General features: G+C 40.2%; 3 protein-coding genes across 3 annotated transcripts; all 3 read left to right on the top strand.

The window, feature by feature from the left end:
* Positions 1–18,373: 18,373 nt before the first annotated feature.
* On the top strand, positions 18,374–19,303 carry LOC118855380 (olfactory receptor 5AK2-like). The gene has a single exon (XM_036765470.1). The coding sequence runs from the start codon at positions 18,374–18,376 to the stop codon at positions 19,301–19,303; it is 930 nt and encodes a 309-aa protein (XP_036621365.1).
* Positions 19,304–31,708: 12,405 nt separating this feature from the next.
* On the top strand, positions 31,709–32,638 carry LOC118855379 (putative olfactory receptor 5AK3). The gene has a single exon (XM_036765469.1). It carries the CDS (start codon positions 31,709–31,711, stop codon positions 32,636–32,638), a length of 930 nt encoding a protein of 309 aa, XP_036621364.1.
* A 21,087-nt stretch (positions 32,639–53,725) lies between these two features.
* On the top strand, positions 53,726–54,655 carry LOC118854419 (putative olfactory receptor 5AK3). Its single transcript, XM_036764781.1, has one exon. The coding sequence runs from the start codon at positions 53,726–53,728 to the stop codon at positions 54,653–54,655; it is 930 nt and encodes a 309-aa protein (XP_036620676.1).
* Positions 54,656–60,948: the final 6,293 nt, after the last annotated feature.

Below are 60,948 nucleotides of genomic sequence, written 5' to 3'. Positions count from 1 at the left end.
AGAGGTTTTGGGAAAGAGATAGTAAGTTCTGTTCTAGACATGTTGAGTTTAAGATGAACTGGACATCCAGTTCAAAATGTCTGAAAGGCAGTTGGAGATGTGAGATTGGAAGTCAGCAGAGAGACTGGAGCAGGAAAGGTAGATGTAAGAACTGTTACCATCAAGATGATAATTAAATTCATGGGAGTTGGTGAGATCACCAAATATAGTTTAGAGGGAGAACAGAAAAGGGCCCGGGACAGAACCTTGAGAGACATCTATGGTTAGAGGGCATGATCTGGAGGAAGATCTAGCAAAGGAAACAAGGGAGTGGTCAGATAAGTAGAGAGAGGGGAGAAAGCTGCTTTCTTCACTTAAACACAACAATAAAAATGTTACTATATGACATAATGTAGAGTCCCCCAGAGCACTCAAGTCTGTCTAAAGTTCTCCATATATACAGCACCCTGATCGCAGAGGTCTGGAGCAGTTTCTCCATCCTTACAATAGGTCTTTATTAATTGCCTACTATGGGATACAAAGAAAAACCAAAGACAGTCCCTGATCTCAAGGAGCTCACAGTCTAAAAATGGGAGAGACAGCACACAAACAACTATTTACAATCTCAATATAAGATAAATTAGACATATTAGCTTTGGGATATGCAGCTCTCCCTTCCAAATCTCAGGGATTAGGGGCACAGTGCCCTTGCGATCTGGAAAATCTGAATGAAAATTATTGGCCATCCCTTAGTACTAAAGAAGAAGTCTGAATGATTACGGTATTAAAAGACAAAGTATGTTGATACTATACAATACTATTCATATATTTTATGCGTTTCTGAGTTTGTTAACTTCTTCTGTGTAATTTGCTGGCCTTCACGTGTCATCTGCAGCTTCCTCAAAACTAAAATTCTAATTTAATTTCTTATGCCAAAATTTCTTATGTGAAACCACAATGGAAAAAGTCACAGTGTAGAAGGGATAATTGTAATCACTCTAGGCCTGTTACAGGGAAGATGACCACTTTATATGGGTTCCAAGAGCACTCCCAGATCTACAGAATTGGCTACCCAGCATCTAAAAACATTCAAATACTATGAACTTGGCTCATTTCCTCTTAGATCTATGTACTATGTCAAAAACATGTGCCCTGAGAGTGCAGCAATTTGTCTAGGACATGTTCCATCCAAGAAGCAAAGATTTCCCCATTTAGAGGATAGAGGGTCTTCCCTCAAGCAGACTGCAACTTCCACTGAGTCCCACAGAATAATGTTGTTAAATGACTGAGGGTCTGCTCCTATTAACTATTTGCACAGGATGCCCACTTCTTAAGGACTGTGTACACACCAGTCCATCGCCTGGTAAAGGGGCAGTGCTTCTGAATCACGAGCTGTGAAACAGAATGTTGTCCTTCCCCAAAGGCATCTTACATCGACCTTATTCATCTCACCAGGAAGACACTGTATTTTCTCACTGTCTCCTGGTCAGAAAGAGGAGGAGGAGGGTAATAACAAGTTCCCAAACCATACTATGGACAGTTATCATTCTGGAAAGCAGACTGTACCACTGTTTCAGGCAATTTACATAATACATAATACAGTAGCCATTTCTCCTTAATTCTTACTTTCCTTAGCTCGTTCACTATGTCCCATCAAAGGTTTTCAGTATACTGTAGGGCTCATATAATACCATAATCATCTATCAATAGGTTTCTCCCTACTCCAAAAAAAATAGTTTTTGGTGGTCAAAAACCATGAAATGGCATCAGACTCTAAATGAATAGCCTAGCGGGACTATTTAGCCCATGACTCCAAATATCCCTATGGAAAAAAAATGTCATTCAAGCAATACAGAAAAAATCATCAATAACAAATGGGCCAATTCAAAATATCAATCTTCTGAAAAGACAAGTCTGGCCTATAATAGTGACACCAGAGAAATGTGGCTTTGAAGAGGAAAGGTAAAGGGAGGGGAAGAGGGAGAGGGGAAGTAAGAAGAGAAGAGGTAGGGGAGGAGAGAAGAGAGAAAGAGAAGGGAGGAAAGTAGGGGAAGGAGGAGGGGAGAGGCAGGGGAGGAGAGGAATCAAGAGGGGAAAGGAGAATGAAAAGAGAGATAGGGGAGCTTTAAGAAGTTTTTGCATTTAAAACAGATAGCGAGGTAGACTTAGAATGATGTAGTTAATACTAATGTCAAAAGGAAGTCTGGGGCACGTCTGTTTTTGAGAAAAAAAGCTGTCACTGAATTGTTAGCTTTGACCATTTGTTTTTCTGGGGCTTAGGACCTTCCTTAGTTCTAAGAGAAGCTATTTCTCTAAGAGTTCTGAGATAGCAATTACATATTTTGAATGACAAGCTACTGAACATTGAAGCCATTGGAGAATGCCGTATGCTTTAGTGAGGTGTATCTGAAGAATGGAAGAATTCAATCATTTTAGGTTAATAACTGAGGGAAAGTGTACACCAGAATTGTCCCATGTTATGGGACAAACATATTTGTCTGCTCACAAACCGATGAGAATTAGGTAACCTTAAGCTAAGGCTGAGTAATTCTCAGAGAGGACTCAGAATCTGAGTGAAAAGATAGGAATGACAAAAGGACAGATTTCAGAACTGTGTTAAACTCTCTGTACCGCCACCTGTCTCTGAGAGGCATTAGTTCAGACAAGTGATAAAGAACTTGTGGCAGACATCAGAGAAGTTGCCCAGCAGATTGCCTAATACGGCTGAGATATCAAATCCACTGAAGAATTAGTCAAGTACGGTCGGTCTACAAGTAGAAACCCTCATCCAACCCAGATGTAATGTTCATCAAAGAATTTTTATATACAATTTCTTAGGCAGAAAGATGATATCAGAGTTGACAAACTGGAGTGGTGGCATCCCAGTCACATGGACTTTTCTCACTCATATGCCTCCTTGCCAGGTTTCTGTAAATGTGCTCATACTGCCCCCCACAGATACTGAGTGTTTCGTTGGGAGAGTGTGACCCAGGTTAATTGTGGATTTTCTGTCTTGATTATCCCTGCATTTACTTTAATTCATGAGTACCTGGGATGTCATTATTATTACTTTCCCCTTATGGCTAAATACATAATTATGTTTAAGATCTAAATGTGTCATCATTGGGAGTGTCTTGTTTTATTTAATGGAAGTATATCACTGAGGAGCCTGAAAACTTGAAAGGAGAAGTATATTCCCCTCCACAGACTTACTCTGGGAGGGTCTGAGTGTAATCTTGTGGTAGCCTTCCTTCCTTCCCTGGAAACCTCAATTTGCTAGCTCAAAGGCAGGCTGGAGTGAGTGAACCAGCTCAGAAAGTGAATCCATATGCCTCATGTTAGAGATGTGGGATGCTACATGGTAGATGATCTCCCCCACACACTAATTTCACAAATAATCCTGTACAAGCCCCCCAAATGTAGCATAGGTGTCTTCAGGCCTCCACGGAACTCTGGGATATGATGATACTAACTGTGTTTTTTATGTTATTTTGGAGCCCCACCCAGCATATTTTCTCATAGACAAAATCAGATTGACCCAGGAAATCTTCAGGAAAGGACATTTAGTGAAAACATAATAGCTAGGTAGATTAAGGATAGCGAATTAACAGTAACCTCCCACACTGACTGGATATCTGAAGGAAGTGGGAGTGTCAGTTCCTAATTAACTTCTTGATCTCAACAAAAGAAATGACACATATTAAGTCATTCACAAAAAGCTATTTGCATCAAATATGGATCATAAGCTCAAGCACACCAAACCTTCTGGTATTGAATTTCCTATGCTGGAAGGTGTCAGCAAGAATTACATCACAACAAAATGGGATTTAGAAACTCATCTCCGGGGCAGAGCCAAGATGGCAGCTGGAAAGCAGGGATTTGCTTAAGCTCTCCCCCACATCCCTCCAAACACCTGTAAAAATGTCTCTGAATAAATTCTAGAGTTGCAGAACCGACGAAATAGCAGAGGGAAGTAGGTTTCCAACCCAGGACAGCCTGGATAGTCACTGGGAAGGGTCTATCACATGGTGCTGGGGGCAGAGCACAGCCCAGTATGGCAGGAACAGACTGGGAGTTGGGCAGAGCAGGCCTGAAGGCCATGAATCATTGATTATGGCAGTTACAAGATTTCTCAACCCACAAGTTCTAAAGACCACAGAGCAGGTTAGTGAGAAAACTCCTGGATCAGGGTGAGGCGCAGGTGGAAGCAGTCTGGCCCCAGGCCTAGGGATGGCAAAGGTGGTGGGGCAGTGGCAGCAGCCATAGCAGGAAGCTCCTGTGGCTGCTTCCAGAGCTCCAGCATCAGCTGTTTCAGGAGTCCCTGGCTCACACACTGGGAGGAATCAAGCAGCAGATCAGAGTGGGAGTGCAAGGAACACAGAGAGTGCTTTGCTGGTGCAGAGGCAGCTTTGCCATGCTTGGACCTGGGTCACAGTCCTCATCGGTGGTTCTTGGGGGAGGAGGAGCAATGCTGTGGCAGAGCTTGTGGTGACAGTGGAGTAGAAGTAGCTCTGAAAACAGTAGAGAAGCCCCTAAATCTTGGGACAAAGTACTGTGTACTCTACAAGCCTGACAAAAAGCTCAAGGGTCAAGTAGTTGGATGGGAACATGACCAGGCCACAAAAAGGACTCAGACTCACACCATAGAATCTTGTTTTGGTGACAAAGAAGATTAAAACATACAGCCAGAAAAAGTCAACAAAGTCAAAGAGCCTACATCAAAAGCCTCCAAGAAAAATATGAATTGGTCTTTCAGGCCATGGAAGAGTTCAAAAAGGATTTTGAAAAGCAAATAAGAGAAGTAGAGGAAAAAGTGGGAAGAGAAATTAGAGTGATGCAAGAAAATCATGAAAAATAAGTTGATGACTTGCCAAGGAAACCCAAAAAAATACTGAAGAAAATAACACCTTAAAAAATAGACTAACTCAAATGGCAAAAGAACTCCAAAAAGCCAAATGCCTTGAAAGGCAGAATTAGCCAAATGGAAAAGGAGGTCCAAAAGACCACTGAAGAAAAAACCACCTTAAAATTAGATTGGAGCAATTGGAAGCTAGTGACTTGATGAGAAATCAAGATATTATAAAACAGAACCAAAGGAATGAAAAAAATGGAAGACAATGTCAAATACCTCATTGGAAAAACCACTGACCTGGAGAATAGATCCAGGAAAGATAATTTAAAAATTATTGGACTACCTGAAAGCCATGATCAAAAAAAGAGCCTAGACATCATCTTTCAAGGAATTGTCAAGGAGAACTGACCTGACATTCCAGAACCAGAGGGTAAAATAGAAATTGAAAGAAGACACTGATCGCCTCTTGAAAAAGATCACAAAAAGAAAACTCCTAGGAATATTGGCACCAAAAATTCCAGACTTCCCAGGTCAAGGAGAAAATACTGCAAGCAGCCAGAAAGGAACAATTTGAGTATTGTGGAAACACAATCAGGATAACACAAGATCTAGCAGCTTCTACATTAAGGGATCGAAGGGATTGGAATACGATATTCCAGAGGCCAAAGGAACTAGGATTAAAGCCAAGAATCACTTACCCAGCAAAACTGAGTATAATGCTCAAAGGAAAAATATGGATTTTCAATAAAATAGAGGACTTTCAAGCTTTCTCAATGAAAAGACCAGAGCTGAATAGAAAATTTGACTTTCAAACACAAGAATCAAGAGAAGCATGAAAAGGTAAACAAGAAAGAGAAATCATAAAGGACTTAGCAAAGTTGAACTGTTTTGTTTACATTCCTACATGGAAAGATGATGTGTGTAATTCATGAGACCTTTCTCAGTATTAGGGCAGTTGAAGGTAATATATGTGTGTGTGTGTGTGTGTGTGTGTGTGTGTGTGTGTGTGTGTGTGTGTATAAAATCAAATGAAGGCATGAGAGAGGAATATATTGAGAGAGGGAGAAAGGGAGAGATAGAATGGGGTATATTATCTCATGTAAAAATGGCAAGAAAAAGCAGTTCTGTAGGAAGGGAAGAGGGGGCAGGTGAGGGGGAATGAGTGAATCTTGCTCTCATCGGATTTGACCTGAGGAGGGAATAACATACCCACTTAATTGGGTATCTTACCCCACTGGAGAGAAGGAGGAAGGAGACAAAAAGGGGGGATTATAGAAGGGAGGGCAGATAGGGAGAGGAGGTAATCAAAAGCAAACACTTTAGAAAAGGGACAGGGTCAAGGGAGAAAATTGAATAAAGGGGAATAGGATAGGAAGGAGCAAAATATAGTTAGTCTTTCACAATATGAGTATTGTGGAAGGCTTTTGCATGATGATACACATGTGGCCTATGTTGAATTGCTCGCCTTCTTAGGGAGTGTGGGTGGGAAGGGAAGAGGGGAGAGAGTTTGGAACTCAAAGTTTTAAAAGCAGATGTTCAAAAAAAAAGTTTTTGCATGCAACTAGGAAATGAGATATACAGGTAACAGGGCATAGAAATCTGTCCTGCCCTACAAGAAAGTAAGGGAAAGGGGGATGGGGGAGTGGGGTGACACAAAGGAGGGCTGACTGGGGAATGGGGCAATCAGAATATATTCCATCTTGCAGTGGGGGGAGGGTAGAAATGGGGAGAAAATTTGTAATTCAAACTCTTGTGGAAATCACACTGAAAAGTAAAAATATTAAATAAATAAATAATAATCTAAAAAAAACAAAAACAAAAAAAAATTCTGAAAACCGAAGGAGAGATTAATAAATTTGAAAGTAAGGAAACTATTAAACTAATAAATAAAACTAAGAGCTGGCTTTATGGGGAAAAACAATAAAATGGATAAACTTTTGGTTAATTTGATTTAAAAAAGAAAACCAAATTATCAGTATTGAAAATGAAAAGAGTGAATTCACTACCAATTAAGAGGAAATTAAAGCAATAATTAGGAGCTATTTTGCCCAACTGTATGCCAATTAATCTGACAATCTAAACAAAATGGATGAATATTTACAAAAATATAAAATTTCCTAGATTAGCAGAAGAGGAAACAAAGTACTTAACCCTATTTTATAAAAAGAAATAGAACAAGACATCAATAAGCTCCCTAAGAAAAAATCTCCAGAGCCAGATGGACTTACAAGGGAATTCTACCAAACATTTAAAGAACATTAATTCTAATACTATATAAACTATTTGGGAAAAAGGCAAAGAATGAGTCCTACCAAATTCCTTTTATGACACGAATATGTTGCTGATACATAAACCAGGAAGATCCAAAAAAGAGAAATAAAATTATAGACCAATTTTTCTTATGAAAATCGATGCAATTTTTTTAAATATTAGCAAAGAGATAACAATTTTATACCATGACCAGGTGGGATTTATACCAGGAATGGCTGGCTGTTTCAGTATTAGGAAAACTATCAGCATAATTGACTATGTCAATAACAAAACTAGCAAAAAACATATGATGATCTCAATAGATGCAAAAAAAAAAAAGCTTTTGATGAAATACAGCACCTATTCCTATTAAAAACACTAGAGAATATAGGAATAAATGGAGTATTCCTTAAAATGATAAACAGTATCTATCTAAAACCATCAGCAAGCATTATCTGTAATAGGGATAAGCTAGAAGTACTCCCAGAAAGATCAGGGTTGAAACAAGGATGCTCAGTATCACCATTATTATTCAATATTGTACTAAAAATGTTAGCATTAGCAATAAGAAAAAATTAAAATAATTAGAAATGGCAATGAGGAAACAAAGCTATCACCCTTTGCCAGTGATATGATGGCGGACTTAGAGAATTCTAGAGAATCAACTCAAAAACTCTTGAAACAATTGACTATAGCAAAGTTTCAGGATATAAAATTAACCCACATAAATCATCAGCATTTATATATACATATATATATACATGTGTATGTATATATATAGATATACATTACCAAAAAAGCTCAGCAGCAGGAGATAGAATGAGAAATTCCATTTAAAATAACTGTAGACAACATAAAATATTTAGGAGTTTACCTGCCAAGACAAACTCAGGAACTATATGAACACAGTTGTGAAACACTTTTCAAAGAAATAAAGTCAGAGCTAAACAAATGGAAAAAATATCAATTACTCATGGGTAGGTCAAGCTAATATAATAAAAATGACCATTCTACCTAAATTAATTTACTTATTGAGTGCCATACTAATCAAAATACCAAAAAATTTATTTGATAGAGCTAGAAAAATTATAACAAAATTCATCTGGAAGAACAAAAGATCAAGAATATCAAGGGAATTAATGAAAAATCTGCAGAGGAAGGTGGCCCAGCTGTACTAGATATGAAACTACATTATAAAGTGGCAATTATCAAAACTATTTGGTACTTGCCTAAGAAATAGTGATGGATTAGTGGAATAGGTTAGATAAACAAGAAATAGTAGTAAATAACTATAGTAATCTATTGTTTGATAAACCTAAAGACTTCAGCTTCTAGGATAAGAACTCACTATCTGACAAAAACTGCTGGGAAAATTGGATTCATCAATATCTCACACCCTACAGCAAGAGAAGGTTAAAATGAGTATATGATTTAGACATAAGGGATGATAGCATAAGCAAATTAGGAGAGTAAGGAATAGTTTACCTGTTGGATCTATGGAGAAGGGAAGAATTTATGACCAAACAATCAACAGAAAACATTATGAAATGCAAAATTAGCAATTTTTATTGCATTAAATTAAAAAGACTTTGCACAAACAAAACCAATGCAACCAAGACTAGAATGAAACCAGAAAGCTGGGGAACAATTTTTACAGCCAGTGTTTCTGATAAAGTCCTCATTTCTAAAATATATAGAGAACTGAATCAAATTTATAAGAATACAAGTCATTCCTCAGTTGATATATGGTCAAAGGATATGAATAAGAAGTTTTCAGATGAAGAAATTAAAGCTATCTATAATCACATGAAGAAATTAAAGCTATCTATAATCACATGAAGAAATGTTCTAACTATTGATGAGAGAAATGCAAATTAAAACATCTCTGAGGTACCACCTCACACCTATTAGATTAGCTAATATGACAGAAAAGGAAAATGATAAATATTGGAGAAGATGTGGAAAAAATTGCAACACTAATGCATTTTTGGTGGAGTTATGAACTGATCCAACCATTCTGGAGAGCAATTTGGAATTACACCCAAAGAACAACCAAACTGTGCATACAAAAATATTTATAGCAACTCTTTTTGTGGTGGCAAAGAATTGGAAATTAAGGTGATGTCCATCAATTGAGGAATGGCTGAATAAGTTGTGATATATGAATGTAATGAAATATTATTATGCCATAAGAAACAATAAACAGGCAGATTTCAGAAACACCTCGAAAGACTTTCATGAACTGATGCTGAGTGAAGTGAGCAGAACCAGAAGAACATCGTACAAAGTAACAGCAACATTGTGCAAAGATTAACTATGATAGACTTAGCTCTTCTCAGCAATACAATGATCCAAGACAATCCTTTGTGATGGAAAATGCTATCCACATCTAGAGAAAGGATTATGGAGTCTGAATACAGACTGAAGCATACTATTTTCACTTTTTTTATTTGTTTTTTCTTTCTCTTGGTTTTTCTCTTTTGTTGTGATTCTTCTTTCACTGCATGACTAATGTGAAAATATGTATAACATGACTGTATATGTGTAACCTAAATCAGATTGTTTGCTGTGTTGGGGAGGGGAAAGGGAAAAGAGGGAGGGACAAAAGTTTGGAACTCAAATTTTACAAAAATAAATGTTGAAAACTGTCTTTATGTGCAATTGAAAAAATAAAATACTAATACTATACAAAAGAAAGTTAAAAAAGAATAATGCCATTAGCTAATCAACATAATACTGTATTAGTTTCATCTTTTTTATGGGTGGGAAAACCAAAGTTCAGAGAGTCATACAGGCATAGAATGTTAATTTTCGCAGGGACCTTAGTGAACTTCCAGTCCAACCTTCTCCTTTACAAAACAAAAAAGAAATGGGTCCAGGGAGGAGGACTGACTTTATTAAATAAATGAATATAATCTGCAAAATGGCTCTAATGGTATCCAGAGCACCTGCTTCATGGGATTCTTCTGAGACTCAAATGAGATAAGATATGTAAAATTTGGGGGGAATTCATGCCTGTAATTCCTGCTAATGGAGGAGCTGAAGCTAGCGGACTCCCTGAGCTTGGGAGTTTTGAGATGAAAGAGAGCTAACACCCATAGAGTATCCACACTAAATCTAACACCTTCATGTTGAGCCTTCAGGAGCAGGGGACCACCCTGGCTGCCTAAAGAGAGGTGAAGTGACTCAAGTCCACAACAGAGCTGGTCAGAACTCTGTGCTGCTCAACAGTGCAAATGGACATAACGTTAATGGCCTTTGCAACTCCAGCTCAGGTGAGATTGGGTGATACAGTCTAGGAAGGAGAGGAAAGGGAGGGAAAAGCAAGAGAAAGGGAAGGAATATCTTGTATATTATATATATGTATGTGTATATATATATAATGTATGTTATATGTATAATGTATGTTATATATATATATAGTTTTCATTCATCACCACTGATGTTTCCATTCTCTGACCATGACTTGGTGCTGGCTTTCCTGATAATCCCCACTGACTCACTATTACTCTTTGGAGAACAAAAGATTGCTGCTTGTTCTAGCTCCCCTATCTACCTAAAGACACTCAGACTGATAACCTAATCCAATATTTCAATGGTCATTATTTCTTTCCTGCTCTTGGTCACCTTCCACTATGCTAATTTGGGTTCAAATTCTGTTCTTCCTTCTCAAATCTTTATTTTCACCTCAAAGCCCTTCTGCCATTCATTCAGGAAAACACTGTTGAGAGAAGTTATTATTTTTCTATTTAATTAATAATTAATCATTAGTATCTGGATCTAGGGTTTTTTTCTGTTTTTACTTCCTTATTCAGGAGCCAGTCCTTATAGGTCGGTCAGTCTCTGAGAGACAGGGCCGAGGATGAGATTGGCCTAATTCTCTGGGAAAGCTCTCCTCAATCTTGAGCAGGAACCCATTCAACTAGGAGAGTTTCTTATTAAAGTGTAAATCGAATCTAGTCTGGGTGAATTCCAGTCCTAAAGCATTAGGCTTTTTCTCTAGCAAATCCCCCCATTTTTCAACTTGAGTGATCTGGGTAGAAATGGATTATTTTGTCCAACTAGCTAGAGGCAGCTGAGTCTTGTTATAAAGCCACATTCCCAGCAAGAGGAGCTAAAGACTTTCAGCTTCCCTCCTCATTTAAAAATCTGCCCTCTCATTGATTGCTCACCAATCAGGGCTGATAATTGCTTGTCAGGGGCACGCACTTTTCCAAAGGCATTTAAGCGTTCTATTATCTCCATGATTTGTCTTTGAGAGAGACCACTAACCATCAATATATTGATTATTTGCTAGCCTAATAAATAAATTATCAATTACCCAGAAACTCTGTCTCTCTCAGATTTTTCATTTGTCTCACTATGTATTTTCTAATAATCCAGATAGCAGAGATAGACCACCAACGTTTTTCCTTCTCTAATGAGAGAAAAACCAACATGTACTTTGTGAATACATAGGTTGTATTTTGTCATGGCAGAAATTCAAACATTATGTGTCTTCTACAAGTCACTGCCCAAATCTCCTAGCTCTCTATGCTGGCTCAGTCCTTTGTCTTCCTGTTAGCTTCCTTTTCTAAATCCTTTTAAACTTTATTTCACATGAGGTAGGGGCTCAGTCATTTACTAAGAGTTCATACTATCATGGCGAATCACATGATCCTGACTTGAAGAAAACCTAAGGCAATATGATAAGTGATTCAAACCTTCTGCCAATAATCAGATTTAAATGAGGAACATTTAAAACTTTAGCTAATACTATCCCAAATGAACTATTTCAGCTTGTCATCCAAACACCATGTCAATATATCAGTAAATCAATGACGTTATCAATGTGGGAATGTGTTCTAACTAAACACTCACCAATTGTCTGCTGTGTTCAAGGAACTGGAGGGACAAAGACAAAAATAAAATGTTCCTGACTGCAAGAAACATGTACACTATCGGTAGTTTCCATTCCTACCACCAATTAATGTAGTCACAGGAGACCCAAACACTTTGAGTGAATTAATCAATCAGTCTGCGTGGCATGGGAATGTTATAGAAAATAATCATATTGCCCACCAAAAATGCATATTAAGGATTCAGAGAAATGAGTTCATACACAATCAGCTTACTTGTTCTTTTTATATCAAAATGTCCATTCTTAAGTGGCTATATTCATAAAAAAATAAAAATTCAAAAAGACAAAGGACTGATTTTATACAAAATGTGACTAAAATTTGAATCCTCAGTCACGGGCCTTGAGGCCACAGGTTCCCCAGCCCTGGAGCCGTCGCTATCACATTTCCCAGCACATCATAGACACTTAATAAATGTTTTTTGATTTTTGATTTATTACTACTTAGGGGACCATGAATGAGTCAACAAACCTCAGTTTATCCAACTGTAAAATGAAAATGACATTCCTGGCACTGCCTCAGAAGGTTATAATGAGGAATATGTTTAGCCAATCTTAAAACGCCATGTAAATGTGATCTGCAATAATGATTATTATTCCTGAACAATTCTTAAGTAATTTGAAAACAGCTACAACTCCTCGGGGAAGCTCAGCTTGAAGTCTTCAGGAAAGTAGCTAATGATGACTGTTTCACCAGAACATTCTTCATCCCCTGGGACCAGACATGCCCAGGAGAGCAGGTCCCAATGCCATCATGTTGGCTTATGTGTGTCCACATTTGGAAGACCTGGAGAGATGCCATCTTAGGATGGCAGTCAGCCTGGACCTGGTGGAAGCAGGGGATGCCAGAGGGAGATTGATTCTTCTGAAATGAAGACAGTTTCCCACTATTTCCAATGAATTGTAGATGTTTAATATCTTGGAAAAGAAGGGCAAGGAGGATGGGTCGGTGTCAAAGAGACAGAGGAGCTGGTTCTAAAGCTGAACAGAATCCTCTCACCCCCAGAAAAGGCACAGAGAAAAGAAAGTAGGAGGCTCTGCTGAGGGTGAGTGAGTTAAACTTCTTGAGCTACCAACTGACCTGCTGGGGAGTGGATACATTGCCTCTGGGAATTAGAGCTCTTAGAATCTACAACTAAAGGGTCCCTATAGGGCTTTTCATCCATCCTCTCCAATTTGCAGGAAAGAAACTGAGGCAGCTAGGAGGCTCAGTGCATGGAGTTCCAGACCTGGACTGGAGAGGAACTGAGTTCAAATTTGCCATCACACTGCTAGTAAGGGTGTAAGGTCAATTGAACTCCATGTCTAGAGATCTATGCACTGAGCCACCTAACAGTGTGACACTGGGCCACTGGGCAAATCACTTAATCTCTGACAGCCTCAGTTTCCTCATTTTTAAAATGAGAATAGAGTACCTACCTCCCAAGATTGTTGTGAAGATAATGTGAAAAAGCACTTTTCAAACCATATGATAGAAGAGAAGAGGGAAGTGAGTAAGAATTTATACAGTATCTACTATGTGCCAGGCACTGTGCTAAGCACTTTACAAATACTATCTCATTTTTATAATGACATAAAACACTATATAAATACTAGGTATTATTACAATTGATAATTCAAAATATGAATATGCACTAAGTAACATCAGGGCCTTTTCAGTTCTAAATCCTATGTGCAAGGCATGGTGCAAGGCATCAGGGATTCAAAGGTTAAATAATATTTAGAACCCTGTCTTTAAAGGAGTTTGCATTCTGCCATTGTTCATATGAGGCTCAAATATAGCAGTCAGTCGGTCACTAAATATTTATTAAAGTCCTACTCTCTGCTTGGAACAGATTAATGACAGAAGGTCGTGGATAAGGTAAAGCAAATGGGAGATTTAAATAAAGTAGTCTAGAAAAATATGATGAGGGAGAAGTGACTTTCAGCCTGGGATGTTAGGGTGGGATTCATGGAGGGTGTGTTTCCTGAGCTATGAACAGCAGAGACACAAGGATTCTAAATGATGATGGGAGAAAGTATTTCATTTCAGGCATCAGAGGCTTGTGTATCTGCATGGAGGAGGGAGATGGGACAGTCCATTTGGGGAACAAACAACGGAGCTATTTGGCTGGGATGTAGCATGAGTTAAGGGGATTCTGGTGAAAGGTATCTAGAGAGGTAGTTTGGAGCCAGAGCCTTCAATTCCAGGCTTGTTGTACATACCCGCCAGAGGCAGGAGGAAGCCACTGGATGTCTTTGAGCAAGCAAGTGACACTTTGGGGCCTGGGCCTTAAACAGATTGTTCTGGCAGCTGGGTAGGGGACAGATTGAAGGTGCTGGGTGCTGGAAGCAAAGGAAACCATTAGCAGGTTATAACAACCATTCAGGCTGGGGTAATGGGGTCTACACTGCACCAGTGGAAAGAAGAGGATAGAGATAAGGGGTTCTAGACATAGAACTGACAGGACTCAACAACTAATTGGACATAAGAAATGAGAGAATGGGAAAAGGATATCTTGAGATTCTGAGCCTGAAAGATGAGGGGGGATTGGGATGACATAGATAGGAACAGGGAAGGTGGGAGAAAGGATGGGTTTTTTAGGGAGCAGAGCCAAGGTTGAAAGTGGGATCACAGAGTCCTGGCATTAGAATGAGAAGAGATTGCAGAGTCCTTCCAGTCCAATGCTCTCACTTTCCAGATGAGGAAACTAAGGTCCAAAAAAGTTAAGTGACTTACCCAGGGTCACACAGTAAATAAGCATCTGAGTTGGGATTTGAACCCAGGTCTGCAAGTATCTAGGCCTGGGACTCTATATACTCTGCTATGCTGCCTAGAAATACTTTCACCTAACCTTCTATAAGTCACTAACCTCTTTAGACCCAGCTATTTTAGGACAGTAACTGGTGTAAATGCATTTGGGACCTGGAGGTGGTGTGGGGAGGCAAAAATCACTAGGCTAGCAGAGGAATGGCAGCAATTGGGTGGCAGTCTGACTGTGGGTACAATCACTAAAGCCTGAGGTTGGAGCAGCAATTGTGAGGCAAAGGTGACCAGCAGCCTAACCACAGCTATAGGTACAACCACCGGGACCAAGATAAGGCTACAGGTGAGAAAAGAGCAGGTCCAAAGAGGCCCGTGAGGCCTGAAACTCAGAGATCACAGACTCCAGACTGACTTGGGAGTGACCTAGAACCCACCCAGCCCAAAGTGTCAGTGACCCCAAAGCCCCAGAATCTCTGCCTCATTAAGGCTCTTTCTCTAGACCTGAGTTTCCTGGTCTGACAAATGAGGTTTGACAAGGTCGCTTCTGAAGCTCCTTCCTGCTCTCAGTACGTGGCCTTGAGGCTCTGACTCCACATCCAGGCCTCTTTATTTGCTCAATAGACTCAGTGCTGCCCTTGTATTTCAGAATCAGGACTTTTGGAGTCAAAAGAAAATCACAGACCCTGGTCCTAATGGCAGACATACCTTTCTCTTAGTGGTTTCAACATCCCTTGGGCAAAGTACTGGGAAATAGTGCAAAGAGCACTGGGCTGGGTGTCCGGACACATGAGTTCCCCTTCCGTGTCTTCAGTTGACTCAGGGCTGAGAGCACAGAGAGGGTTACTGTGACTTTGGACAAGTCACCTGACCTCCCCAGGGCCCAGCTTCCTCATCTGTGGCCCAGAGGGGCCGGGAAGGCCAGCTTCCATGTTATATTTCATCTGGGCCATTCTACATCCCATGGTTTAGGGGCCCTTCATTCAACTCTAACATTGTATGTACTGAGGATCCTGCCAGCTCTAGCCTTTAGACTTGGCTTCCTTAGATTCTGCCAGCTCTGAAATTCTGTGCTTCTCTGAATACAAATGCCCCTTCCAAACTCATTGTTTCCATCTATTCAGAGCTACCATGCCAGAGTGGTTAGAGAACAGGCCTTGGAAAATGGACAACTTGGGTTCAAGTCTTACCTCTGACACATACTCGTTAAGGGACCCTAGACAAGTCACCTTACCCTCTTGCTCTCTGCAACTCTCCAAAATTACCTATTGTGGACAAAGTGTAGACCTGCATTGATAGAGGGAATTTTCTCACCTGGGCTTCCCCTAGCCTGATTAAATCACAAAGCCCATCCCTAGTCAATCAACCAGCCTTGATTAATCCCCTACTGAGCATCATCTGTGGGAGTAACTTGTTTTAGAGATTTGGGGGACTTTGCCCTGTGAGCAGAATCAGTGCAGAAAGTGGACTGAGTTGTATTTTCTATTCTCAAACTAGAAAAGGAAAGGCATAATGAGGGCTCTCCCCCATTCAATGCTGCCTTCAGGGGACTGCACTCTTATTCAGCTGAGCCCTCCCCCCATCCCCTTGCTGCCATTGCTTAGAACCTAAATGTTGGGCCTCTTCCGTGGGAATAGCCTTCCAAGCCAGGTTGCCAGGTCCAGGGAAATCTACTCCTTGTTTTCCAGACCTACTTTGTTTCTTCCTCAAAAGGGCTTTATCTACCATGATCCACCCACCCCTCCCTAAGCGGCCCCAAATGACTTTTACATTCTAAAAGTTCAACCTTCCTGCAAAGGGGGAAAGGGAGATCTATCATTTAATGGTACGGAGATCCAACAGATAATCTGATCTAAGACAGTAGTCACATCCTGAACAAATGATCCCTGATTAAAATAAGCACACCACTTCTTAGGGGGACTACAGTGAAGGGGGAAAATCTAACTGTAATGTATAATTCCTTGGTGTAGTTGCAAAAAAAAAATAATTTCTGGGTCTGGGGCAGCAAGGAGACAGTAGATAGAGCACCAAGCCTGGAGTCAGAAAGACTCATCTTCCTCTCAAAAAAAAAAAAAAAAAAGATTCATCATCCTGAGTTCAAATCTAGCCTAACACACTTACTAGCTGTGTGACCCTGGACAAGTCACTTAACCCTGTTTGTCTCAGTTTCCACATCTGTAAAATGAGGTGGAGAAGGAAATGGCAAACCACTCCAGGGTCTCTGCCAAGAAAATCCCCAAAAGGGGTCACAAAGAGTCAGACGTGACTGAGAAATGACTAAGCAAAATTTCTGGACAAGCTCTACAGATCTCCACTATATAGGCCCGTAGTTCTGGTGTAAGGTCCATTTACTATCCCTCCTCAGAATCCCAAAATCCATAAGAAATGTCTTGGGTGTTGCCGAGGCCATTGTAGTATCCAGATGGGGCAGAGATTCTGAAAAAGATTGCCTAATCACAGACTAGAGATCAGAGAAGACAGGCTCCAAAGCAAGAACAGCAAGGTGAGAAATATATTTAAGGAAGTGAGCAAGCCTGGTGAGCAGAGTGCTGGGGTTCACATCTGGCCTCAGACATTAACTGTGTGACCCTGGGCAAGTCATTTGACCTTTGTCTGCCTCAGCTTCTTCATCTATAAAATGGGGATAAAAATCACGCCTACCTCCCAGGGTTATTGTGCGGATCATCTCAGCGCATGGGAAGAACTTTGAAAAACTTAAATCACTTTATAAATACTAATTATCACTATTAATATGGACATGGACAATGTGGCCATTTGGTTTGCTTTGTCGTGAATATTTGTTGAAAGAGGTTTGTCTCTTTTTTTTTTCCTTTACTTTAGAAGTAGTATGGGAGAGAAGGAAAATAAATGCTTGCTAATTGGGAAAAATTAATAAAGAATAGCATAAGACAGTGGGATTTAGAACTAGGAGAGGCCTTAAAAAGTCTGACTCTGTCCCTTTATAGGTGTGGCCCCATTCCAGCTGCAGGCGTGGCTGGGGAGTGTAGTTTTCCCAGTCTGAAAGAGGTAGGGCAAAAGATTAGACTATCTGGGATCTGTGTAAGGACTGGGAAGCCAGAAGTGTTGGAATCTGCCAAGAGGGGACACAGAGGGAGGAATAATGGGAATGGTTGACCTGATGCCAAGGGAAGGACTTGGCTTCCCCAGACTGACTAGAATAAAAGGCAGCTGGAACCTTGCCTTGCCTCCTGATCCACTTAGGGAGTGATGTGCTAGGGCACAACTTCCTCCTTGCATAACTGTCTACCTCACAAAGCTGTTGGGACTTGGTGAATGTGACCACTCTCCATTTTCTCTTCCTTTCTCAGAAAAGATAATATTTGTGAATTCCTTAGCACAGTGTCTGACACATAGTCAACACTATATAATGTTTATTCCCATTCTCCTTCCTTCTTCTCCCCTCCCTTATTTATCTTTGTTACAAGAAAAGGCTCATTGGACAGGGGAGGGATGATGGATATGTTCATAAATGAAGTTAATATAAAAATGAAATATCAATAAAAAATTTAAAAATTAAAATAAATTGTCATAGCAGGAAACTAAAAGCTATTTTCATTCCCACTTGTAAGTGCCTATAATCTTATCTCAGTCTTTTCCTTTGTCTCTTTCATCTGCAGATCTCATGCTAGCCATGACACAGGGAAATGGTACCATAGTGAGTGAATTCATTCTGCTGGGATTTTTGGTTCAGGAAGAGGTGCAGTATGCCCTTTTCCTTGGGTTTCTCATCATCTACATAACATCTGTAATGGGCAATGCTGGCATGATCCTCCTCATCAATATTGATTCTCGCCTTCACACCCCCATGTATTTTTTCCTCCAACACCTGTCCTTTGTTGACCTGTGTTATACCTCTGCTATCACTCCCAAGATGTTACTGAACTTCCTGGTATCCAACAAATCTATCTCCTTTTCAGGATGTGTGTTACAGTTAGAGGTTTATGGAACCTTTGCCGTCACTGAATGTTACCTTCTGGCTGCCATGGCCATAGATCGGTATGTGGCCATCTGTAAACCTCTGCGCTATCCAATGATCATGTCCCGAAGAGCCTGCATACAGCTGGTGGCTGGATCCTATTGCATGGGTTCTGTGACTGTATCCACCCAAGTTGCTTTTCTCTTTTCCCTATCCTTCTGTAACTCCAACATAATCAATCACTTTTTCTGTGATGCCCCACCAATCCTTGCACTTTCCTGTTCCAGTGTTAATATTAATGTCATGATGTTAATTCTCATTTCGGGCCTCACCCTGTCAACCACTATGATGGTTGTCTTCTTCTCCTACACACACATCCTATCTGCCATCTTGAAGATGCACTCTGCCACAGGGAGATACAAGGCCTTCTCCACCTGTGCCTCCCACCTGACAGCTGTCACCATTTTATACGGGACTCTTCTTTACATGTATTTACAACCTTCTTCCAGTGAGTCCCAGGAGAACAATAAAGTAGCCTCTGTATTTTATGGCATCATGATCCCCTTGCTGAACCCTCTAATCTACAGCTTAAGAAATAAGGCTGTCAAAGAGGCAGCGAAAATTCTGGGGAAGAGTTGCTCATGATTCAGGCCCTCTATTTCCAACAGCTCAGTTCAGAGAAGCATCTAGGCAAATACTATCCTGCCTCCTTTTTTAATAGATAGGCAACATCTCAACTTGGGGGACTGTGACAAATAAGGGGAAAAGTTGCAAAGATCCAAACAGAATTAACCTTCTAATAACCTAAAAAAGTGACCAAAGAATCTTCAAAATTCTTAATATAATTATAATAATAACCTTATTGAGGGACATAATGGTAATGGTAGTGGTTCTGGCTTTCTTTTATCTATCACTAAGATGCTTACACATTTTTGAAAGGCATGGGGGACTCAAGACACCGAGTATATCAATGTAGAAAACTCCCACAGGAGAAACTGTCTCCAGTGACCTCATCTTATGCAGAAGGTCCACTTGTGACATGTGTGACAGTAATAGTACGGCAGACGGTTTCTGGGGAACGCTGAGGGGTTTAGTGACTTTTTCACGGTCACACAACTGGAATGTGTCAAAGATAAGACTTGAATGCAAATCCTCCTCACTCCCAACTATGGCCTAAAAGCTCCTATGTGACTGATTTAGATCTTCTGAATAACCCTATTAGATAGGCAATATAATATTATTTTCTCCACTTTACAGGTAAGGAAAATGAACAAAAGAAATATCAAGAAAAATAAAATGTTTCTGGGAGGTCACAGAGGGTTAAATCTGGCAGGGATTTTAGTGATGATGTCATTTTACAGAGATAGAACTTAGTCCCAAAGAGAGGAAATGACTTATCCAAGGCAATGAAGTTAACTCATGGCAAGAGACATTGACTGTCAAGGTCCAGACTACCGGCAGAGTGTCCACTCGCGGCATGCAGAGAGCTGCACGGTCCACCCAGAGACATGAATTGTGAGGGCTCAATGAGCTATTGAATTGTCACCACCACCTGCCACTCAACATGAAGCAAGACTAGAGACGCTAATCCTCGATGCATTTACAAAGATGCATTTTGATGGTTCACTAGGTATAAAAAGGCCTTGATATCTCTGAATTAGTCAAAGACATTTCAATTAGGATCAACGGGAAGCCCCTTTCGATTGGCCGATAGACTTGTTCACTTCCCATGGATCTTGTCCAGAAGGAGTCGCTAGCTCAGCGCTGAGGAGAGAGCTTTGGAGATTCTGATAATGGAGGCGAAGTACAACCATCGAAGGCTGAGAAAGAAAGACGGCATTTGGAGAGAGAAGAAAGATAAGGTAGGACTGAGCTGTGGTAGAAAAGCGAAGGGCTGAGAAAGGCCGTCGGGTCTACAGGCATCTTGGACTAACTCCTCCAGTGACACCCGGCTCTTCAAGAACAGAGGGAAGCTCCAAGAAAAGCTCTGCTCTTCCCTCCATTTCCCTAACCAAGGTTTGTCTATTAAGAGATACTGTATTCCACTCTGCCGGTTATTTTTACAAACATTTTCAGGAAAACGAATTTTGCCTCATCTTCAAAGAATACAGAAATAAACATAGATGTCAAACCTCTCCTTATTTTCCCAAAGAGGGCTCAGAGTGATTAGGTTGGTATCCGTAACTGTTCATTTAATATAAACTCCCTAAGGCAACAGAGGGGCAGTTATATGGTGAAGTGGACAGAGCACAGGACCCAGAGACAGGAAGATTTGGGCTCAAATCCAGCCTCAGACAATTACTAACTGTGTCACCCTGGCCAAGTCATTTAACCCTGTTTGCCATAGTTTCCTCTTCTGTAAAATGAGCTGGAGAAGGCAATGGAAAAACCATACCAGTATCTTTGTAAGTCTAATGCTATAAAGATCAATATTGCGTAGAAACCAAGAATGTAATATCTAGGAATCAAGGTGAGCTCGATGTAGTCAAATGAGAGATTGAAAGATTAAGCATCAACAGCGTCAGTGAACTTAAATGAATGGGAATGGGTGAATTGAATTCAGGTGATCATTACATATACTTCTGTGGGCAAGAATCCCTTAGAAAAAATGGAGTAGCTCTCATAGTCAATAAAAGGGTGAAAAAAACAGTACTGGGAAATAATCTCAAAGATGACAGAATAATACCTGTTCAAATTCAAGGCAAACCATTCAACAGCACACAAGTCTGTGCTCCAACCACTAATGCCAAAGAGGCCGAAGTTGATCAGTTCTATGAAGGCCTACAACATCTTCTAGAAATAACACCCTCAAAAAAAGCCACATTTATCACAGGGGATTTGAATTCTGCAGCAAGAAATCAAAAGATAATTGGAATAACAGACATAACCAGATGGTTAATATAGAAATCAGATTGATTAAATATTTTACAGTCGAAGGTGGAGACGCTTTCTATACAGTCAGTTAAAATTAGACCTGAAGCTGACTGTGGCTCAGATAATGAGCTTCTGATTGAGAAATTCAGACTGAAATTGAAGAAAGCAGGGAAAACCAGCAGATCATATAGGTATGAGCTAAAAAACATCCCTTATGAATATGAAGTGGAGGTGATGATATGATTTAAAGGATTAAATCTGGTAGACAGAGTGACTGAAGAACTACGGACACAGGTTCACAATATTGTACAGGAGGCAACAACAAAAAGCATTCCAAAGAAAAAGAGCAAAAAAACCAACTGACTGTCTGATGAGCTTTACAAATAGCTCAGCTGGAAATCCATCACCTCCACTGTCTTATCGTTAGCAATGTTTCCCAAGGCCCACTGGACTTCATTCTGCAGGATATCAGCAACCACACCGTCATGGTTACCGGTCATATGAAGATCTTTCTAATGGACTTCTCTTTGTGTATTCTTGCCATGTCTTCTGCTTCTGTTAACTCCCTTCCATTTTTGTCTTTTATCATGCCGAATTTTTACATGAAATGTTCTCCACTCTTAGGCATAGATCTCAAGAAGATCAGTAATAAAAAGAAAGGACATATATATATATATATATATATATATATATATATATATATATATATATATATATATATATATATATACCTAGATATTTGTAGCTGCACCTTTTGGTATGGCAAAGAACTGGTAACAAAGTAGATGCCCATCAATTGAGGAATGGCTAGTACATAAATGTAATAGAATATTATTATTAAGTAAGAAATGATGTGTGTGATGAATACAGAGAAGCATAGGAAGATTTGTATGAACTGGTGCAGGGTGAACTAAGTAGAGCCAAGAAGACAATATACATAACGAGCACAACAATGTAAATAGAAAGAAAAATCACAAAATAATCAAAAGTGAAAGCTGCAAAATTACAGAGTAAGCTTGGCCCCAAAGACACATAAAGAGAAAATACCCTACAGCCCTCCTTTACAGAAGTTTACAGTGTAGGACACTATGTTGTTAGATTTGTTTTCTAAGTATCAATTGGTTTTGCCAATCTATTCTCATCTTCTTTTTTCCTTTTTAAAATAAATTATTTGTTATAAGGAATGACTCTCTGGAAGAAGAGATAAAGCAGAAAATTCAGGTCATAGAAAAACAAAAGATATCCATAAAATTTTATTTTCTAAAATATATTAGTAATTCCAGATGACTCACCAGCCTGGATCCCTACACAATTCTTGGACCTCTCACTATTTCCTGGGTTTATAGTAGTGTTCGGGGTCAATATATATTCAAGCCTTTGACTGAAGCTCTAATTTAGTCTTTCATATGACAAACCAGTTCAACACACAAAATCATCACTGAAAAGAACTTAAGGAAAACAGATGATATGGCCAATCAAGGCAATTAAATTAATAACTTATATTCCTCCCCCATACACACACTCCCAACTAAGTATCCCTCAAGTAGTATTACTATTCACTCCCTATTAACCAATCTACTTCTAAAACACAACAGGAGAAATATATAGTTCACTCACAGAAAGATGTCAGCCTAAGAACTAGGAGCACTGAAGTAAGCATCGTCACTTCCATTCGGCATGTGAACTAGGAGGCATGGTAGAGAGTGTTGTGGCTTCCCTTCAGGACAGAAATTGTACATTCACTAGATCTCAGAACATAGGTGCCGCATTTTATTCTCATCTTTTTGATAGCTAATGTCATGTGAGCTCCCCTTACTCTTCAAAACATGCAGCCTTCTAGGAGATATGTGTCCTGAAATTAGGATGGGTTTAATTAATCAAACTCCTAATGTTTAACTGAATGACATCCAAGCTAGACCTGAGCTACTGAGAATTCATCTGGGCAATACCTGGATCCCCCCAGTTCTCTGCCATAGTTCTAATTTTCAAATTATTAATAAGGAGGAAAAAACAAAGGAGACTATCTGAGGTATCTATCCAGGAGCTCTATTGAATGTACAATTTGTTCCTTTCTTCATAGCTTTTTGTTCTATTGATCTCCCTGACTGTACACCCTATATTAACCACCTTTCACAACATAAGATTTGTCTGATCACTAGGATACCACCAAGGGTAGATCTTTATTCAGAGTGCTATTCTCTGTCTCTGTCTCTGTCTCTCTATCTCTGTCTCTGTCTCTCTGTCTCTGTCTCTCTGTCTGTCTCTGTCTCTGTCTCTGTCTCTGTCTCTGTCTCTCTCTCTCTCTCTCTCTCTGTCTCTGTCTCTCTGTCTCTCTATCTTTGTCTCTCTTTCTCTCTGTCTCTGTCTCTCTGTCTCTGTCTCTCTCTGTCTCTCTGTCTCTGTCTCTCTGTCTCTCTATCTCTGTCTCTCTGTCTCTCTCTCTCTCTCTCTCTCTCTCTCTCTCTCTCTCTCTCTCTGTCTCTGTGTGTGTGTGTGTGTGTGTGTCAATCTCTCTCTCTCTCTCCTTACCCTCCAGGCTAGATCTATTTGCCCCATCAACATTCTAGGATATTCTAAGGGGTAGGTGGAATTTCTTTTTAACTCTCATTGGCTTAAGCTCATACCATCTGTGTTGCCCTTTTTCCATTGTTCGAAGGGCAGGAATTTAAAAATACTTTGAAGGACAAAGCAATGCCAATTGACATAGTATACCTTTCATTCATAAGGCAAAGAAAATAGAGATAAGTTTCATTTGCTGTAAATATTATTTATTAATTTAACATGTTATTTAAAAATAAAATTACCCTTTTTTTCATCAACCGACATATTTCTTTCTAGTGTTGATATCCTTTACTTAAAATGGAAATAACAAACACAGAGGTCAAGAACCAAGACCCTTTCATGGAGAAGACCCCAAGGTCTCTCCTCCTACAGCATTATCTCTCACCAGATACTATTAGTTAAGAAGGCACTAAGACCCCTTAAGAGTGCAACTGAAGATGGTGAGGTGAAGCTAGTAGGATGAAGCTAACTTAGATCTTTTGAAGATGGCACCAGTTTGAACTATGTAGCCAATAAATAAAGGTTCCTCCTAATCATAGCTAAAATTTATATAGCACTTACTATGTGCCAGGCACTGTGCTAAGCACTTCACAATTATTATCTCATTTGCTCCTTACCACAACCCTGGGAGGTAAATGCTATTCCTATCTTACAGAGAAAGAAACTGAGGCATACAGAGGTAAAGTGACTTGCCCAGAGTCACATTGCCAGTGTCTAAGGCCTGATTTGTATTCAGGTCTTCCTGATTCTAGGCCCAGAGATCTATTCACTACTCCAACTAGTTGTCCATGTTAATTATGTGGTTAACAGACCAGAACCAGTTACAAAATCTCCACACATACTCCTCAAATTCTCCACGTCTTCATGATTTGCCCAAAAGCATTTCCTCAGCATCGAAATATGTATGGATTCCATACAAGACATACTTTACATATGCCAGACCCCTGTTACACTTATATTTTCTTTAAATAAATGTATGCTAATAATAATAGCTACCATTGATACAGGGACTTAAAGTTTGAAAACCATTTCACATTTATCATATATATCATAACATATATCATATCATATATCACAATAACCTCATGAGTATGATGAATGAAAAATCCAAAAAAGACAGAATTTCTGAGTAATTAATAATCAATTTATTAATTAGGCTATACATCAATCGATAAGTTGATGGTCAGCAGTTTCTCTCAGTAACAAAAGACAAATCTATGGAGAGCCTGAGAATCTTAAATATTTGTGTGAAAGAGAATGACCCTGACAAGTGAAAATCCACCTTGATTGGTGGGCATTTCATGAACAGGTGGGCTAAAAGTCTTCAGCTCCTCCTGCTGAGAATGTGACAGGATTATGAAACTCAGCTGCCTCTAGTAATCTGGATAGGAAAATCCATCTCCACCCAGACCACCCTGACTGGTTTTCTCCTTCATGAGCTGGGTCACCCTAAACTCTATTGGAGAATACAAGGACAGGGGTTCCTTTCCCAGGGTCCCAAGGACTTGCCCAGACTGGATTCTGTTGATACTCAAACAGAAGTTACGTACCCTAGTTGGGTGGGTTCCCACTGGAAATTGAAGAGCATGTTCCTTGGGGACTAGGGCAATCTCATAAATCAGTCAAGTCCTTCAGGGACTGATGTTTTGCGGGGTCTGGGCCTTAAGTGAGGAAATAAAGGTAAGAAGCCCGGATGCCAATTTAATAACTTATTATTAACACAATAGTAAAATAATGTCTTTCATGAGGTAAGAGCTATTATTATGCTCCCTTTAACACGTAAGAAAACTGAGGCTGAAAGAGGTTGCGACTGCCTAGAATCACAAAAATAACAGGTCTCTGAAGCAGAATTCGACCTTAGGTTTTCCTCACTCCAGAGCTGGCATTCTATTCACTACTCCCCCATCATCTGACACTCGATTTTGACTGACAATTATTAGTGTGTATGTAGTATGATATGTAGTAGGTGCTTAATAAATGCTTGTTGGTTGATATACCAATTAGTTACTACTTGTATGACTATTAGCCTCTGAAAACCTCAGTTTACCTGTATGTAAAATGAAAATGGCAATGCTAGTAGTACCTCAGGGTTATAATCAGGAATTTGCTGTGCAAATTTTAACGATTCTTAATTATAATGCCAAAATCCTGAAAAATCCCTAAGTAATTAGAAAACAATACTCTTACGGGAAGCAAAGCTATGTTAGCAGAAAAACAGCTAATAAGCATTATTTCTTTTGAGCTTTCTCCATCCCCCTGAGCCAGAAACACCCAGGAGAGTAGCTCCCAATGCTATCGCACTGGTTTATGTGCCCTCATTCTTGGAACCTTACAGAGATGCCATATTAAGAAGCTTGGACCCGATGGAAACAAGGGAATCCAAAGTGAGATTACTTTCCCTGAAGTAAAGAAAATCCTCCACGGTTCCCAAAGAAAAGTGCCTCCTTCAGAGTCTTTGGGGAAGAAACCAAGCCTGAAGGATCAGGGTGAGAGAAACAGAGGGGCTGCTTCCATATCTGGGCAGAATTTTCTCACATCCAGAAAAACATCAATACAAAGGGTATAGGAGAATCACCTAATTGGGTGAGCTCAAAAACCAGTCTGCCATTCCTTAGTTAACAAGAGATGGGACAGGAAAATGATAGATCATCTCCAAAGGTTAGAGATCTCAGGATGGGGTACTGAAATGGAACTCTATCCACTTCATTTTAAGAGAAAGAAACTGATGCACAAAAAGATTCATTCAAATTAATAAGTTTTATCGAGTGACCGATTGGGGCCGTCCTAAATGAAATCTAAGGCCCTTTCTGTCTCTGAGTCTATGTTCCTATAGCCTAGCATATGCAAAGTGTGGTGCCTTGTGTGGGGAGATCAAGACTGAGAACACACAGTCCTTAACTTTACCCAGTGTGCATGCAGCTATCATGGAGGTGACTTGGGGGCAAGCCACATATAAAGATAAGTATGTAGGCATTGGGTGTAACTGAAGGCAAAGCAGAGATCAAAAGTGTTCTGGGAAAATTTAAGGACAAGGAAAGTGCTTTCATTTGGGGATATCAAAGCAGAGAGTGGTGCAGGAGCTAATTCTTTAAGGAACAGAAAGATTCAGAAAGGTGAGGCAAGGGGCAGGTGCATTATAAACCCCATAGGCTTGTGGGCTTGCTCAGATGCGTGGAGTAGGGGTGGGAGTTTCACATTCAGTTTGGAGAAAAGCTAGCAGTCCAGTGTGGCTGGAATGTAGAGTCTGTGATGGGGAGTAATGGGGAAAAAGGTGGGGTGGAAATGCTTGTTGGAGCCAGAGCCTTGTATGTCAGACAGTAGAGTCTGTATTTTACACTCTGGGTAATAAGGAGCTACAGGATGCTTTTGAGGACGAGTGGCACTGTGAGACCTGTGCCTGAGGCAGATTATTTTGACAGCTGGGTAGAGGATGGATTGATAAAGGGAGAAGCAGAGAACATCATTATGAGGTTACTTTAATAGTCTGGGGATAGAGGTGCTCAAGGCCTAGTGGGATGGCTATGTGAGGAGACAGAAGAGGTAACAGATACAAGGTGGTTTAACACTACAATTGGCAGGAGTTGGCGATTTACTGGACACTCTGGATGAGGGAAATGGAGACTCACAGAGGACACTGGGTGATGGGCAGCACCAGGATGCCATCAACAGAAACAAGGATTGCAGGAGGAGAGACAGATTTGGAAGCAAAAGGAACGGAGATTCAATATGATTCTGGATAAGTGCTGATCGCTCTGGGCAGATTGATAACTAGGAAGTCTTCAACGTTGGGCAAAAAGAGTGACAAAAATTAACAGGGGAGTAGGAAAGGCCGGGATCTGGAGTGATAGCAGGTGGTGATCTGAGCATGAATACAGTCATCAGGAAGGGACTTGTGGTGGTGGTGGACTAGCATTCTGATCATTGAGTGCGGTCCATGGGATGGGAGAAAGATCAGGGATATTTAGGGAACAGCTAATACTGAGGAGCCAGGTGTACAGAAGACAACAAGGCTCTAGGCTCACTGACTTGGGCAGGAAGCCTGCTCCACCCAAAACCACATCAGATTCCAGTGCCCTGAGTCAGTGTTCCAGACCCCACCCAAGTTAGAGCTCTTGGCCTGTTTCCACACCTGTAAAATGAAAAGGGAGCATTATCGAGCCATAAAGTGCCTTCCTGCTTGGATCTATGCTACTCTGAGACATTGACTCCAGATCCATCCCTCATTTTTCTGGAAGCTACAGGTTACACTGGGTAAGTTAGTTAGCCTCTCTGACCTTCAGTTTATGTACACTTTTGTTTAAGAAAATGCTATTGAAAGAGAATGGGGAGAAATATCCCTGAAGCTAATGCTAGAATCCCATTTCTAGTGTTAGTTTACACATCCCCTAAGCAAGAGGTTGTTGGTCACCCCTTTTTCAGTCATGGCTGACTCTTTGTAACCCCATTTAGGATTTTCTTGGTAAAGATACTGGACTGGTTTGCCATTTCCTTCTCCAGCATTCTATCCACTGTGCCACCTAGCTGCCCCTAAGCAAGGTTCAGGGGATAATTCAAAGAGTGCTGGTCCAGATACAGGAAACCCAGCACCCAGTTCCAACTCTTCAGGGCTAGAAGGAAAATCAACTTTAGCATGACTTTGGACAAATCATTTGCCTGCACCAGACCTCCGTTTTCTCATCTATAATGCTAAGGGTTATTTTTAAGGCACCTTCCCATTCTAATATTGCATGTTCTGTGTTTGAAGTCCTTTCTCTCAGGTCTGATTTTGTGTGTTCTAAGATCCCTTCCATCTCTAACCCACACACTCAATTTCTTTGGAACCTTCTAGCTTTAACATTCCATGATACTCTGAACCCAAATATCCTTTGACACTCATCTTCTCTCACTCTATTCAATTCAAGAGATCCTTATGAAGCCCACACAATGCCCACATCCCTATCTTCTTGAGATTCAATGGCTGTCTACTCCATAAGGCATATCACCAGAGAAATGGAATTTTTTTTATTTTAAATTTAACTTCACCTTCAGAGCAGTCACTGGGGGACTGGACTCTTATCTACTTTATTACCACCACCACTCCCCCATGGTCTCGTATCACATCTGGAAGCCACCTTTAAGAGCCAAGCTACCAAGTACAAGAAGATATGCTTTGCAGTTTTATACTCTCATTTTTATCCAGATTCTCTGTTTTTTCATCCCCTAAATTATTTACCACAACTGACTTTAAAAGACTTTTGGATGATTCCAAAAATTAAACTGGAAATAGCAGAAAGAATATTTGCCACTTCTCGATGTTATCATTACCAGTGCACAGGTACTGAAAGCTCTTCTGATCTAGAAGCCTAACTCCACATACTAAGCAAAGAATTGTAGGATGGAATAAGTGTATCTCTTCTTAAGTGGACTATTGTGAAGGAAGCAGCCCTCATTTCAATGCATAATGCATAGTGTATTAGTTACAAGGTGTCTTCAGCATCATCCATCTGAAAAGTCACAATAGGACTAAAGTTCAGGGGTATGGTTAACATCGTCTAGTCTATTCTCAGAATCCTGACATCTCTGACAAATACTGTCTCAGCTGCCCAGGCAAGTACGGAACTTCTGGATCTGATTGTCTCTCCTTAGATTAAGGATCAGACTTAGGCATATCAGGCCTTATAAGGCTTTCATAGAGGAGGGAGGAAAACACCTGAAGAAGCAATAAGTTCACTAAATAATGAGATTTAGAAGGGAAGGGGAAAGGGAACAAGCATTTATTAAGCACCTGCTGTATGTCAGGCACTGTGCTAAGCACTTTCTTATGTGATCTCACTTGATTTTCACAACAACTTTGGCGTCCCCACTTAACAAATGGGGAAACTGAGTCAGAGGTGAAGTCACTTGACCAGTGTCACACAACTACTAAATGTCTGAAGCTAGATTTCAACTCAAGTCTTCCTGACTCTGGGCCCAGCCCTCTATCCACTGTGCCACGAAACTAAGGCAGGATCTTAGAAATAAACTTGTCTGACCTACATATACTTAAAAGATTAAAAAACTGAATTCTAGAGAAAAAATACTTATCTAATGATTCCCGGGCAGGAAGGAGAGCATTCCCAGCATTTGCACCCAGGTCTCCTGGCTCCAAATGCACTCTTCATTTGATTGTCCCATGCTGCCTCCCTTACAATCCTCAGCTGCTTCCCTGAGTTTACATGTCAAGAAAATATTTTATAATTCTGTTTAAATAACAGGTTGTGGTCCACCTAAATGTGTTTGTGAGAAAGTTAAGTTCTAGAGTGGGTTCAGGATTCCAGTAACTGCACACCCCCTGCAGAGAAGGTAGAGTATCTCATCAACCAGACCATAAAAAGATTACAAAAACTTATGAAAATAATAAATCTACGACAAAGAAATGCTTGTATGCTTACCAATTAGTCAATATTTAAAAAGTGAAGGGACTTGTAATATCTAAATAGAACTCAAAGTGGTGAAGATTTGCTAAGCATTTGATATGAACAAAGTACTATACTAGGTGCTCCAAGGACTTCTGACGTGTAGCTGCTCAAAAGTCCTGAAGCATATCAGAATCATGAACAAATTCCAAAAAACCTCTTCCTCTTAGTTATAACATTAAAGATCAATTTTTCATCTGTCACAGAAATAAAAAGCGATGGATCAAGTGCTGATTTGAATAGTTAAAGAATATTGAGCATAGCTATAATTGTACCTAGCCATTTGTATTTCTTTAAGTCTTGCTCTGAACTTTACTGTAGTTCACCTTTTCAAATATAGATATTGATTTGTTCGGTCAACAAGTATTTATTAATCATTTCCTATGATCCAGGCACTGTCTAAGCCCTGGAGATTCAAAGAGTTCAGTTTTATAGAAAAAGTAAAAGCTTAGTGAAAAGTTCTATTATTCTAAATTTCTCATTTAACCAAACTCATAATAAATCTGTCCTGGCTATTGGGTCATGGTTCAGGAAACATTGTGTACTCAGTGGCATCCAACCCAAATTAAGTACAAAGTACTTTTAAAGGAAAAAAAATGGATATTTATATAACCCTTTAAGGTTTACAGAATATATTCTTAAGAACATACCTCTACGAGGCATTATTATTCCCATTTCACAGATGTAGGAATTGCTCTCTCAGTTTAAATAATTTTCCTCTGGTCATTCAGGTAATGACTATGAGACAAGATTTGAACTCAGGTGTTGTAACTGTTCATCCTGAGTTCTATTCACTGCTCTACAAGACCTAAGTGCCCAATGTGTTGTAATTAAACTTAAGCCAAGCTGATAAGGAGGAGAAAAAAATGTTATTGCATTGTCAGACATGGTTGATATATCGAGTAGTTTTGTTAAACCGTTTTTCCTTTTTTATCTAACTATTATAAAGGATAGTTTATTGGATAGGGGATGGGAGAATGGATATATTTGGAAATAAAGGCATACACACACACGCGTGTGTGTATATACATATATATATTAATGACATCAACAAAATTAGATTTTGGAAAGATAGAAAACATCAACATAAAACTGGAGGGCATTTTATTCCTAAATCTGAGTAACAGCAATCTTACCTTGGTCTATTCTCTCTCTTTCATCTGCAGATGACATGATAGCCATGACACAAGCAAACAGCACTGTGGTGACTGAATTCATTCTGCTGGGATTTTTTGTTCAGCAAGAGGTTCAATATGCCCTCTTCCTTGGGTTCCTCATCATCTATGCAATGACTCTAATAGGCAATGCTGGCATGATCCTCCTCATCAGTATTGATTCCCACCTTCATACCCCCATGTATTTTTTCCTCCAACACCTGTCCTTTGTTGACCTGTGTTATACCTCGGCTATCACTCCCAAGATGTTAGTAAATTTCCTTGTGTCTCACAAGTCTATCTCGTTCTCAGGGTGTCTGATACAATTACATATTTATGGTCTCTTTGCCACCACTGAGGTTTATCTCCTTGCAACCATGGCCATAGATCGTTATGTGGCCATCTGTTACCCACTGCGTTATCCAATGGTCATGTCCCGAAGGGTCTGCATCCATCTGGTCTCTGTTTCCTATTTCATGGGATCCCTGACTGCCACTCTACATGTCTCTTTGCTTTCTTTGCAATCTTTCTGTAATTCCAGTAAAGTCAATCACTTTTTTTGTGATGTTCCCCCAGTCCTGGCCCTTTCTTGTTCCAATATTGACATGAATGTCATGTTGTTAATGGTCAACATAGGCTTCAACCTAACCAGCACTTCGCTGGTCATTTTCTTCTCCTATGTATACATCCTGGCTGCCATCTTGAAAATGCACTCTGCTTCAGGGAGACACAAAGCCTTCTCCACCTGTGCTTCCCATCTGACAGCTGTGACCATTTTATATGCGACTCTCTCTTACATGTATTTGCATCCTTCTTCCAGTGAATCTGAGGAAAATGACAAGGTAGCCTCCATCTTCTATGGCATCATCATACCCATGCTAAACCCCCTGATCTACAGCCTGAGAAACAAGGAAGTCAAAGATGCACTGAAATTCATGAGAAAGAGTTGCTCATGATTCAGGCCTTGTGTTTTGATGGCTTGGTCCAGAGAAGCATCTAGGCAAAGAGTAATCTGTCTCCTTCCTTAAACAGAAAGGCAAGATCTTGGCTAAAATGGATGTGACAAACCATGGGGAAAATTTGGAAAGATGCATAGCAGTGCTGGAATAAACCTTCCAAAAACTTCTAAAAGAAATAGAACTTCCAAATTTTTAATGCAATTATTAGAACAACATTAATGATGGCAATAATGGTGGTGGTGGCTATAGATAATATTTATCTGTCATTATAGTGTTTTGACTTAGTGGGGAAATGGGGGAGGATCAGGGTCTGTGAGTTCATCAGGATACAGAACACTGTACTGGAAAATCCATCCACTAATCTCTACTGATGTGACCTGACAATTTGCTACTTAATTGTAATTCATAGTGTTAGAGACTTATTTGAGGCACTTGAAAGCTTAGTGAATTGCCAGTGCTCACACAACTGGAATGTGTCAAAGACAAGAAGTAAGCCCAGATATTCCTGACTATCCACTATGGTGTAATTAAAACCTCTTACAAATTGAATTAGATTTTCATATTTCCTCCGTTATGTAGATTAATAGTTCCCACACTTTATAGGTTAAGGTAACTGGGGTTTAGAGAAATACAGGGACAAATGTTAAATCTTAGTGATCTTCTAGTCGAGCCATGCCATTTTACAGGAAAGGAAACAGGACCAGAATGGAGAAAAGATTTACCTAAGGTCACATAGCACATTAGTAGCAGCAGAGAGGTTGAGAGTCAAGATCCGAGAAAATAGAGAGTGATACTGGGCAGATTTCCACACTGCCAGGCCACTGACAGAAGTTCCAGGTATAACATGTAGGGAGACTTCCTGACCCATCTACCAAGGTCACAATCTATTTTAACCCAAAGGAATGAGGAACGGATCATTGTAGGATACCTACAGCAGTACAGTTATGGACTAGCACAAACCCCCAGCATCATAAACATTTGTATCAGCTTGAACTAGAGAGATAAACAACGACCAGAAAATTCCATATCCTATAGAAAGATATTCCACTGACCATCTGCTCCCAAGACCAGGGCCTATGCTCTCCATCTGTTGCAAGGCTATGCTCATAACCTCCATGCCTCTTTTCTCTAGACTTTACTATGGGTAAAATAAGGCCTTGCTAAATACACTGAAAATGTTACAGGGCCAGTGGAAGATGTTACATCTAAATGAGGAAGCATGCCTGATTCAAACCCCCTTGCCAAATGTTCTTATCAATTTACTGGAAGGGCAGCTAGGTTGTTCAGTAGATGGAATGCCAGGCCTGGAGTCAGGAAGATTCATCTTCTTGAGTTTGTCTGGCCTCAGAGACTTATTAGCTGTGTGACCCTGGTCAAATCACTTGACTATATTTGCCTCAGTTTCCTCATCTGTCGAATGAGCTGGAGAAGGAAATGGCAAACTGCTTTAGGATCTTTACCAAGAAAACTCCAAACAGTGTCAAAAAGTAGAATACTACTGAAAACAACTAAAAATATTCACTGAAAGGGACCACATAAGAATACCAGATTCTCTTCTCAATTTCAGAAATAGGATCCAGCCAACAATACCTGGGATCCCTACTTACGCTTCTGTAAAGCAGAAATGGTTTTTGTCTGCTAAGTGCAAATGGTGCTATCCAAGTACCAGAGCTGGTTGGCATACCCAGTCCAATCTAATAAGAGCCACAGACTGGGGTGCTCCTCTGCCTACAACCAAGAATTCTTGGTTGTATGAAGAGGCAACATCTGAAAGAGAGAAGTGTGTGGGGGGAGATCTGAGGGCTTTAGGAGGTTGTAAGATAAATATGAGTCAGTAGTTGAACGCTGCAGCCAAAATAAAAGATCCTACTGTGACCTGAGGCTACATTGAAAGACAAAACTTCCAGAAATAAGTCCCACCGTGTTCTACCCTCCCCAGATCTCGTCGGGAGTCCCACCGTGTTCTACGCTCCTCAGACCTTGTCGGGAGACTTGTGTTTAGTTTTGGGTGCCAAAGTTTAAGGACGTGGATAATCTGGAGAGTCCAGGGGAGGGCAACCAGGGCAGCAAAAGACTTTCAATCCTTTGTGTATGGGGAGCTGTTGAAATCACTGGGCGTGCATATCCTGGAGAAATGGAAACTTGGAGACATGAGAGCTGCCTTCAAGTGTTCAAAGGACTGCCACGTGCAAGAGGGATTAGATTTGTTCTGTTTGGCCCTAGAGAGCAAAACCAGGAACATTGAGTAGAAGTTACACAGGGGCAAATTAAGATTTCACATCAAAAGAAAAGTTACTCACAATTATCACTGATCCCGAATAGAATTCCCTGCCCCGAGAACTGGAAGCTGTCCTCTCTTTGGAGGTTATCAAGCTGAGGTTGGATGAACATCTATCAGGTATATCATAACAGAGATTCCTTTAGTTTATGGGTTGGACCAGATGGTTGCTGAGGTCCTCTCAGACTGAAATTCTGTCGCCTTGGACCTTGAGGCAGAAGGCCCCCCTGGAGAAAGAGAAAGGTCATCAGACCACAGTGGAAAATCAGAAGGGCTGGGCCACCAGCCCCTGCAGACAAATACTTTGGGAGATTTTATGACATTCAATGTTCACCTGGGCTGCTACAAAGTGGACCATCTGGAATCTGTCTATATTAACTCTTCAAAGTTATTAAATAAAGTACCATCAGAAGACATAGAACAGCTTCTGTGGGCCTCTGTTCGAAGTTCTTTCAAAGATCACTGACAGAACAGAGAGAACAATTTATATAATAACTACACTGGAATAATTATAAACAATTTTGAAAGCCTTAGGAACTCTGATCAACCACAATTCCAGAGGACCAATAATGAAGCATTCTACCACCTCCTGACAGAAGGGTGGCTGATAGTTAGGGTGCAGAATGAGACACGGATATTTTGAACATGGCCAATGCAGGAATTTATTTTGCTTGACTAGGAATATTTATAATGAGTATTTTTATTTTCTATTTTTTTCCATTGGTGGAGGTAGAGAGGATGATACAGACAGAGAGGCAAAGAGACATACAGAGAGAGGAATCTTTTCCCCTGAATATCAATTCTAAAAATTCTAATTCTAAAAATCTTTTTTATTCAATATTCAATTTTATTCATTCATTCATTATCATTAATTAATTAATGCAATTATTCATTCAATTTTATTTATCATTTATTCAATGATGATCACTAACAGCAGCTTGTCAATCACATCTGCCAGTTTTAGGTCCTGAGGATGTATTATGGGGTTTCAAATCCTCTCTCCCCCATTACAGCGTGAGCTTCTTTAGAGTTGGGTCTTTTTTTTAAACTTCAGTTATCTCTAGAACCTAATACAGTACCTAGCGCATAGTAAGTGCTCGATGGCTGAGTGACTGAACCTGAATAGATCATCTGAGGGCTCTGGGCCTCAGTTAGCACATCCCTAAAGTGAAGGGGTTGGATGAGATGGCCTCTAAGGTTCCTTCCTGCTCTAAATCTATGATCCCATGATCCTTGTCTGGGCCTTTTGACTTGAAGCCATTGAGGGAGCTAGGTACCGTCTAGGTCCTCTGCTTTCCTGGGATTTAACTGCCTGTTAGCCGCTTTTGCTCTGTCCTAGGCCACAGATCATTGTCCTTGGGAAAGAAAACTGAAATAAATGAGGGGTTGAGCAGTTGGCCTATTGTTGGGCCCTGGTTGTTGTCTTCACTCCACTCACCCTGAGCAGCAATCCTATTCCATTTTAACTCCTCTTCTGCCCAACATGGCTTTAAAATTTAAAAAAAAAATCCAACCCCTGTTATTGCCCTTAGCATTCCTCACCAGCTTCCACTCACTCCCAACACATTTCTTACAAGACTGTGCTGTGCTGTTTTGTAGTCATCCTCAGCTACCTTCCCTTACATCTGTACATGTCTTTGGAAAATTATAGTTCATTAATGACTTCTCAGTGCTGTCACGTTGGTCTCCTAATGTGGCTTCCTTTTCTGTTCCTGCTTGGAATAATTCCTTTCTGTGCCTCCCAAATTTCAGTCTTAAGTGTTTCCCATCACATTAGGGGTAAGCTTTCCCTACAGAATTAAAGACCATCAGAAACTAGCTATCCTTCCTCTGAATGCCTTGAAATCTGGTCTCCCATAACGTGGGATATATGGCGGACTCTGCCTGACATTCCTCTTCTTCACTACCATCAACTTGATATGAGGGTGATCAGCTGTCCTCAGGGATTCTGATAGTTCAGCTTCAGTGATGTGGAGTGGTAGAGAGGCTGCTAGAACTGGAGTCAGGAACATCTGGGCTCAAAGCCTGCTTCAGATACTATCTATGTGACTTTGTGCAAAGTGCCTCAGTTTCTGCATCTGTAAAATGAGGAAGCCATCATGGGTAAAATGTTACAGACTTCTTAATAATAATAAATGTATTAAATTGAATTGAACTGAAAAAATGTATTCATTCAATGCACCTCAGGTCCACCATGAATTCAATTCAGTCAGTAAGTATCTATTAAACTTTGTGAATTGGTTGCTAGCATACATGCTACAATGCAAGAATTGTGGGGGTAGTGCAGTGATCACTGACTTTGGAATCAACGGGACTCCTGTGTTCAGTGTCTACCTCTGAAAAATACTAGCTGCATGACAGTGGGTAAATCGCTTAACCTCTTAGTGTCCCTAAACCACTCTCTAGTACTATGAATTGTAAAACTCCATCAGTCTGCATTGGTATAGGGATTTGCCAACCCAGGACTTTCCCTACACCAGTGAAATCCAAAGCCCAGACCAAAAATTCTTTTACCTTAATTTTTCAACACATCCATGATATCATCCATAGAGATAGTCTTTACCCTGGCATAGAGAGCAATCCATAGAGAGCATACCTTGTTATCATATATGATTATTACCAGTGTTCTCCCCTAAATTATCCACAAATGACCCACACAACTTGCTGGAGGCCTGCATCTAGGATATTTGTTCAACCTTGCATGATTACCAGAGCAACACTGGGCTCTGTACCTGCCATTCATGACTTTCACTGCACTACTCACCCATCTTCTTTTTCAATCATACATTTCCTTAATGATCTTTTGTTTAATTTAAATTACATGAAATTAAAAAGGTTTTGCACAAATGAAACTAATGTAGTCAAAATTATAAGGAAAGCAAGAAACTGGGGAAAATTTAGATCAAGTTTCTCTGATAAAGACCTCATTTCACAGATATGTAGGGAACTGAGCCAAATTTGTAAAAAGAAGAACAATGACCCAACTGATGTGGTCAAAGGATACAAACAGGCAATTTTCAGAAGAAGAAACCAAAGCTATAAATATATGAAAAATGTTCCAAATCACTATTGACTAGAGAAATACAAATTAAAACATCTCTGAGATACCACCTCATACCTATCAGATTGACTAACATGGCAGAGAAAGTGAATGACAAATGTTAGAAGGGATGGGGTCACTAATGCATTAACTAGCTCAACCATTCTGGAGAACAATTTGTAACTATGTTCAAAGGGCTATAAAATTGTGCATACCCTTTGACCTGGCAATACCATTACTAGATTTGTTTCCTAAATAGATAAAAGAAAAAGAAAAGGACTTACTTGTACCAAAAAAAATTATAGCGGCTCTTTTTGTGGTGGCAAAGAATTGGAAATTGAAGGGATGCCCATCAATTGAGGAATGGCTGAACAAGTTTGTGGTATATAATTGTGATGAAATGTTATTGTTCTATAAGAAATGATGAGCAGGATGGTTTCAGAAAAAACCTGGGAAGACTTATATGAACTAATACGAAGTGAAGTGAGCAGTACCAGGAGAACATTGTACCCAGTCACAGCAATATTGTAATGATGATCAACTGTGGAAGACTCAGCTAGTCTGATCAAGACAATGATCTAACATAATTTCAAAGGATCAATGATGAAAAATGTTATCCACTTCCAGAGAGGGAACTAATGAATTCCGAGTATAGTTTGAAGCATTTTTCACTTTATTTTTCTTGTTTCATTTTTATTTGTTTTCTTTTGCTACATGACTAACATGGAAATATCTTTTATGTGACTCCACATGTGTAATTGATATCATATTGCTTGCTTTCTCAGGGGAAGGGGAAGGGTGAGAGGGAAGAAAAGAATTTGGAACTAAAATCTTAATAAGAATGTTTAAATTTTTAATATAATATTTAATGAAATAAAATTACCTTTAAAAACAATATCTCTTATTGCACTTCTTTTAATCAATTATCATTTAAATACCATTTTTTGTCCTTGTATACCCAGTAACTAGTGACAGACACTAGGGGGTCAACAAGTGCTTGCTAAATTATTAGGATGCCCCAAGTTGATGTGATCATGAATCCACTAATATATTGAAGCATTGGCAGAAGAAGAGGCTGAAGTAGCTCAGTTGGGAGAGAATTTGATGGAAGATCTAGAAATTCCTTCTCTGATCCTGGATTTTGGCAAAAGTTGATTTTGTTTCAATCTAGGTAATTTATTTCCCAGGAGGGGGCCAATTTTCGTTGGGTATGTGAGTCCCCAGCACAGTGTCAGCTAAGTGGTTAGATCAGAGAGGTGCCAAAAAGAAGACAAAGGACCCAGTATCTCCTTGAAGCAAGTGTGAAGAATGAGGAGAATTATCCAGGGACTTCCACAGTGTGCACAGAGGCCTTGTTTCTGCCAGCACCAGATAAGACCTATGTGTTCTCAGAATACAAGTCAGTCTTTGTCCTATCAGAGAAGATAATTAGGCTAATTCAATACATTTCAACTCACTAGTTTATTGGGAAGTGAGATAAGTTTCTTGAAAGAATGGAAGAAGTGTTTCAAGAAAGACACAAATAAAGTGGTAGATGAGAAGGAAGAGAAGAAAAAATAGCTTCTTCAATACCAATTCAGCATGCTGAATTCAAGGTCAAAGAATCTGGGTTCAAATCCTGGTTCTGCCACTTCCAAGTTTTGGGACCTTGGGCCTACCCCATAACTTCTCTGGACCTAAGTTTTCTCATCCAAAAAATGCGAGGCTCGGATTTGATGGCCTCTAAGGCCCCTTTCAGCTGTAAATCTATGGTCTTGTAATCTTATAACCATCTCATTCAATCAGATCATAACCATTTATTAAGCACCTTCCATATTCTAGGCATTATTGTGCTTGGATATAAATATGGAAGTGACACAGAGCGTTATTAGTACTGGCTGTCCCTTATGTGTGGAATGGTCTCCCTCCTCATCTCTACCTCCTGGCTTGCCTGGAATTCTTCAAATCTCAGCTAAAGTCCTAACTTCCTCAAGAAGCTTTTCCAAGAATTCCTTAACCCTAGCATCTTCCCTCTGAAATTATCCCGTTTATTGGGCATAAATACAGTATACAACTGTTTGTGTGTTATCAACCCCATTAGACTGGTCAGCTCTTTGAGTGTAGGGATTGTTTTTTGTTGGTTGATTTGTTTCCTTTCTAGTGCATAGCATAGTGTCTAGCACATAGTAAATTCTTAATAACTTCTTGTTGGCTAGACTTGAAAAAAGCAAAACAACCCCTGCCCTCTAGGAGTTTACACTATACTGATAAAATGCAACCTGTTCCCAGGTGAGAGAATTTATGCTATATAAATAGTGATCCATGCTCACTAACAGCTGGAGTAATCAAAAAAGGTCTTTGGAAGGAGATTTCAATTGCACTGAGCCACTGAAGGGAGCTAAGGGTTCCAAAAGTCATTCCAAAGAAACCATTCAAGGAGTGAGTGACAGCTTGTGCAGCAGCATAGAATGGGGATAGAATGTTGCGTGTGAGGAATGGCAAGAAGGTCAGTTTAGCTGGGATGTAAAGTGGGAGGAGGGGAGAAAATTGAGCCTGGAAAGAGACAAGAGACAAACTGTAAAGAGTTTCAAAGATCAAGCAGAGGACCTAGAATGTTATATTAAGTGCAATGAGAAATCACTGAAGCTTGAGCAGAGGAAGGATGTGATCAGACCTGAGGTCTGGAAATTGGCATCCTCCTGTGTGGAGGATGGATAGGACAGTGCAGGCATGAGATGCATGGAGACAAATTAGGGGGCTGTTGTAAAAGCCCAGTTTGAAGATGATATGTGCCTGGGCTGGGGTGAAGATAGAGTAGAGGGATGGGGAAAGATACAAGAGATTAGAGGAGGTAGAATCATCAAGGCTTGGTAAGTGACTGAATATTTTAGGAAGCGGAGAGTTTGAGTGAGGAGCTGAGAGATAAGTGACCTGGTCACTGGAAGAAATGCCCTAAACAGAATGAGAGGATTTGGGGAGTGAGAAGAGTTTATATAGAAAGATAACAAATTCCACTTGTGGCAGCTTGAGTTTGATCTGTATTAGTATATGCAGATGAAGATATGCAGGAGGCAACTAGAGATAGGAATCTAGGCCCAGGAAGTCAATGAAGGCTGAATGTCTGTGTGTGTGTGTGTGTGTGTGTGTGTGTGTGTGTGTGTGTGTGTGTTTGTATGAGTCGTTTGCCTTGAGACAGTTGAATCCCTCAGAACTGATGAGATGACTAAAAAAGATATTATGGAGAGAACAAAAAGATAGGATATAATCAAGTTAACAACAAGTTAACAAGCATTTATTAAGGACGTATCATGTACTAAGTGCTGGGAATATGACGAAAGGCAAAAATAAAAAATAAATTAAAAGGCTCTGGGGTCAACCCAGACTTGGATAGTGAATCTCCCAAAGAAAATAAGACGGTTATTCTGAGAGGTAAAGAGAGAACTCAGCAGTGATTAAAATCCAAGAAGAAAGGAGATTCCAGAAGATTGGAATAATCAGTTGTACCCAATGCTCCAGTTAAGTAACGAAGTACTAGATCTAAGAAAAGACCATTGAATTGAGTAATAAAGAGAACATTGATATCTCTGGCTGAAAGCAGTGTCAGTGGAGTGGGGGAAATGTGGAAGAATCCAAATCGAAAGGGGCTGAAAAACGAATGGGAGGTGAGGAAAGGGAAGCAATAAGTACAGGATTTTCTCACTTTGGGTTTGGGTTTTTCCTGAGGAGCTTGTCTGAAAGGGAGGAGAAATTTAAGTCAATTACTTAAGGAAATGTTAGGATCCAAGTAAAGTTTTTATAAGGATGAGAAATATCTCCATATGTATGTAGAAAGGAAGAAATCAATGGACCAAAAAGCTCAAGCCTGTTGGTAAGCACTTACATAGCACAGGTACATTCCAGCCCCCACATGACTCTGGGACCATTCCCTACTCCCCCAGTTTCAGGTGCTGTTTTGGGTCATCAGGTATTCATACCTCTAGCTGAAACCCTCATCCAGTGAGTCTTCTCAAAGACTAGACTATTCTGACACATAAAAGCATTAGGTAAAAGATTCACAATGGAAATTTAATTGCCAAAACAATCAAGGACATTGAATTAAACCACCACACTGTCTGATGACTTTCTGTCTCCTGGAAATTGTTTATCTCAGGCCCCTTATTCAGTATTCTGTCTCTTCAACACAGTGAAAACAGCATATAGCAAGTCATTCTCTACAGGGTCTAGACTTAGGAACCAGGAGCACTGTAGAATATGTGGCTTCCCCTCATCAAAGCCCCTGCCATGCTCCTATTAAGAAGATGCCAAAAGACATATTAGATATTGGCTTAGTTCTAATTTAGTGTAATTTGGCCCTTACTGGAATACTTGATTTCTCTATTATACATGAACACAGCTGTAGTAACTGGTATGACTCTTAGAACCTGATCACTGTCTATGCTGCAATTACAAAGACCCCCACCTATATTCTATTTTTCCTCCATATTATCTCATTTGGCTGAGCTCATTAGCCCTCATTGATTCAATTATCATATCTATGGGTATGATTCCTAGATCCACATATCTAGCCCTAACTTCTCTCCTCATTCCTCCTTCATTATCTCATCACCACCTGCCCTTTGAATATCATGAACTATCCTAAACAGAATTCATGATCTTTCATCCCTAAACTTCCCTTCTTTCAAATTTCCCTCTTACTTTCAATGGCTTCACCCTCCTCCCAGTTTCACAGACTCAAGATTCAGGCATGATCCTCAACTCCTCATTATGAGATTTAAGATTTTTTGCAAAGATTTGGATGCAAGTACAGATGTCATGCTCATTAAATTTTCAGAAGACAAATATGTGGGATGGTTAATAAACTAAAGGTAGGATGAAAAATATCTAATTTTATAGGCTAGAGATTCAGGTTGAATAAAAAAAAGATGAATTCCCATAGAGATAAATATAAAGCCTTACAGTGGAGTACAAAAAGTCAGCTTCACAGATAGAAGGCAAGGGAGGCAAGATTAAGCAACAATTTGTATGGAAAAGATCTAGCAGTTTTAGTGAACAAGTTGAATAATGGCGAACACTCTGATGAGGCAGTCAAGAAAAGCTAATGCCATCTTAGACCCAGTTAAAAGATACAGCTTCAAGGAATAAGGAGGTGATGGTCCTGTGGTACTTTGGCCTAGTGTTATATTTAGTTCTTGATATCACAATTTAAGAATGACATTGACAAACTGGAGGGTGGCCAGTGGAAGGTAAATAGGTTAGTGAAGGACCTTGAGACCATGTCCTAAGAGGATCGTTTAAAAGAAATGTGGCATAGTGGGTGAGAGACTTAGAATCAAGACAACTGGGTTTGAATCCTGCCTCGGATTTGGCTTGTTCTGTGGCTTTGAGCAAATTACTTAATATTTCTGGGCCTCAGTCTCCTCAAATGTAAAATGAGAGAGTTGAGCTTAATGGTTTCTAAAGTTTCTTCTAGCTCTAAATCTATGAATCGTTGATTTGTTGAACTATGGATTTAACCCAATAAAAGAAAAGAATATGTCAGCTATTGTCAGGTGTGCAAAGAATATGATGTGGCTTATACTCTTTGGCCCTGCAGAAAAGAACTAGGCACAATGGATGGAAAGGATGCATAGAAGTTGCAAAGAGAAACATCTTGACATCAGGAAAAACATCTTAACAATTTGAGCTATTCCATAGTGGAAATGGCACCCTTCAAACATGGTGGATTCCCTCTTACTGGAGGTCTTTAAGTAGAGACAAGATGATGACTTTTAAAATGTGGCTCCTCCCCAAATTCTGAAGGCCCGGAGCCCCAGACCTTATAGCCATCTACAATCCCAGGTGAACAATTGACCTGGCTCCCTCGCCTTCTTTTTGGCTCTCCACTCTATCAATGACTGCAGCCATAGGCAGAATTTCAGCCTATTGGTGTTGTCAGCACCATGGGCTAGTTGGCTCCTGGGCATTGAGCCCATGATCAATGTAAAGTTCTCAACAATTCTGTGTTTTGTAATGTTAGAAACTTGCTTGGGGACTCCAAAATGTTAAAGGTTTATTCATAGTTACCCAACTAAAAAGTGTCAGAGACAGGACACAAACTTTTGGATCTTCTTTTCTCCACGGAAAAGCCTTTTTTGGATTCACTACACATTAATACCTCTCACATAATCAAATGAGAACTTCAGATCAATGCTGTTAGGAAGATAGTCCAATATTATTTCCCTACCATATGGTAAAGAAACTGGGGCTCAAAGGGTTTTATGGTAAAATAAGTGTAAGACCTCATTGGGTGGTGCCCAATAAGCAATCCTTTGATACATGCTATATACATAGAATATTTGATTCCTAATTAGCAAAGAGAATGCTGAGTGCTATACTGCATACCTACATAAATAAAAATAATCTTAATAGCTAGCATTTATAGACTCATTCAAGGTTTGCAAAGCGCTTCACAAATATCTCATTTTATCCTCACTACAACCCTAAGAATTAAGTGCTATTATTATCCTTATTTTACAGAAGAGGAAACTGAAGCAGAGAAGGGTTATATGACTTGCTCAGAGTCACACAGTAAGTGTCCAAGGTCACATCTGAACTCAGGTCTTCTTGAGTCCAAATCCATTGTTCTACACCCTGTGCCACCGACCTGGATAAAGGACCTACTGTGGTGATTCCGGATACCCTTTGGGAGAGAAATATGAATAATGGAACTCCAGGAAATAAGTGGAGATAGGCTATGGAATGATGAACATATATGACAAGCCATCTGCATCATCTCCCTGAACTTGCTTGAAATTATAGAATCTTCTGAGAATGATCCTCCTCTAGGTGAAATTTCCCTCTCTCCTTTGATGAACTGGTATCTTACATCCCTCTCAGCTCTAAAGTTCACTTATTCTGCTATATGTTTAAATTTACAGAACTACTTTAATTTCTGATTTCTACACTGTTTGTGGGGCAGCTAGCTGGTGCAGTAAATAGCGTTTCAAGTGTGGAGTTAGGAAGACCTTATTTCAAATCTGACCTCAAACACTTACTAACTGTGTGACCCTGAGTAAGTCACTTAACCCTTTTTGCCTCAGTTTCCTCATCTATAAAATGAGCTGGAAAAGAAAATGGCAAGCCACTCCAGTAATTCTGCCAAGAGAACCCAAATGGGGTCATGAAGAGTCAGATAGAACTGAAATGACTGAGAAACAACAACATGTTGTAAATAATAAGTAGATTTAGTCACCATTCATCATTTGTAATATTCCTTTATGTAACCAGCATTTGGTATGAAGGAGCTAAGCTGACAGATGTAATCTAAGAGCTACTTTCTCCCTGGAGAGCAGTCAGGGAAGCATCTTTTGTTCTGAAAGTTTCCATCTCATTGTTATTCTCAACTCCTAATTCTCCATTATCTCATGTCTTGGAATTGGTGTGGTTCGATCAATTCCCACCACCACTTGCTATTCTAATCCCCTCAATTCCCCCTTCTGATTTGTGGGTGAGTGGGCAGCCCATTCCTCCCATGGATCTCTTATCTGTAAGCCAAATCTGTAAGATTTTTCAGATATTCATAATCAGAATCATGTAAGTTAGGCAACAGACCAAACTATTTGGAGTGATCACAGGGGACTAATTTTGAGAAGGGAGATTTAAATGTCACTAAGCTAACCAAGAAAACTTAAACATAAACATAAACACCATAAAACAAAATTCCAAGAAACACAAAATGATCTTCAATATTAACTACCATCAAGTCTCCCTTCATCCTAATAACCCACTCCCAATGTCTATTTAATCATCACATTTTGTCTTAAGTCCCAGACACCATCTGGTCTTTGGAAATATCTTCTCATTTTCTGAGCAGCACTTAAGGGGGCTCTGATTCTCTGGTTCCAAATCACTTATATAGATTCCTAAATAACTCTGCTAAAATCTGCTTGTAACAAGATTTAATACAATTTAGTACAATCTCCTAAAATGTGATTATCCAAACAAAAAACTTCAGAGAATTTCCATTTTTATGTACCACTTGATGTTTTTCTCTTTACCTAAACCATGTAATCAATATAAAAAATCTTATACAAAATTCATGAGGGTCTAACTTGTAAAATGAACTCATATCCTTGAAAATTATCAGACAGATACTTTAAAATGGGAAAATAACTTCACTTTCTTTATCTGGGTCAGAAGGGGGATCTCTGAACTGGGATGGGGAGGACAAAGTAGGTCCCTTTTCAGTTTAAACCATCCTTTCCACTCCTTAATTAAATCTTACTCATTCTTATGTTGCTCTCTGATTTAAACAGGCTTTTTCTCTTTTTGTGATCAAGGAAAAGTTAGTAAGAAGCAGCTATAAAGTTCCAGAAAAATTGTGAAACGCAAACCAGATACCATTTTTTCCTTTCATTGTAGGATTGCTTTCAAACTAGCTGCCTTTTTTCATTACACTAAAACAATAGCTCTATCAGTCTTCAAGGGGGAAATTATCCAAGTTCTATTTACCCCTAAGACTTTTATAGAATTTAATTTTCATTTTTCCTTTCTTAAAACAAATTCTACAGAGCAGTACTCTAAAACTCACTAAGATATTTCAGCATATGCTAAGCTTCTAGTTAACCTTATCAGATAGGACAAAGAGAGGGGGGTGAGCTTCTGGAATTACCCAAAATCCCAGGAGATCCCCCTTGAAATCTTAAAATGATTAATCTCCAATGCTAATCTCCAATCTCCTTAATCTCCAAAACTCCAACATCTACTAAGATGTTTTTGAAGTTCTATAAGCCAGGAAAAAGGTTTTTTATTTATTATTTGACTTTATTTCTGTAACTCCAATGTGTCCAGGGCTGAAATGATAGAGAGATGTGTCTTGCAGAGTTTTTTCCCCTTTGAAACCTAATCTCCTATTGAAAGGCTAAAGTGGGAATTAGTCCTACTAACTGGTACAACTACTTCAAGTATGAAACTTTATTAATCTTCCCCAGCATGCCAAACTCTTTAACTGTAGCTTTTTGTCAGTTTTGCAGGCTGGCTGTGTTTTCCCCTTAGAAATCTTTCAAGTAATAGAATCTACAAACACAATATAAGACAAAGATTTTTCAAAAAAAAATCACAGACAAAATGATAAGACAAAAACACAGCAGCATATCCAACAGCATGAGGCAAAGAAGCTGCAAGGGCTAAGAAACAGATGAAAGAGGCTTAAGAGAAATAGGAAGTACAGGATATAAAGAAGAAACTCCTTCGGGGAAGTTGGGCAGACATCATCCCCTTAGGATGCCCACCAAAACCAAAAGTTGATATGATAAGAATAAGGTTTTTCAATGGCTAGCCTTAATTTTTTCCAACTTGCAATAATAAGAAGATCCAAATTGGGGCCAAAAAAGAATACCAGCTGAATCTCTTGGAGATTTAGATCAGACGTCACATAGTTCAATTGTGTGCTGTTCAGTCATTTCCGTAAATATTGAAAGCATCCCCTGTTCCCAATGCTGCCAAAAATCTATTCAAAGGGGAATGCACTGGTATTTTAAGACTATAAAACACATAATTCTTCTCTACTGCTGGGGGAAAACCTAATACTTAATCTAAACTTAATCCTAAATTTCCCCTCTCCTGGGGAAAAACCTAATCCTTAATTTAAACTACCCCTCTCCTGGGGGAAAACTTCCTAAATTTAAACTATCAATATGCTGGGGGGTGGGGAACCTAATAAAACCCTAAACTTACCTTAATATTAAACCTTCCTTTAGCTCAGAAGAAATGGGGGCCAAGAGCAGGAGTCAGACTTCCAGAGGCAGTCTTCTGAGAAAAATTCCCTCAGGGAAATAGTAACCAAAGTACTACAAGGAACTTTTCTAGAAGATTGTTTTCTGGGGTCAGAGTCCTAACTTGATCTTGCTGACTTGACCAAAAACTATATTGGGTGAAAGATGAAATTACTGAAGAAACAAAGGTTCAAGCTTCCAACCATATTGATTTATTAAGAAAATGTGCCAATTGCATAAAAAATCAGGACCAGTCACCTTCTTCAGCTTTGACATAGGACCCTGAATACAGGGGAAGACACATTTTTATACATCAAAAACAATTAATCAAATAAAACCAAGTAATTAAAAGAAATTAATCAGGATACAAAATTAGGTAATCTGATTTCTAGTTGGAGGAAAGATTAGGGACTTTATTAGTTGAGAAGGGGAGAGTGAACAAGTGCAATTCCCTGAAATCAGAAAGAGGTATCCCACTCCCCACAAGTGTCTGTATTCAAAGGAACATGGAAGCAATAAAGAATGGACCAGTACAGGGCCAGTTTTCAGATAAGACATAGAGGATGCTTGATATATATAATTGTGAGAAAACTCCTTGCATCAAACTTTGAGTCTGGTCTATGCTCAGCATAACCAAGGTCTTTAGTTAAGAGTCTCTAAGAGGCAAGTCAGCAGGGAGAGGTGGTTGAGCTTCCTAGACATTTGAGGCTAGCTTCAAATAATGGAATAAAGTTTTTCACAGTTACCCTCAATCACCACCTCCCCAAAATATCTCATATATCTTATGTATATATTTGAATGGATTTTTTCATGGAGAATGCAAACTCTTCAAGATCAGGTGTATTTCATTTATATATTAGTATCCCAAGGGCTTAGAGCTTGATCCTTATGAAAGGCTTAATAATTATGTTTGATTAGCTAATAGATGGATTGCCCATTACCCAACTTACATAACAGAGGTCCCTAATTGCACACCGTCATCTCATATCTTTGGCAATGAGGGGCTGAATCATGTAGTTCCTACATCTATAACATTTCACATGCATCCTTTCCTTGATGCTCACAAACATCACCTTAATTCAAACTTTGATCACCTCTAACTTGGAAGATTCCCATGGCCTCACGTTTGCTCTGCTTGCCTCAAGCTTCTTCTGACTCCAATTCATCTTACTCAGTTCCCAAAGTGATTTTCCTTAACTACACATTTGACCATATCATTGCCCTACTCAACAAAACCCAAAACATGACTTGGCCTTAAAAGCCCTATTCCACCTGGCTCCTAGCTGCTTTTCTAGACTTACTAATATCTTATTGCCCTTCCCACAACCTGCAGTGAATTTCTTGCTGTTCCACACATCACACACAGTATCTCATCTTCTATTTCTGTGTATACACACTGGGCATCTCTAATGCCTGGAATGCTCTCTCTCCTTACCTACCTTGAAGAATCCCATACTTTCTTCAAGAGTCTGCTCAAGAACAACCTCCTCCAAAAAGTCCTTCCTGAGAAATCTTCCCATCCCACCGCTCTGATTAGTGTCCTCCCAGAAATATCTCATATTTCCTATGTATAAATTGAATGAATACATATTTTTCATATATTTGTATCCCAAGTGCCTAGAACAGTGCTTGGTCCATATAAAAGGCTAAATAATTATTTTTAATTAGCTAATTGATAGATTATCCATTGCTCAATTCAAATAACACAGGACTAATGGCACACCATTCAAGATATTCCAAACTGATGAATAGCCCATGTGTCCCCCATTGTACAGAGAGACAGACTGGCACACCAACAGATAGATAGATAGATAGATACATAGATAGATAGATAGATAGATAGATAGATAGATAGATAGATAGATAGATACAGATATGGGAGTGGATATGAGGGTGTGTATCATTCTTTTGAAAATGATACCTATAATAATAACATTAAACATTTATGTAGCACTTTAAGATTCACAAAGCACTTGACATGTTATATCGTTGTTCCTCACAGAACATCCATGAGATGAGTTCTGTTACTAGGCTCATTTTACAGACAAGGAAACTGAGGCTGGGGTTGGGTGACTCGCCAACAGCCAGCAAATGTCTGACATAGTATTTGAGCTCGTCTATCCTGACTCAAAGTTCAGAACTCTCTCCACTGTGTCTCATCAGACTTAGAGTCAAGTCAGGTGTATTTAAATCATGACTTCCTTGCAGAGTGGATGTCACAGGGAAAATGCTTACTGAATGCCTATTTGATGGAGGGATTGGTTGATTACTAGTTAGATGAGCATAAACAAATCACCTGGGCCCTCTGAACCACAGGTTACCTGTCTGTAAAGTAACAAATAACAACAATACCAGTATCTCAGAGGTATGCAGTTACATGCTTTGCAAACTTTAAAATACCCAAGAAGGGAGTTCATAATCACTGCTGCCAAATTGCCAAGTAATTGGAAAACAAGAGCACTCCTGGGGAGTCAGAAGGAGAGTAGCTGATGATCACTCCTTCTCAGGATCTTTCCTCATCCTCTGGGCCCAGAAACACCCAGGAGAGCAGGTCCCTAAGCTGGGTGGCTGGTATATGTGTGTCCACATTGGGAGCACTTGAATAATGTCACCTTGGGACTCCAGGGAGCATAGACCTGAGGGGAGGAGGAGAACTTAGAGTGGGATTACTTCCCCTGAAGCCAATCTCCCATTATCCCCAATTAACTGGGTGTGCTTCAGAAAGTGTCTTAGAGAAGAAGCAGAGCCTGGAGGATCAGGGTCAGAGAGACAGAGAGGCTGGTGCTGAGCATGGACAGGAACCTCTCCCCAATCCCAGCAGAGCCACAATTAAAAGGGAATGAGTGATGGGGTGAAGGTAGGACATCTGACCTTCCCCAGTTACTGACTGACCTTCAGGAGAAGGGAGAGATCACCTTCTGGGATCAGAGCCCTTATGGTTTAGAACTTCAGTGATTTTAGAGATCACTTAGCCCCTTTATTTCTGGAGAGGAAAGATTTAGGATTCTTGTAGCTCCTTATGGTCTGTAAAGCACTTCACATATATTACCTCATTTGATCCTCATAACAACCCTGGGAGGTAGGTGCCATCATCCTCCCCATTTCATAGATGAGAAAACTGAGCCCAAGGGGAAGTTAAATGACTTGCCCAAGTTCACACAGCTAGTAAGTGTCTAAGGCAGGATTTCAGCTCAAAACTTCCTGACATTAAATTAAATACTCAATCCACTATACCACCTAAATGTCTATAGGAAACTGATACACAAGGAGTTTATCGATCCAATTCATATTACTCAGCATGTATTGAGCCACATGGGAAGGCTGTCCTTCATTGCCCCTAAAGTTCCTTTCTGCTGCCAATTGACCCTCCTGTGCACCAGTAGATGCAAGGCCTGGTGGTCAGGGCTTGTGATACAAAGACAGAGAGCACATTGTCCTCCTGATCAGGATAGTTGTCTCTACTCTAATGCGGAGGGGACAGGATGTGCCATTTACAGAGAATAATATATAGAAGTAGTGAGTGATGGGAGGCAAAGAAGACATAGAGAGGAAAGAAGTGAGGAAAGGGGGGAGAGAGAGTCAGAAAAACAGAGGAATAGAGAGAAAACCATAGTAAAAATTGAGGAGGAAAATGTTTCCAGCTGGGGATTTCAGAGAAGTCTGGCTTCAATGCAGGATGCCTGATCAAGGCCTTGAAGAAACAATAAGAATTCTGAAAGATCAGATGAGGAACTAGGGCACTCTAGAAAGAAGAGTCTTGTTCAAGTCCACAGAGGATAGTGAAGGCAGGCTTACTTTGGAGAAGAGCTGGCAGTCTAGTTTTGGTTGGAATGTAGAGTGTATGAAAAAGAATAATGAGAAATGTGTCTTAGAGGCAAGATATTTTGGAAACTTTGTGAAGGGTGGTTGAATAAGAAAGACAACAGAAAGAGAGAAAATCATTAGGAGGCAACTTAACAGCCCGGACCCAAGCTGATGACAGTCTGAACTCTCAGGGTGGCTATGTGACTAAAAGGGACAGGACAGAGGCAAGAGTTGTTTTATACATAGAAGTCATAGCACCTGGCAATTGGATGTGACTGATGAGGGAATGGGAAAAGTTGAATGACTCAGATTTGAGCCTGGGCAATGGAGGGCATTGAGATGCCACAAAAAGAAACAGGTAAGTTGGGAGGAGGGACAGGTTTGATAAAAGACAGAAGCAAAAGGAATTCAAACTTTCCCTTTGGCAAGTCACTAACTTCTCTAGTCTTTCACTTGGAGCAAAATATTTGAGGTAGGGCATGGCAATGAAGCAAAGACTAGCTGTAGCAGAGTGACATTCTCACAGTGGTTGTAGTGGCAAAGAGAGGGTCGACCCAATGGTGAGACAATAGGGATGATGTAATAGTGGGGCATCTGTTAAAAAACAAAAACTGGGCAAATACTGTAGAAATGTGGCATGTGTGTGTACATGATTTATGTAGTGGGGGCAGAGAGCTATGAGGAAAAGGAAAATGGGGAAAATGAGGGCATGGGCCTAAAGAGGAGGGAGATGATTGTGGCACATACCTGAAATCTCTGTTACAGAGGGAGGCTGAGGTTCGTGGATCCCCTGAGTTCAGGACTTGTGAGCCACAGTGGAGTGAGAGCCAATTGGGTGTCCTCAGCAAGGGTGGCATCACTAGAAGGAGCCATCAGGAGGAGGTATGGACTAGCCCAAGTCAGAAATGGAATTACCAAGGACATGGGGAGATGATTGGCCACTGTACCCCGAGCTGGGAAAGATAGGGAGATTCAGCCTCCAAAATGAAAGAAAAAACAGGCACTGGATTGGAAGTAAGGATGCCTGCCCTCTAATTTAGTTCTGCCGATGGCTCAGAGTTGGGGGATAATTTAGAGTGACCTTACACAAATCACAGAAGCTCCCTGTGGCCTGTTTTCTAATCTGTTAACACAGAGACTTGGCCAGATGATCTCTAATACACCTTTCAGTTCTGACACTTTGAAGTTCCTTCCAGGTCTCACATCATTCTAGGTTACAGGGTCCACATGTTTCCTTCACTCAGAGCTAACATTTCCTGTTCTGAGCATCCTCCTAACTCTGACCCCTCAGCTCATTTTCCAGCTCTAATACCCAATGATTCCCTGGATCTAAATATCCCTCCAAACTCATCTTTTCCTACTCTAAACAAAGAAAAATGTTGCCAAAACACCTCCAAGATGAACAACACTACCAATGACAAAGGTTTCTTTCAGAGTTCTATGAGAGTTTTTAAAATATAAAACTAGGAGGCAGCTGGGTGGAATAGTGAATAGAGTGCTGAACTTGGAGTCAGGCAGTCTTGAGTTCAAAACTTGTCTCATATATCTGTGGTGAGACCTTGGGGAAATCACTTCATCTCTGTCTACCTGCCTAATTTCCTCTTCTATAAAATGGGAATAATGGTAACACCAGCATCCCAGGGCAATTGTGAGGATTAAATTTTAAAATAAATAAATGTAAAGTGCCTTACCAACTTCAGGGTGCTAGATAAATGTTATCTAGTTGTATTATGATTTATACAGTGCAGCAAGGGCTTTCCCCTTCAGAGAAGCACCATGAAAGCTAGATACTTATTCATCTGGTGCTGTCATTGCTGAGAACAAACATGCCTGGTCTTCTTCTGAAATAATCTCTCAGAACCAGGTTAAAGGTAACAAGGAAACCCATGATTCCTGTACTGCCTCATGTAGAATAAGCTTGGAAAACATAACTCACAGTGTGGGAGAAAATGTCAGAACATCCTCAGACAGACTCAGAGTGTTGGTTGGTTTTGTTGAACACTTTTCTTCTCTTTATTTTTCAGTCTTTATTATGAGGAATGACTTTTTGGGATAGGCAGTATGGAGGGATAAATTGAGAAATAAAGGTGATGTGAAAACAAAATATTTCAATTAAATATTATTTTCAAGAAAATGCCCCAACATTAAATTCTATTTCATTCCTAATTTGAGGTCAATAAAATCTCTTGGTCTCGTCTCTGTATCCTTCATTTGCAGATGATATGAAAGCCATGATCCAAGGAAACGGCACCAGAGTGGCTGAGTTCTTTCTACTGGGATTTGCAGTACACCAAGAACTGCAGTACATCCTCTTCCTTGTCTTTCTGGTCATCTACATTACATCTCTAGTGGGCAACGTTGGTATGATTCTGCTCATCAAGTGTGATGCTCGCCTTCACACTCCCATGTATTTTTTCCTCCAAAACTTGGCTTTTGTTGACCTCTGTTACACATCTGCTATCACTCCCAAGATGCTAGTAAACTTTCTGGTGAAAGATAAATCTATCTCATTCTCAGGGTGTGTGATACAATTATATGTTTATGGTACATTTGCCACAATTGAATGTTATCTTTTGGCTGCCATGGCTGTAGATCGTTACGTGGCCATCTGTAACCCACTCCGTTATCCAATAGTCATGTCCCAGAAGGCCTGCATCCAGCTGGTCACTGGATCCTATGTTATGGGTTCCCTGAATGCCACCACCCACACAGGATTTCTCTTTTCACTGTCCTTCTGCAATTCCAACACCATCAATCACTTCTTTTGTGATGTGCCTCCAATCCTGGCCCTTTCCTGTTCTAATATTGATGTCAATGTCATGTTGTTAATCATTTTTGTGGGTTTTAACCTGGTAAGCACGTTGCTGGTTGTGTTCTTCTCCTACATTTACATCCTGGCTGCCATCTTGAGGATGTCCTCTGCTGCAGGGAGGCACAAAGCCTTCTCTACTTGTGCCTCCCACCTGACTGCTGTCACCATTTTCTATGGAACACTCTCTTACATGTATTTACAGCCTTCTTCCAACGAGTCACAAGAGAATGATAAAGTGGCCTCTGTGTTTTATGGTATCATCATACCCATCTTGAACCCTCTGATCTACAGTCTGAGAAACAAGGAGGTAAAAGAGGCCATGAAAGTTCTTGCAAAATGTTGGTCCTGAGTCAGGCCTTGCATTCCAGTGCAGTAGTTCAGAGGAGCATCCAAGCAATGAGCATCTCACTTCTTTTTTTAACAGCTAGCCATTGGATCAGTTCAGAGAGCATCACATCTTATTACTTCGATATGTCAACAAGATCTCAAATATGGGGGATATGACAAACTGAGGTTACAATTTAAAAGCATACGTAGGGCTGCTGAAGGCTCCTCTTAATAGCCTTTAAAAGTTAACAAGAACTGAACATCTTTAACATGATTATACTAATATGATTAATAATGATGGTGGTAATTAGCACTGGAGGTGATAGTTTACATTTGTTGTTAAATACTTTAATATGGAAGTGGGGAAGAGTAATCAGAACCTGTAATTTCATTGATTTGTAGAAGTCTGTGCATGATTTTAGTGATTTTCTAATCCACCCTTCTCATTTTACAAACAAGGAAATTTGGGTCTAAAGACGTCACACGACCAGCCCAAAGTCAAACATCCAGTTATGATGCCAAGCCACTGTCAGAATTTCCAGTTTTTATGAATAGGTAGCCCTCCAAATTAACATATATGTAAATGTATATGCATGTATTTATGTAGTTTCAGAGCCTCCAAGGCAGTATTCTAGAATCAGAGACCTCACCATGTAGCTCACCTCCTCTATGAACTCAGTGGCTCCCTATCACCTCTACAATAAAATTAAAAACTTTCTGTTAGGCATTCAAAACCCTTCACAACCTGCTTCAAACTACCTTTCCAGGCTCATGATATATTAGTTCCCTACACACTTTATGGTTCATCTACACTTTCATTTTGCTCTTCATCTTTTCTATATCTCCCTGCATAAAGTAGTGTCTTCTACCTCTCAACCAGAAAGCTCACTTGTTCTTGTATATATTTGAATATATGTAACTACTTTATTCATGTTTCCTATGTTGTATATAATAAATGAATTTTCTCATTATTCATTATTTGCAATGTTCATATGAGTAACTAGCATAGGGTGTGAAGGGGCCAAGCTGAAAAGTGTAAGCTAAGGTCTACTTTCTCCCTCAAGAACAGTCAGGAAAGCATTTTGTGTTCTCCACCTATGATCCCCTAGGCCAGAGATCTGCCTAAAGTGCAGGGTTGACCATGTCTCCCCACTACTCAGTAAAGTCCAGTGGATTCCTATTACTTGAAGAATCAAATACAAACTAATTTGGGGGCATTTAAAGCTCGTCACAACCTGGACCGTTCAGACCTCTCTTTCATATTACTCATCACCATGCACTCTATAGTCCAGCCATGCTGGCCTACTTCTTTTGGTTCCATCCAGTTTCCACTTCTATGCAATGGCTACTCCCAATTTGGTCTTCTCTCTCTCTCCTCACCTCTGCCTCTTAGTTTCCCTGGCTTTCTTCAAGTCTTAGCTTAAGTCTCATCCTCTACAGGTGAATTTTCCCAGTCTCCCCAGACGCTGATGTCTTCTTTTCTAAGGTTACTTTCAATCTACTCTCTGTGGATCTTCTATGGTACTTATGGATACTATTATCATCTCTGCTTTACTTTGAGTTTTTTTCCTTTTCTATTCATCCCTTACTAATTAGCACATAGTGGAAGCTTACTAAGTGATTAGTGAATTAATGATTTATTTATTGGACATTGTAAGCTAAATACCCAATATGTGTCTCCAACAGATTTCCCTCTTTCTGTCAAGGATACCAGCTTCCTTCCAATCTCTAAATTTCACAGTGATACTGCAATTCTTAACTCCTAATTCTCCATCATCTCATATCTTTGGCAATAAGGTTCTGCACCCCATAGTTCCTACTTCTATAACATTTCACCTTCCCTTCCCCATTGCTCACACAGACAGCACCTTAATTCAAGCTTTGATCACCTCTAATTTGGTACATTGCCATGGCCTCACATTCGCTCTGCTTGCCTGAAGCTTCTCCTGACTCCCATTCACCTTCCTCAGCTGCCAAAGTGACTTTCCTTAAGTACGTGTTTGACGATATTATTGCCCTACTCAACAAAACCCTGGAGCTCTTTATTGCCTCTATGATATAATATAAAATACATGATTTGGCTTTAAGAGCCCTATTCTACCTGGCTCCTAGCTGCTTTTCCAGACTTACTAAGACATCATTCCCCTTCCCACAATCTGCACTGACTTCCTCGCTGTTCCACACATCACACATAGCATCTCATGTTCCATTTCTGTGTACACACACTGGGCATCTCTCATGCCTGGAATGTTCTCTCTCCTTATCTACCTTGAAGAATTCCATACTTCCTTGAAGAGTCTGCTCAACAACGACCTCCTCCAAAAAGTCCTTCCTGAGAAATCTTACCATCCCCATCCCTCTGATTAGTATCCTCCCACAAATATCTCTTCTTTCCTATGTATAATTTTAATGAGTACATATTTTTCAAATAGAATTCAAACTCCTTGGCAGCAGGGTCCACTCACTTCCTTTATATGTTTGTATCCCAAGTGCCTAGAACAGTGCTTGGTCCATGTAGCAGACTTAATATTTATTTTTTGGTTAGGTAATCGATAGATTACCCATTGCCCAACTTAAATAACACAGGACTAATTGCATATAAGACAAGATATTCCAAAATGATGAGTAGCACATAATTCCATCATCCAACAGAGACAGGGAGGGAGACAGACACAGAGAGAAAGAGGCAGATGATAGATAGATGAGTAGATGGAAGGATAGATGGATGGATAGACGGATAAATATGGGGGTGGTTATGAGGGTATGTATCATTCTTTTGAAAATGATAATACCAATAATAACATTAAGCATTTATGTTGCACTTTAAGATTCACTAAGCACTTGACATGTTCTATCATTTGATCCTCACAGAACATCCATGAGATGGGTTCTGTTATTATGTTCATTTTACAAACAAGGAAACTGAGGCTGGGGTTGGGTGACTCGCCAACAGCCAGCAAATGTCTGACGTAGTATTTGAGCTCATCTATCCTGACTCCAAGTTCAGAGCTCTCTCCACTGTGTCCCATCAGACTTAGAGTCAAGTCAATTGTATTTAAATCATGACTGCCTTGCAGAGTGGATGTCACAGGGAAAATGCTTACTGAATGCCTATTTGATGGAGGGATTGGTTGATTACTAGTTAGATGAGCATAAACAAATCACCTGGGCCCTCTGAACCACAGGTTGCCTGTCTGTAAAGTAACAAATAACAACAATACCAGTACCTGCTCTCAGAGGTATGCAGTTACATGCTTTGCAAACTTTAAAATACCCAAGAAGGGAATTTATACTCACTGCTGCCAAATTGCCAGGTAATTGGAAAACAACAGCACTCCTGGGAAGTCAGAAGGAGAGTAGCTGATGATCACTCCTTCTCAGGATCTTTCCTCATCCTCTGGGCCCAGAAACACCCAGGAGAGCAGGTCCCTAAGCTGGGTGGCTGGTATATGTGTGTCCACATTGGGAGCACTTGAATGATGTCACCTTAGATCTCCAGGGAGCCTAGACCTGGTGGGGGGAGGAGGAGAGCTTGGAGTGGGATTACTTCCCCAGAAACCAATCTCCCATTATCCCCGATGAACTGGGTGTGCTTCAGAAAGTGTCTTAGAGAAGATGCAGAGCCTGGAGGATCAGGGTCAGAGAGACAGAGAGGCTGATGCTGAGGATGGACAGGAACATCTCCCCCACCCCAGCAGAGCCACAGTGAAAAAGGAGTGAGTGGTGAGATGAAGGTAGGACATCTGACTTTTCCCAGTTACTGACTGACTTCAGGAGAAGGGAGAGATCACCCTTAGGGATCAGAGCTCTTAAGGTTTAGAACCTCGGTGACCTTAGAGATCACTTAGCTCATCCCCTTCATTTCTGGGGAAGAAAGATCTAGGATTCCTGTAGCACCTTAAGTTTTATAAAGCACTTCACATATATTACCTCATTTGATCCTCGTAACAACCCTGGGAGGTAGGTACCATCATTCTCCCCATTTCACAGATGAGGAAAGTGAGGCCAAGGGGAAGTTAAATGACTTGCCCAAGTTCACACAGCTAGTAAGTGTCTAAGGCAGGATTTCAGCTCAAAACTTCCTGACATTAAATAAAATACCACCTAGATGTCTACAGGAAACTAATACACAAGGAGTTTATCAATCTAATTCATGTTACTCAGTATGTATTGAGCCACATGGGAAGGCTGTCCTTCATTGCCCCTAAAGTTCCTTCCTGCTCTTCATTGACTCTCCTGTGCACCACTAGATGCAAGGCCTGGTGTTTAGGGCTGGAGAAACAGAGAGCACGTCCTCCTGCTCAAGATAGTTGTCTTCTACTTTAATGGAGAGGCAATGAGATATGCCATTTAAAGAGAATAATACATAGAAGTTGTGAGTGATGGGAGGCAAAGAAGACAAAGAAAGGGAAGAAAGGAGGAAAGGGGGGAGAGACAGAGTCAGAAAAAAACAGAGGAATAGAGAGAAAACAATACTAAAAATTGAGGAGGAAAATGTTTCCAGCTGGGGATTTTAGAGGAGGCTGACTTCAATGTAGGGTGCCTGATCAAGGCCTGGGAGAAACAGTAAGAATTGTGAAAGATCAGATGAGAGAGTAGGGCACTCTAGAAAGAAGAGGCTTATTCATGTCCACAGAAGATAGTGAAGGCAGGCTTACTTTGGCAGAGAGTTGGAAGTCCAGTTGGGCTGAAATGTAGAGTGCATGAAGAAGAAGAATGAGAAATGAGTCTTAGAAGGAGATTGGAGTCAGGTGCTTAAATACTCAAAGAAAGAGTTTCCATGATAGATATACTATCAGTGGGAATGAGGAGCTATTGAATATTCTGGAGAAGGACAGGGGCCTTGTGTGCCTGAGGCAGGATATTTTAGAAACTTTGTGAAGAATGGTGGAATAAGGAAGACAATTGGAGAGAAAATACTCAAGAGGCGACTTAACAGCCCAGACCCAGGATGACAAGGGTCAGAATTCTCAGGGTGGCTATGTGACTAAAAAGGACAGGAGGGAGGCAAGAGTTGTTTTATAGAATCGACAGGACCTGGCAAGCTATTGGATGTGACAGATGAGGGAATGGGAAGTGTTGAATGACTCAGATTTGAGCCTGGGCAATGAAGAGCTGTGAGATGCTACCAAAAGAACCAGGTAAGTTGGGAAGAGGGACAGGTTTGGTGGGGGTAGAACAAAGATGGATTCAAACTTTACCTCTGATAGGTCACTAATTAACCTCTCTGGTCTTTCACCTGGAGAAAAACAAAGGAATTGAGGTAGGGGATAGCAATGAAACAAAGACTAGCTTTAGCAGGGTGACATTCTCAGCATGTCTATAGTGGCCAAGAGAGGAGTGACCCAATGGTGAGAAAATAGGGATGAGCTGATAGTGGGGCATCAGTTAAGACACAAGAATCCAGTGATTTCTATGGGCAAACACTGTAGAAATGTGGCTTAGGTACAGGTGTATGTACATGACTTATGGAGTGGAGGCAGAGAGCTATGTGCCCGCCGCTAGGAGAGAAAGGGAAATGGGGAAGGTTAGGGCACAGATGAGGCACGGGTATAAAGAGTAAAGTTGTGGCACATGCCTGAAATCCCTGTTACAGAGGGAGGCTGAGGTTCATGTATTCCTTGAGCTCAGGTGTTGTGAGCCACGGTGCTGCTAGAGTCGAATGGGTGTGCCCGGTAAGGTAGCACCCTGGAAGGAGCCATGAGGAACAGTGGGCCACCACGATGCAGGAGGAGGTATGGACTAGCCTAAGTCAGAAATGGAATTACCAGGGGCATTTGGAGATGAGTGGCTGCTCAGCCTCCAGGCTGGGAAAATAAGGAGATTCGGGCTACAAAAGGAAAGGAAAGAAAAACAGGCACTGAAATGGAAGTAAAGACGCCTGGCCTCTAGTCTACTTCTGCCAATGGCTCAGAGTTGGAGGATAGCTTAGAGTAACGTTACATAAATCACAAAAGCTCACTGCAGCCTGTTATCTCATCTGTTAACACAAAGAGACTTGGCCAGATGATTTCTCACACAACTTTCAATTCTGACCTTTTTACTTTTTCCCAGGTCTCACACCATTCTAGGTTCGAGATTCCAGGGTCCTTTCACTCAGAGCTAACATTTCCTGTCCTAAGCATCCTTCTAGCTCTGACCCCTGAGTTCATTTTCCAGCTCTAACACCTAATGATTCCCTGGATCTAAATATCCTTCCAGGCTCATCTTTTCCTACTCTAGACAAAGAAAAATGTTGCTAGAACACCTCCAGGATGACCAACAGTAGCAATATTAATGGTTTGTTTTAGAGTTCTGAGATTTTTTAAAATATAA

Source organism: Trichosurus vulpecula, chromosome 6 (assembly GCF_011100635.1).
Source record: "Trichosurus vulpecula isolate mTriVul1 chromosome 6, mTriVul1.pri, whole genome shotgun sequence".
NCBI lineage: Eukaryota > Metazoa > Chordata > Mammalia > Diprotodontia > Phalangeridae > Trichosurus > Trichosurus vulpecula.
This window is presented reverse-complemented; position numbering and strand designations above follow the sequence as displayed.

Coding starts and splice junctions, on each gene's coding strand:
- LOC118855380 (XM_036765470.1), top strand. CDS start 18,374: ATGACACAGGGAAATGGTACCATAGTGAGTGAATTCATTCTGCTGGGA.
- LOC118855379 (XM_036765469.1), top strand. CDS start 31,709: ATGACACAAGCAAACAGCACTGTGGTGACTGAATTCATTCTGCTGGGA.
- LOC118854419 (XM_036764781.1), top strand. CDS start 53,726: ATGATCCAAGGAAACGGCACCAGAGTGGCTGAGTTCTTTCTACTGGGA.